Source organism: Myxocyprinus asiaticus, chromosome 45 (genome assembly GCF_019703515.2).
Source record: "Myxocyprinus asiaticus isolate MX2 ecotype Aquarium Trade chromosome 45, UBuf_Myxa_2, whole genome shotgun sequence".
Taxonomy (NCBI): Eukaryota; Metazoa; Chordata; class Actinopteri; order Cypriniformes; family Catostomidae; genus Myxocyprinus; species Myxocyprinus asiaticus.
Genome location: NC_059388.1, coordinates 817,944 through 878,891, shown reverse-complemented (window position 1 = coordinate 878,891; position 60,948 = coordinate 817,944). Strand labels below are relative to the sequence as shown.

The following is a 60,948-nucleotide window of genomic DNA, read 5'->3' as shown; positions in this document are numbered from 1 at the left end:
AGAAAAATAAATTCACTGAAAGTAAATAGTTACTATATCCTTATTGTGTTGCATGGAAGAAAGAAAGTCATATGGGTTTGGAACAACATGATGGTGAATGATGACAGAATTTCCATTAATAATAATTCTGAAATACATGTTCAATGTGTATTATGTAATGTAATATAGGGTAGATAACATCTATTATGTCATTTGTGAAATTAACGAGTTACTCACTACTTGAGTACTCTTTTAATTGGATACTTTCTAACTCTTACTCAAGTAATTACTTATGTTAGTACTTTTACTTCTACTTGAGTAATTATTTTTTTTAAGTAATTGTAGAGTACAGTTTTTGGCTACTCTACCCACCTCTGTCAGGCCGGGACTGTCATTAAACGTGAAGTATGGGGATGATTGGATATTGTATGTTTGAGTTACAACAACTTCCTTTTTCATGGCGAAACATCAAACTATGCCAGGCCGCCACGGACACGCCGTTCAAAGAAAAGTCAAAAGCTTCGCAATTTAGCATCACAAAGGCCTTTAGATTAGACTGACCGAATATGATGTTGATCTGATTTAATCTCTAGGAGGAGTTTGTTAAAGTACAAGGCCTGGAAATGGCAAAAATTGAACAGGAAAATCATAATGGCTGACTTCCTGTTGGGTTTAGGATATGGTTCTAAGAGATTTTTTTGTACGTGTTGACATGTTACATATGCCTACCAATTTTCTTACGTGTAGGTGAAACGTGGCGTGAGGGCTGCTTCGTTGAAATTTTGTAGGTGGCGCTATCGAGCCATTTTGCCACAATTAATTCTAAAACCAGTATCAGATGTACATTTTCCCCACTTCTGAGATGTGTGCAAAGTTTCATGTGTTTTCGAGCATGTTACACATGTGTACCAATTTTCGTACATGTAGGTGAAACATAGTGTAAAGCGCACATCGTTGAAAGTTTGTAGGTGGCGCTATCAAGCCATTTTGCCACACCTAATTCTGAAACCCATATCAGATGTAAATTCTTTCCACTTCTGATGCGTGTGCAAAGTTTCCTGAGTTTTTGAGTATGTTTAGGCCCTCAAAAATGCGATTTATTTGGGAAAAAATAAGAAACGCCTAGAAGAACAATAAGGTCCTCGCACCATCGGTGCTTGGGACCTAATAATAAATGGAGCAGATACAATTGGGTCCTCGCACAATGTTGACATTTTGTAAATGGCGCTATCGAGCCATTTTGCCACACCTCATTCTGAAACCCATATCAGATGTCAATTTTCGCCACTTCTGACGCGTGTCCAAAGTTTCATGAGTTTTCGAGTATGTTTATGCCCTCAAAAATGTGATTCACTTTGGAAAAGAATACAGAATAATAATAATAATAAACGGAGCAGATACAATAGGGTCCTCGCACCTCGGTGCTCGGGCCCTAATAATAATAATAAATGAAGCAGATACAATAGGGTCCTCGCACCTCGCACCATGGGTCCATTTCCACTCGGTGGCTTTCAGAAAACAAACAATGATGGACACAGCAACAACTCAACATTAATGTAAACTTGGACCCTAATCATACAGTGATTAATAGATATATGCCATCATTCCAGTTTGACTACAACTTCACAAAATTTTCCATCAGCAGTGTTTAAACAATTTAAGCAATTTAGGTAAACGTAAGATAACTTTTTCAAAGTCTGTTGTAAGTGCTACACTTCCTGCTGCCAGTTGGTGGCACTATGACTGTGACCCACAATAGCCACATCCATGTTATTAGCCCCCAAGAAAAAACATACAACTCAATTTTAATCTAAATCACACAATGCACACAGAAGATATGAGACGCTTCCGGTTTGCCTATTTTTTCCATTAATTTAGTGAATCGCCATGGTAACACCGTTCAATATTTAAAAATCTGTTCGCAATTTAGCATCTTCGATGTCTTGGCATAATGTTGTCTAAATATCACCATTCAGAGATCTAAAGATTATACTGTAATGAAGTTATTTACCATTTTTATTTATCCATAAACCGGCTTTAAATTAAATGAACAAATGTAATTCTTTAATATGAGCACAGAAGTCATTTACCAAAAATACTGTATTAATAACACTTCAAATTCTAATCACATTTTATTACACAACTAATGGGGATTTTAAGTGAATGTTTCTTTGTATAAATGCGGGGTTTTTTGTCTCATTCTCAGCAGCAGGGTGAAAATTAAATGTAAGTTGTGATGTTTGTGCTGTCTGCGGTGCCACAAATGTTTAGAAGGATACACCGTTAATATGTAGATTAACTGTATATTTTGAAATTTTACAACTGCTTTCAAGCACTTGTTTGGCTGCTGTCTAACATGAAGGAAAGCGATGGGAATCCCTCAGATATGCGGGGGGTTTTTTGGGAAATATTTGTGGGAATTATAAAAATGGCAAGCTACCGCAAATAATGCGGAGATTGGTTGAACTGGCAAGATCGCAAAATCGGTTGTGTCTAGAAGGATCCCTCTTTCGTCAACTTCTCGCATATGCACAGTCTGTTTTGTAAAGTCTAAGTATCTGTATCTGTGTTATTCAGTTAACTGTGTTTATCAAAAGAACGACATATAAAGTTAAAGAAGTGGTTCTCAACTGGTTTTGCTTTGGGACCCAGATTTTACTTTGGAAATCAAGTGGCGATTAGTAAAAACGTAAAAACGTAACCTGTATTTCAAATAAAATCAAATCCCTTTATTGTCACTCAACCATATACACAAGTGCAACAGTGGGTGAAAGTCTTGGGTGCGGTTCCAAGCAACATAGCAGTATGACAATTACAATAAACATCTGATTTACACAACACAGTTTACACATCATTACACAGTTTACACATTACACATTTAATGTATCCTGGGTCGCATTTCCTTTTATCTTGCATAGTATTGTTCATGGTTTTCAAGTATAAAGGCATGCATTATTTGTTGTTGACAAAAGCTATAGGAAGTTTTCTTTCCCCCCTTTTAAAAAATAAAGAGCATATTTATTTAAATGAGCCCATTATTATGCCGTTTGTTTCCTAATTTCAAAAATCATTCAAACATAACCTATATACACAGGAGGAAAGGCCATTACCATAGTTAGGTGAATGTTGCTAGTCTATAATAATATATAATAATAATAAACTATAGTATATATGATAAAATTCTAGCCTAAACACATTGAGATTTTAACTACAACTGCCACTGTTAATATAAAAATTATGTGTAATAGATTCTACATATAGAATTATTTCACATGAAACTAACATTTTGTAAAAATATATCAGTTACTTTTACTCATGTAAAATCATAAAACAATTTTGTAAAGGTGAAAAAAATATATGAAAAAAATTTTTTTAGCGCATAACACAGTGTTGCTCTTTTCCTCAGTGCTGTTTGGCATGTTCAGGGCTTCCTACTGTTTGAGAGGTTTGACTTGAGTTTATCCGTAATGCTTTAAACAAGAAAAGTCTCACTAGAACTGAAATTGATCTCATCAGTTTTGAGGTCTGTGCACCGCAATATCAAGACAAGCAGAGCATAAGCGTTAGCTGGTTCCGTTACACTCGTGCGAAAGCTTAAATCGCACAGTGAAGATATCGCAGTGCAGATGAGAAGCCTTTAGCTGCGAGATTATCATTCAGTTTGCCTCGGCAGTCCTAAATAGGCTATCACTTGGGCAGCCCCTGAAAAATCTTCAATGGGAGAACCATGGCATTGTTCTTTCCCTGCTGTCCGTGACCCAGTCCGGACTCACCAGTTGTGAAACACTAAGTTAAAGATCTGTTTATGATGGCTAGCAAAATAACAACGTCATGCTCATGAAACACAGCGTTTGAAGTCGCACAGCAACGATGAGTGCTAGTAAAAGATTATTTTAAATGGCTGCTTTGATAAAAAGTCATTCTTGGTGATCAATTCAAGCTTTAAAATAAATATTTAACAATAAAATTGACAACTTCATCTCTATGTGTGCTACGGTCATGAGATATTATTCAGTTGTGCTCAAAAGTTTGCATACCCTGGCAGAAGTTGTGAAATTTTGGCATTGATTTTGAAAATATGACTGATCATGCAAAAAAACTGTCTTTTATTTAAGGATAGTGATCATATGAAGCTATTTATTATCACATAGTTGTTTGACTGCTCAAACATAATGATAACAGAAATCACCCAAATGGCCCTGATCAAAAGTTTACATACCCTTGAATGTTTGGGCTTGTTAGAGACACACAAGGTGACACACACAGGTTTAAATGGCAATTAAAGGTTAATTTCCCACACCTGTGGCTCTTTAAATTGCAATTAGTGTCTGTGTATAAATAGTCAATGAGTTTGTTAGCTCTCACATGGATGCACTGAGCAGGCTAGATACTCAGCCATGGGGAGCAGAAAAGAACTGTCAAAAGACCTGCGTAACAAGGTAATGGAACTTTACAAAGATGGAAAAGGATATAAAAAGATATCAAAAGCCTTGAAAATGCCAGTCAGTACTGTTCAATCACTTATTAAGAAGTGGAAAATTCGGGGATCTCTTGATACCAAGCCAAGGTCAGGTAGACCAAGAAAGATTTCAGCCACAACTGCCAGAAGAATTATTTGGGATACAAAGAAAAACCCACAGGTAACCTCAGGAGAAATACAGGCTGCTCTGGAAAAAGACGGTGTGGTTGTTTGAAGGAGCACAATATGACAATACTTGAATAAAAATGAGCTGCATGGTCGAGTTGCCAGAAAGAAGCCTCTACTGCACCAATGCCACAAAAAAGCCCAGTTGCAATATGCCCGACAACACCTTGACATGCCTCTCAGCTTCTGGCACACTGTAATTTGGAGTGATGAGACCAAGATAAAGCTTTATGGTCACAACCATAAGCGCTATGTTTGGAGAGGGGTCAACAAGGCCTATAGTGAAAAGAATACAATCCCCACTGTGAAGCATGGTGGTGGATCACTGATGTTTTGGGGGTGTGTGAGCTCTAAAGGTACAGGGAATCTTGTGAAAATTGATGGCAAGATGAATGCAGCATGCTATCAGAAAATACTGACAGACAATTTGCATTCTTCTGCACGAAAGCTGCGCATGGGATGCTCTTGGACTTTCCAGCACGACAATGACCCTAAGCACAAGGCCAAGTTGACCCTCCAGTGGTTATAGCAGAAAAAGGTGAAGGTTCTGGAGTGGTCATCACAATCTCCTGACCCTAATATCATCGAGCCACTCTGGGGAGATCTCAAACGTGCGGTTCATGAAAGATGACCAAAGACTTTGCATGATCTGGAGGCATTTTGCCAATACGAATGGGCAGCTATACCACCTGCAAGAATTTGGGGCCTCATAGACAACTATTACAAAAGACCGCATGCTGTCAATGATGCTAAAGGGGGCAATACACAGTATTAAGAACTAAGGATATGCAGACTTTTGAACAGGGGTCATTTCTTTTTTTTTTTCTTTGTTGCCATGTTTTGTTTTATGATTGTGCCATTTTGTTATAACCTACAGTTGAATATGAATCCCATAAGAAATAAAAGAAATGTGTTTTGACTGCTCACTCATGTTTTCTTTAAAAATGGTACATATATTACCAATTCTCCAAGGGTATGCAAACTTTTAAGTTAGTGGAAAAGTACATCAATCAGCGCCGGTTTAAAGGTGTCTGACTGTGTGGTCTAGTGGTAATTAATCCGCTCATTGCATAAGACATTAAATGTTCTAATTTGTCCATATAAAACTATATATTTTAATAAAAAAGATTGCATCCGCACCTCAGTGGATGTATATCTTGAGTGGGGACACATTTGTTTGCTTTGCATTTTTCTATGGGATTCGACTGGACAAGGGTTCAAACTCATGAACTTGCAGCAAGGAGCAGCCCATTCTCCACTGAAGTGTTATGTGGGGAATCATTCAACAATGGAGCTTGGATGCCCTCTATTGGACATTTCTTGTAATTGCCACTCATTTCATTTACACATTATGACACAGTTCCCTATCTGTCACTCACTCGACGTTGTGTCGATGTAGTGACACTAGGGGTCACTCATGGGAGCCCCAAACACCTCTGCTTTTTTGAAAAAAGGCTAATGAGAATTGGCGAGTGGAATTTGCATGCCACTCCCCCAGACATACGGGTATAAAAGGAGCTGGTATGCAACCACTCATTCAGATTTTCTCTTTGGAGCCTAGCGGTTCTATTCATTGAAGCTGAATTCATCCGCGAAGTTCATTCACCTCATCTGCTGGATTCTACGGCGCGTTTCAGTGGCTTCTCCCCCTCTGCACCCGTGGAGTGCAGAGAATGCCCCTGGGCGCTTCGGCAGAAACAACTAAAAGAGTAAATTCTAAAAAAAATAGTATATTTTCTTTCTAAAAGAGCAGCACACACGGAACGTCTTTTTAAAGATGCCTTTCCATTTGTGTGTTATTCCTGGATGCAGTCAATATCTCTCCACTTCTGACGGCCACGATCGCTGTCTTACGTGTCTGGGCACTGCCCACTCGGAGACATCATTCGTGGATGAGTCATGTCCTCATTGCGAGAACATGACCATGGCAATGTTTTGGTCGCAGCTTGCTTTTGTAAGAGCTGGGTATCCCCCCACGGACCTCCCATTCCCCAGCACGCTCGCTTGCCCTGGCTCTCGCACGAGACCGGCGGCTCGTCTCAGTGTGAGTTCGACTTCTCGTTCGGAGCTCTGGAAGACGATGAGTTATCGAGTGCAGCATCGGAGAGCGGGCTCGTCCTGTCTGACACAGAGGTGTCGGCTCGGATTCCTCCTTCGGGAACGGTCGCCCAGTCTCACGCCGATGCGGAAATGATGGACATGCTTTCCCAGGTGGCCGTGAGTGTTGGGCTAGAGTGGAACCCTCCACTCTCCCCTGAAACCTCGCGGCTCGACAATCGGTTCCTGGGCACGGGGCGTCGCCCAAGGCCACGCCCCTCCCCCGTTCCTTTCTTCCCAGAAGTGCTTGAGGAGCTGACAAGATCATGGGAGACACCTTTTACTGCCCGGTCCCAGTCTTTCAGCTCCCCCGCTCTCACTACCCTCGATGGCGGTGCGGCCAGAGGGTATTCGGTGATCCCCCAGGTGGATAAGGCACTCGCGGTGCACTATTGTCTGCAGAGCACCAAAACCTGGTGTGGGCACCCGAAGCTCCTGTACAGGGCCTTTAGGATTACGTCGTCCCTGAAGACTGTGGCTTGCGGTGCCGCTGGACAAGCCGCCTCCGACCCTGCACGCCATTGCTATCCTGAAAGTACAAAAAGCCAAGGCACCAAAATTACTGCACGAGGGTAGTTCTGACCCGGGATTGATGCAGGAACTGCGCTCGGCGACCGACCTTGCTCTCACGGCGCAGTCTCTCGGGCAGGCGATGTCCACCCTGGTGGTCCAGGAGCGCCAACTTTGGCTCAACTTGGTAGAGATGGGAGAGGCGGACAAGGCATGGTTCCTTGATGCCCCCATTTCCCAGGTTGATGCTGTCGAGGACTTTGCCCAGAAGTTCTCGGCGGGGAAGAAGCAGATGGAGGCCTTACAAAATATCCTGCCCTGATGTGGCTTAAGACCCCGCACCCTGTCTGCTCTTTGCCAAGGGCGTACTCCTGCAGCAACAACACCGGCTCCGCCACAGCCCGGCCCCCATGGAAATATATTTTGGCATTTAATTGGCTGGTAATTTGCAGCCAAGCAAGATATTATTTGTGGTTTGTTGGTCTAGGGGTATGATTCTCGCTGAGGGTGCGAGAGGACCCGCTTTCAAATCACGGACAAGCCCAGGGTATACATTGAGGCTTTGGTTTGTGAGGAAGGTTAGCTACAAGAGCTTTCAGGGATTTAGGTCGTCCTCTTGAAGCACACACTGCATCTAGAAATGTTTTTTATTAGATTTTCAGCCAAGCAATGTTAAGGTGTTTGGTTGGTTACAGACTGGTACTAATCACACCTAGGTAGTAGTTTCGATCCCCGTATCGGCCACAAAGGGGAGTTTAAGGGAGTTTTTTTGGAGGTGGCGGTAAAGGCCTCAAAATGCTCTCAAAACCCCTCTCTCTGTGTTCTCCAGGCATACATCAGCCTGAAGAGTGCATCGGAGCCTGCCAGTGTGACCGAAAATGCTCAGTTGTGTGAGCATTATACTGAAGATCTATCCGTTTTAGGTTCCATGGTGTAGTGTTTACCACTCTGAATCCAGCAATCCGAGTTGAAATCTCAATGGTACCTTTAGTTGTGAATAAGTGAAAAAGGCAATTTGTTCATGTGTTTGAGGACTACAAATCATATTTATTGTCTACAAGAACTTTCTGCTCTATAAAATTAATGAGGCAAGGAAGTGCAGCTATAATCGAACCACAACATCCACTGTTGATATTTCCTCTTTCATCTGCTGCTGTTAACCTGTGATAAACCCTTCTTCTTGCACTTCTTTATGAAAACAACAGCTCAGTTTCAAGTGTTGCCATCTAATTAGTGCAAATCACTCCAAGAGTGTGAGCATATTGCGTGTTCAAGGTATGCACATTTAGAACAGTCGGGCCTCATATTTTCTGTACTCAAGCACTCTGCCGATGATAAAATTTGATCCTATCAAACAGAAATATATTTTGGCTTTTAATTGGCTGGTAATTTGCATGCAATCAAAGTGTAACAGATGGCTCGTTGGTCTAGGCGTATGATTCTCGCTTTGGGTGCGAGAGGTCCCGGGTTCAAATCCCAGACGAGCCCAACATAAACACTGAACCTTTGGTTTGCGTGGAAGGTTGGTTACAGATGGTTGTTGGATACACCTAGGTTGCATTTTCTATCTGCCACAGAGGGGAGCTTGTTTTGGAGGTGGAGTTAAAGGCCTCAAAATGCTCTCAAAGCCCCTCTCACTGTGTTCTCCAGGCATACATCAGCATGATCAGTGCATAGGAGCCTGTCAGTGTTGCCGAAATTGCTCAATTTGGTGAGCATTATACTGAAGGTCTGTCTTCTTGAGATTCCATGGTCTAGTGCTTAGCACTCTGAATCGAGCAATCCGAGTTCAAATCTCAATGGTACCTTTAATTGTGAATAAGAGAAAAAGGCAATCTGTTCATGTGTTTGAGGCCTACATATCATATTTATTGTCTACAAGACCTTTCTGCTCTAAAAAACTAATGAGGCAAGGAAGTGCAGCTATAATCGCACCACAACACCCACTGTTGATATTTCCACTTTCATCTACTGCTGTTAACCTGTGATAACCCCTTCTTCTTGCACTTCTTTATGAAAACAACAGCTCAATTTCAAGTGTTGCCATCTAATTAGTGCAAATCACTCCAGGAGTGTGAGCATATTGTGTGTTCAAGGTATGCACATTTAGAACAGTCGGGCCGCATATTTTCAGTGCTCAAGAACTCTGCCGATGACAAAATTTGATCTTATCAAACAGAAATATATTTTGGCTTTTAATTGGCTGGTAATTTGTATCGCAGCAAATTGTTATAGGAGGCTTTTTGATCTAGGGGTATGATTCTCACTTTGGGTGTGAGTGGTCTCAGGTTCAAATCCTGGACGAGCCCAGGGTATACATTGAGGCTTTCGTTTGTGCGGAAGCTTGGTTACAGACTGTTGCTAGTCACACCTAGGTTGCACTTGCAATCTGCCGCAGAGGGGAGCTTGTTTTGGAGGTGGAGTTAAAGGCCTCAAAATGCTCTCAAAGCCCCTCTCTCTGTGTTCTCCAGGCATACATCAGCACGAAGAGTGCATGGGAACCTCCAAGTGTGGCCGAAATTGCTCAGGTAGGTGTGCATTATACTGAAGATCTATCTTCTTTAGATTCCATGGTGTAGTGGTTAGCACTCTGAATCGAGCAATCCGAGTTCAAATCTCAATGGTACCTTTAAATGTGAATAAGAGAAAAAGGCAATCTGTTCATGTGTTTGAGGCCTACAAATCATATTTATTGTCTACAAGACCTTTCTGCTCTAAAAAACTAATGAGGCAAGGAAGTGCATCTATTATCGAACCACAACACCCACTGTTGATATTTCCACTTTCATCTACTGCTGTTAACCTGTGATAACCCCTTCTTCTTTATGAAATCAACAGCTCAATTTCAAGTGTTGCCATCTAATTAGTGCTAATAACTCCAAGAGTGTGAGCATATTGCGTGTTCAAGGTATGCACATTTAGAACAGTCGGGCCTCATATTTTCTGTACTCAAGCACTCTGCCGATGATAAAATTTGATCCTATCAAACAGAAATATATTTTGGCTTTTAATTGGCTGGTAATTTGCATGCAATCAAAGTGTAACAGATGGCTCGTTGGTCTAGGGGTATGATTCTCGCTTTGGGTGCGAGAGGTCCCGGGTTCAAATCCCGGACGAGCCCAACATAAACACTGAGCCTTTGGTTTGTGTGGAAGGTTGGTTACAGATGGTTGTTGGATACACCTAGGTTGCATTTTCTATCTGCCACAGAGGGGAGCTTGTTTTGGAGGTGGAGTTAAAGGCCTCAAAATGCTCTCAAAGCCCCTCTCACTGTGTTCTCCAGGCATACATCAGCATGATCAGTGCATAGGAGCCTGTCAGTGTTGCCGAAATTGCTCAATTTGGTGAGCATTATACTGAAGGTCTGTCTTCTTGAGATTCCATGGTCTAGTGCTTAGCACTCTGAATCGAGCAATCCGAGTTCAAATCTCAATGGTACCTTTAATTGTGAATAAGAGAAAAAGGCAATCTGTTCATGTGTTTGAGGCCTACATATCATATTTATTGTCTACAAGACCTTTCTGCTCTAAAAAACTAATGAGGCAAGGAAGTGCAGCTATAATCGAACCACAACACCCACTGTTGATATTTCCACTTTCATCTACTGCTGTTAACCTGTGATAACCCCTTCTTCTTGCACTTCTTTATGAAAACAACAGCTCAATTTCAAGTGTTGCCATCTAATTAGTGCAAATCACTCCAAGAGTGTGAGCATATTGTGTGTTCAAGGTATGCACATTTAGAACAGTCGGGCCGCATATTTTCAGTGCTCAAGAACTCTGCCGATGACAAAATTTGATCTTATCAAACAGAAATATATTTTGGCTTTTAATTGGCTGGTAATTTGTATCGCAGCAAATTGTTATAGGAGGCTTTTTGATCTAGGGGTATGATTCTCACTTTGGGTGTGAGTGGTCCCAGGTTCAAATCCTGGACGAGCCCAGGGTATACATTGAGGCTTTCGTTTGTGCGGAAGCTTGGTTACAGACTGTTGCTAGTCACACCTAGGTTGCACTTGCAATCTGCCGCAGAGGGGAGCTTGTTTTGGAGGTGGAGTTAAAGGCCTCAAAATGCTCTCAAAGCCCCTCTCACTGTGTTCTCCAGGCATACATCAGCATGATCAGTGCATAGGAGCCTGTCAGTGTTGCCGAAATTGCTCAATTTGGTGAGCATTATACTGAAGGTCTGTCTTCTTGAGATTCCATGGTCTAGTGCTTAGCACTCTGAATCGAGCAATCCGAGTTCAAATCTCAATGGTACCTTTAATTGTGAATAAGAGAAAAAGGCAATCTGTTCATGTGTTTGAGGCCTACATATCATATTTATTGTCTACAAGACCTTTCTGCTCTAAAAAACTAATGAGGCAAGGAAGTGCATCTATTATCGAACCACAACACCCACTGTTGATATTTCCACTTTCATCTACTGCTGTTAACCTGTGATAACCCTTCTTCTTGCACTTCTTTATGAAATCAACAGCTCAATTTCAAGTGTTGCCATCTAATTAGTGCTAATAACTCCAAGAGTGTGAGCATATTGCGTGTTCAAGGTATGCACATTTAGAACAGTCGGGCCTGCATATTTTCTGTACTCAAGCACTCTGCCGATGATAAAATTTGATCCTATCAAACAGAAATATATTTTGGCTTTTAATTGGCTGGTAATTTGCATCGCAATCAAAGTGTAACAGGATGGCTCGTTGGTCTAGGGGTATGATTCTCGCTTTGGGTGCGAGAGGTCCCGGGTTCAAATCCCGGACGAGCCCAACATAAACACTGAGCCTTTGGTTTGCGTGGAAGGTTGGTTACAGACTGGTTGCTGGATCACACCTAGGTTGCATTTTCTATCTGCCACAGAGGGGAGCTTGTTTTGGAGGTGGAGTTAAAGGCCTCAAAATGCTCTCAAAGCCCCTCTCACTGTGTTCTCCAGGCATACATCAGCATGATCAGTGCATAGGAGCCTGTCAAGTGTGGCCGAAATTGCTCAATTTGGTGAGCATTATACTGAAGATCTGTCTTCTTGAGATTCCATGGTCTAGTGCTTAGCACTCTGAATCGAGCAATCCGAGTTCAAATCTCAATGGTACCTTTAATTGTGAATAAGAGAAAAAGGCAATCTGTTCATGTGTTTGAGGCCTACATATCATATTTATTGTCTACAAGACCTTTCTGCTCTAAAAAACTAATGAGGCAAGGAAGTGCAGCTATAATCGAACCACAACACCCACTGTTGATATTTCCACTTTCATCTACTGCTGTTAACCTGTGATAACCCCTTCTTCTTGCACTTCTTTATGAAAACAACAGCTCAATTTCAAGTGTTGCCATCTAATTAGTGCAAATCACTCCAAGAGTGTGAGCATATTGTGTGTTCAAGGTATGCACATTTAGAACAGTCGGGCCGCATATTTTCAGTGCTCAAGAACTCTGCCGATGATAAAATTTGATCTTATCAAACAGAAATATATTTTGGCTTTTAATTGGCTGGTAATTTGTATCGCAATCAAAGTGTTACAGGATGGCTTGTTGGTCTAGGGGTATGATTCTCGCTTTGGGTGCGAGAGGTCCCGGGTTCAAATCCTGGACGAGCCCAGCGTAAACATTGAGGCTTTGGTTTGTGCGGAAGCTTGGTTACAGACTGGTTGCTGAGTCACACCTAGGTTGCATTTGCTATCTGCCGCAGAGGGGAGCTTGTTTTGGAGGTGGAGTTAAAGGCCTCAAAATGCTCTCAAAGCCCCTCTCACTGTGTTCTCCAGGCATACATCAGCACGAAGAGTGCATGGGAGCCTGTCAAGTGTGGCCGAAATTGCTCAGGTAGGTGTGCATTATACTGAAGATCTATCTTCTTTAGATTCCATGGTCTAGTGCTTAGCACTCTGAATCGAGCAATCCGAGTTCAAATCTCAATGGTACCTTTAAATGTGAATAAGAGAAAAAGGCAATCTGTTCATGTGTTTGAGGCCTACAAATCATATTTATTGTCTACAAGACCTTTCTGCTCTAAAAAACTAATGAGGCAAGGAAGTGCATCTATTATCGAACCACAACACCCACTGTTGATATTTCCACTTTCATCTACTGCTGTTAACCTGTGATAACCCTCTTCTTGCATCTTTATGAAATCAACAGCTCAATTTCAAGTGTTGCCATCTAATTAGTGCTAATAACTCCAAGAGTGTGAGCATATTGCGTGTTCAAGGTATGCACATTTAGAACAGTCGTGCCGCATATTTTCTGTACTCAAGCACTCTGCCGATGATAAAATTTGATCCTATCAAACAGAAATATATTTTGGCTTTTAATTGGCTGGTAATTTGCATCGCAATCAAAGTGTAACAGGATGGCTCGTTGGTCTAGGGGTATGATTCTCGCTTTGGGTGCGAGAGGTCCCGGGTTCAAATCCTGGACGAGCCCAACATAAACACTGAGCCTTTGGTTTGTGTGGAAGGTTGGTTACAGACTGGTTGTTGGATCACACCTAGGTTGCATTTTCTATCTGCCACAGAGGGGAGCTTGTTTTGGAGGTGGAGTTAAAGGCCTCAAAATGCTCTCAAAGCCCCTCTCACTGTGTTCTCCAGGCATACATCAGCATGATCAGTGCATAGGAGCCTGTCAGTGTTGCCGAAATTGCTCAATTTGGTGAGCATTATACTGAAGGTCTGTCTTCTTGAGATTCCATGGTCTAGTGCTTAGCACTCTGAATCGAGCAATCCGAGTTCAAATCTCAATGGTACCTTTAATTGTGAATAAGAGAAAAAGGCAATCTGTTCATGTGTTTGAGGCCTACATATCATATTTATTGTCTACAAGACCTTTCTGCTCTAAAAAACTAATGAGGCAAGGAAGTGCAGCTATAATCGAACCACAACACCCACTGTTGATATTTCCACTTTCATCTACTGCTGTTAACCTGTGATAACCCTTCTTCTTGCACTTCTTTATGAAAACAACAGCTCAATTTCAAGTGTTGCCATCTAATTAGTGCAAATCACTCCAAGAGTGTGAGCATATTGTGTGTTCAAGGTATGCACATTTAGAACAGTCGGGCCGCATATTTTCAGTGCTCAAGAACTCTGCCGATGACAAAATTTGATCTTATCAAACAGAAATATATTTTGGCTTTTAATTGGCTGGTAATTTGTATCGCAGTCAAATTGTTATAGGATGGCTTGTTGATCTAGGGGTATGATTCTCACTTTGGGTGTGAGTGGTCCCAGGTTCAAATCCTGGACGAGCCCAGGGTATACATTGAGGCTTTCGTTTGTGCGGAAGCTTGGTTACAGACTGGTTGCTAGATCACACCTAGGTTGCACTTGCAATCTGCCGCAGAGGGGAGCTTGTTTTGGAGGTGGAGTTAAAGGCCTCAAAATGCTCTCAAAGCCCCTCTCACTGTGTTCTCCAGGCATACATCAGCATGATCAGTGCATAGGAGCCTGTCAGTGTTGCCGAAATTGCTCAATTTGGTGAGCATTATACTGAAGGTCTGTCTTCTTGAGATTCCATGGTCTAGTGCTTAGCACTCAGAATCGAGCAATCCGAGTTCAAATCTCAATGGTACCTTTAATTGTGAATAAGAGAAAAAGGCAATCTGTTCATGTGTTTGAGGCCTACATATCATATTTATTGTCTACAAGACCTTTCTGCTCTAAAAAACTAATGAGGCAAGGAAGTGCATCTATTATCGAACCACAACACCCACTGTTGATATTTCCACTTTCATCTACTGCTGTTAACCTGTGATAACCCCTTCTTCTTTATGAAATCAACAGCTCAATTTCAAGTGTTGCCATCTAATTAGTGCTAATAACTCCAAGAGTGTGAGCATATTGCGTGTTCAAGGTATGCACATTTAGAACAGTCGGGCCTCATATTTTCTGTACTCAAGCACTCTGCCGATGATAAAATTTGATCCTATCAAACAGAAATATATTTTGGCTTTTAATTGGCTGGTAATTTGCATGCAATCAAAGTGTAACAGATGGCTCGTTGGTCTAGGGGTATGATTCTCGCTTTGGGTGCGAGAGGTCCCGGGTTCAAATCCCGGACGAGCCCAACATAAACACTGAGCCTTTGGTTTGCGTGGAAGGTTGGTTACAGATGGTTGTTGGATACACCTAGGTTGCATTTTCTATCTGCCACAGAGGGGAGCTTGTTTTGGAGGTGGAGTTAAAGGCCTCAAAATGCTCTCAAAGCCCCTCTCACTGTGTTCTCCAGGCATACATCAGCATGATCAGTGCATAGGAGCCTGTCAGTGTTGCCGAAATTGCTCAATTTGGTGAGCATTATACTGAAGGTCTGTCTTCTTGAGATTCCATGGTCTAGTGCTTAGCACTCTGAATCGAGCAATCCGAGTTCAAATCTCAATGGTACCTTTAATTGTGAATATGAGAAAAAGGCAATCTGTTCATGTGTTTGAGGCCTACATATCATATTTATTGTCTACAAGACCTTTCTGCTCTAAAAAACTAATGAGGCAAGGAAGTGCAGCTATAATCGAACCACAACACCCACTGTTGATATTTCCACTTTCATCTACTGCTGTTAACCTGTGATAACCCCTTCTTCTTGCACTTCTTTATGAAAACAACAGCTCAATTTCAAGTGTTGCCATCTAATTAGTGCAAATCACTCCAAGAGTGTGAGCATATTGTGTGTTCAAGGTATGCACATTTAGAACAGTCGGGCCGCATATTTTCAGTGCTCAAGAACTCTGCCGATGACAAAATTTGATCTTATCAAACAGAAATATATTTTGGCTTTTAATTGGCTGGTAATTTGTATCGCAGCAAATTGTTATAGGATGGCTTGTTGATCTAGGGGTATGATTCTCACTTTGGGTGTGAGTGGTCCCAGGTTCAAATCCTGGACGAGCCCAGGGTATACATTGAGGCTTTCGTTTGTGCGGAAGCTTGGTTACAGACTGTTGCTAGTCACACCTAGGTTGCACTTGCAATCTGCCGCAGAGGGGAGCTTGTTTTGGAGGTGGAGTTAAAGGCCTCAAAATGCTCTCAAAGCCCCTCTCTCTGTGTTCTCCAGGCATACATCAGCACGAAGAGTGCATGGGAACCTGCCAAGTGTGGCCGAAATTGCTCAGGTAGGTGTGCATTATACTGAAGATCTATCTTCTTTAGATTCCATGGTCTAGTGCTTAGCACTCTGAATCGAGCAATCCGAGTTCAAATCTCAATGGTACCTTTAAATGTGAATAAGAGAAAAAGGCAATCTGTTCATGTGTTTGAGGCCTACAAATCATATTTATTGTCTAAAAGACCTTTCTGCTCTAAAAAACTAATGAGGCAAGGAAGTGCATCTATTATCGAACCACAACACCCACTGTTGATATTTCCACTTTCATCTACTGCTGTTAACCTGTGATAACCCCTTCTTCTTTATGAAATCAACAGCTCAATTTCAAGGGTTGCCATCTAATTAGTGCTAATAACTCCAAGAGTGTGAGCATATTGCGTGTTCAAGGTATGCACATTTAGAACAGTCGTGCCGCATATTTTCTGTACTCAAGCACTCTCCCGATGATAAAATTTGATCCTATCAAACAGAAATATATTTTGGCTTTTAATTGGCTTGTAATTTGCATGCAATCAAAGTGTAACAGATGGCTCGTTGGTCTAGGGGTATGATTCTCGCTTTGGGTGCGAGAGGTCCCGGGTTCAAATCCCGGACGAGCCCAACATAAACACTGAGCCTTTGGTTTGCGTGGAAGGTTGGTTACAGATGGTTGTTGGATACACCTAGGTTGCATTTTCTATCTGCCACAGAGGGGAGCTTGTTTTGGAGGTGGAGTTAAAGGCCTCAAAATGCTCTCAAAGCCCCTCTCACTGTGTTCTCCAGGCATACATCAGCATGATCAGTGCATAGGAGCCTGTCAGTGTTGCCGAAATTGCTCAATTTGGTGAGCATTATACTGAAGGTCTGTCTTCTTGAGATTCCATGGTCTAGTGCTTAGCACTCTGAATCGAGCAATCCGAGTTCAAATCTCAATGGTACCTTTAATTGTGAATAAGAGAAAAAGGCAATCTGTTCATGTGTTTGAGGCCTACATATCATATTTATTGTCTACAAGACCTTTCTGCTCTAAAAAACTAATGAGGCAAGGAAGTGCATCTATTATCGAACCACAACACCCACTGTTGATATTTCCACTTTCATCTACTGCTGTTAACCTGTGATAACCCCTTCTTCTTGCACTTCTTTATGAAAACAACAGCTCAATTTCAAGTGTTGCCATCTAATTAGTGCAAATCACTCCAAGAGTGTGAGCATATTGTGTGTTCAAGGTATGCACATTTAGAACAGTCGGGCCGCATATTTTCAGTGCTCAAGAACTCTGCCGATGACAAAATTTGATCTTATCAAACAGAAATATATTTTGGCTTTTAATTGGCTGGTAATTTGTATCGCAGTCAAATTGTTATAGGATGGCTTGTTGATCTAGGGGTATGATTCTCACTTTGGGTGTGAGTGGTCCCAGGTTCAAATCCTGGACGAGCCCAGGGTATACATTGAGGCTTTCGTTTGTGCGGAAGCTTGGTTACAGACTGGTTGCTAGATCACACCTAGGTTGCACTTGCAATCTGCCGCAGAGGGGAGCTTGTTTTGGAGGTGGAGTTAAAGGCCTCAAAATGCTCTCAAAGCCCCTCTCACTGTGTTCTCCAGGCATACATCAGCATGATCAGTGCATAGGAGCCTGTCAGTGTTGCCGAAATTGCTCAATTTGGTGAGCATTATACTGAAGGTCTGTCTTCTTGAGATTCCATGGTCTAGTGCTTAGCACTCTGAATCGAGCAATCCGAGTTCAAATCTCAATGGTACCTTTAATTGTGAATAAGAGAAAAAGGCAATCTGTTCATGTGTTTGAGGCCTACATATCATATTTATTGTCTACAAGACCTTTCTGCTCTAAAAAACTAATGAGGCAAGGAAGTGCATCTATTATCGAACCACAACACCCACTGTTGATATTTCCACTTTCATCTACTGCTGTTAACCTGTGATAACCCCTTCTTCTTTATGAAATCAACAGCTCAATTTCAAGTGTTGCCATCTAATTAGTGCTAATAACTCCAAGAGTGTGAGCATATTGCGTGTTCAAGGTATGCACATTTAGAACAGTCGGGCCTCATATTTTCTGTACTCAAGCACTCTGCCGATGATAAAATTTGATCCTATCAAACAGAAATATATTTTGGCTTTTAATTGGCTGGTAATTTGCATGCAATCAAAGTGTAACAGATGGCTCGTTGGTCTAGGCGTATGATTCTCGCTTTGGGTGCGAGAGGTCCTGGGTTCAAATCCCAGACGAGCCCAACATAAACACTGAACCTTTGGTTTGCGTGGAAGGTTGGTTACAGATGGTTGTTGGATACACCTAGGTTGCATTTTCTATCTGCCACAGAGGGGAGCTTGTTTTGGAGGTGGAGTTAAAGGCCTCAAAATGCTCTCAAAGCCCCTCTCACTGTGTTCTCCAGGCATACATCAGCATGATCAGTGCATAGGAGCCTGTCAGTGTTGCTGAATTTGGTGAGCATTATACTGAAGGTCTGTCTTCTTGAGATTCCATGGTCTAGTGCTTAGCACTCTGAATCGAGCAATCCGAGTTCAAATCTCAATGGTACCTTTAATTGTGAATAAGAGAAAAAGGCAATCTGTTCATGTGTTTGAGGCCTACATATCATATTTATTGTCTACAAGACCTTTCTGCTCTAAAAAACTAATGAGGCAAGGAAGTGCATCTATTATCGAACCACAACACCCACTGTTGATATTTCCACTTTCATCTACTGCTGTTAACCTGTGATAACCCCTTCTTCTTTATGAAATCAACAGCTCAATTTCAAGTGTTGCCATCTAATTAGTGCTAATAACTCCAAGAGTGTGAGCATATTGCGTGTTCAAGGTATGCACATTTAGAACAGTCGGGCCTCATATTTTCTGTACTCAAGCACTCTGCCGATGATAAAATTTGATCCTATCAAACAGAAATATATTTTGGCTTTTAATTGGCTGGTAATTTGCATGCAATCAAAGTGTAACAGATGGCTCGTTGGTCTAGGCGTATGATTCTCGCTTTGGGTGCGAGAGGTCCTGGGTTCAAATCCCAGACGAGCCCAACATAAACACTGAACCTTTGGTTTGCGTGGAAGGTTGGTTACAGATGGTTGTTGGATACACCTAGGTTGCATTTTCTATCTGCCACAGAGGGGAGCTTGTTTTGGAGGTGGAGTTAAAGGCCTCAAAATGCTCTCAAAGCCCCTCTCACTGTGTTCTCCAGGCATACATCAGCATGATCAGTGCATAGGAGCCTGTCAGTGTTGCTGAATTTGGTGAGCATTATACTGAAGGTCTGTCTTCTTGAGATTCCATGGTCTAGTGCTTAGCACTCTGAATCGAGCAATCCGAGTTCAAATCTCAATGGTACCTTTAATTGTGAATAAGAGAAAAAGGCAATCTGTTCATGTGTTTGAGGCCTACATATCATATTTATTGTCTACAAGACCTTTCTGCTCTAAAAAACTAATGAGGCAAGGAAGTGCAGCTATAATCGAACCACAACACCCACTGTTGATATTTCCACTTTCATCTACTGCTGTTAACCTGTGATAACCCCTTCTTCTTTATGAAATCAACAGCTCAATTTCAAGTGTTGCCATCTAATTAGTGCTAATAACTCCAAGAGTGTGAGCATATTGCGTGTTCAAGGTATGCACATTTAGAACAGTCGGGCCTCATATTTTCTGTACTCAAGCACTCTGCCGATGATAAAATTTGATCCTATCAAACAGAAATATATTTTGGCTTTTAATTGGCTGGTAATTTGCATGCAATCAAAGTGTAACAGATGGCTCGTTGGTCTAGGCGTATGATTCTCGCTTTGGGTGCGAGAGGTCCTGGGTTCAAATCCCAGACGAGCCCAACATAAACACTGAACCTTTGGTTTGCGTGGAAGGTTGGTTACAGATGGTTGTTGGATACACCTAGGTTGCATTTTCTATCTGCCACAGAGGGGAGCTTGTTTTGGAGGTGGAGTTAAAGGCCTCAAAATGCTCTCAAAGCCCCTCTCACTGTGTTCTCCAGGCATACATCAGCATGATCAGTGCATAGGAGCCTGTCAGTGTTGCTGAATTTGGTGAGCATTATACTGAAGGTCTGTCTTCTTGAGATTCCATGGTCTAGTGCTTAGCACTCTGAATCGAGCAATCCGAGTTCAAATCTCAATGGTACCTTTAATTGTGAATAAGAGAAAAAGGCAATCTGTTCATGTGTTTGAGGCCTACATATCATATTTATTGTCTACAAGACCTTTCTGCTCTAAAAAACTAATGAGGCAAGGAAGTGCATCTATTATCGAACCACAACACCCACTGTTGATATTTCCACTTTCATCTACTGCTGTTAACCTGTGATAACCCCTTCTTCTTTATGAAATCAACAGCTCAATTTCAAGTGTTGCCATCTAATTAGTGCTAATAACTCCAAGAGTGTGAGCATATTGCGTGTTCAAGGTATGCACATTTAGAACAGTCGGGCCTCATATTTTCTGTACTCAAGCACTCTGCCGATGATAAAATTTGATCCTATCAAACAGAAATATATTTTGGCTTTTAATTGGCTGGTAATTTGCATGCAATCAAAGTGTAACAGATGGCTCGTTGGTCTAGGGGTATGATTCTCGCTTTGGGTGCGAGAGGTCCCGGGTTCAAATCCCGGACGAGCCCAACATAAACACTGAGCCTTTGGTTTGCGTGGAAGGTTGGTTACAGATGGTTGTTGGATACACCTAGGTTGCATTTTCTATCTGCCACAGAGGGGAGCTTGTTTTGGAGGTGGAGTTAAAGGCCTCAAAATGCTCTCAAAGCCCCTCTCACTGTGTTCTCCAGGCATACATCAGCATGATCAGTGCATAGGAGCCTGTCAGTGTTGCCGAAATTGCTCAATTTGGTGAGCATTATACTGAAGGTCTGTCTTCTTGAGATTCCATGGTCTAGTGCTTAGCACTCTGAATCGAGCAATCCGAGTTCAAATCTCAATGGTACCTTTAATTGTGAATAAGAGAAAAAGGCAATCTGTTCATGTGTTTGAGGCCTACATATCATATTTATTGTCTACAAGACCTTTCTGCTCTAAAAAACTAATGAGGCAAGGAAGTGCAGCTATAATCGAACCACAACACCCACTGTTGATATTTCCACTTTCATCTACTGCTGTTAACCTGTGATAACCCCTTCTTCTTGCACTTCTTTATGAAAACAACAGCTCAATTTCAAGTGTTGCCATCTAATTAGTGCAAATCACTCCAAGAGTGTGAGCATATTGTGTGTTCAAGGTATGCACATTTAGAACAGTCGGGCCGCATATTTTCAGTGCTCAAGAACTCTGCCGATGACAAAATTTGATCTTATCAAACAGAAATATATTTTGGCTTTTAATTGGCTGGTAATTTGTATCGCAGCAAATTGTTATAGGAGGCTTTTTGATCTAGGGGTATGATTCTCACTTTGGGTGTGAGTGGTCCCAGGTTCAAATCCTGGACGAGCCCAGGGTATACATTGAGGCTTTCGTTTGTGCGGAAGCTTGGTTACAGACTGTTGCTAGTCACACCTAGGTTGCACTTGCAATCTGCCGCAGAGGGGAGCTTGTTTTGGAGGTGGAGTTAAAGGCCTCAAAATGCTCTCAAAGCCCCTCTCTCTGTGTTCTCCAGGCATACATCAGCACGAAGAGTGCATGGGAACCTCCAAGTGTGGCCGAAATTGCTCAGGTAGGTGTGCATTATACTGAAGATCTATCTTCTTTAGATTCCATGGTCTAGTGCTTAGCACTCTGAATCGAGCAATCCGAGTTCAAATCTCAATGGTACCTTTAAATGTGAATAAGAGAAAAAGGCAATCTGTTCATGTGTTTGAGGCCTACAAATCATATTTATTGTCTAAAAGACCTTTCTGCTCTAAAAAACTAATGAGGCAAGGAAGTGCATCTATTATCGAACCACAACACCCACTGTTGATATTTCCACTTTCATCTACTGCTGTTAACCTGTGATAACCCCTTCTTCTTTATGAAATCAACAGCTCAATTTCAAGTGTTGCCATCTAATTAGTGCTAATAACTCCAAGAGTGTGAGCATATTGCGTGTTCAAGGTATGCACATTTAGAACAGTCGTGCCGCATATTTTCTGTACTCAAGCACTCTCCCGATGATAAAATTTGATCCTATCAAACAGAAATATATTTTGGCTTTTAATTGGCTTGTAATTTGCATGCAATCAAAGTGTAACAGATGGCTTGTTGGTCTAGGGGTTTGATTCTCGCTTTGGGTGCAAGAGGCCCCGGGTTCAAATCCCGGACGAGCCCAACATAAACACTGAACCTTTGGTTTGCGTGGAAGGTTGGTTACAGATGGTTGTTGAATACACCTAGGTTGCATTTTCTATCTGCCACAGAGGGGAGCTTGTTTTGGAGGTGGAGTTAAAGGCCTCAAAATGCTCTCAAAGCCCCTCTCACTGTGTTCTCCAGGCATACATCAGCATGATCAGTGCATAGGAGCCTGTCAGTGTTGCCGAAATTGCTCAATTTGGTGAGCATTATACTGAAGGTCTGTCTTCTTGAGATTCCATGGTCTAGTGCTTAGCACTCTGAATCGAGCAATCCGAGTTCAAATCTCAATGGTACCTTTAATTGTGAATAAGAGAAAAAGGCAATCTGTTCATGTGTTTGAGGCCTACATATCATATTTATTGTCTACAAGACCTTTCTGCTCTAAAAAACTAATGAGGCAAGGAAGTGCATCTATTATCGAACCACAACACCCACTGTTGATATTTCCACTTTCATCTACTGCTGTTAACCTGTGATAACCCCTTCTTCTTTATGAAATCAACAGCTCAATTTCAAGTGTTGCCATCTAATTAGTGCTAATAACTCCAAGAGTGTGAGCATATTGCGTGTTCAAGGTATGCACATTTAGAACAGTCGGGCCTCATATTTTCTGTACTCAAGCACTCTGCCGATGATAAAATTTGATCCTATCAAACAGAAATATATTTTGGCTTTTAATTGGCTGGTAATTTGCATGCAATCAAAGTGTAACAGATGGCTCGTTGGTCTAGGCGTATGATTCTCGCTTTGGGTGCGAGAGGTCCCGGGTTCAAATCCCAGACGAGCCCAACATAAACACTGAACCTTTGGTTTGCGTGGAAGGTTGGTTACAGATGGTTGTTGGATACACCTAGGTTGCATTTTCTATCTGCCACAGAGGGGAGCTTGTTTTGGAGGTGGAGTTAAAGGCCTCAAAATGCTCTCAAAGCCCCTCTCACTGTGTTCTCCAGGCATACATCAGCATGATCAGTGCATAGGAGCCTGTCAGTGTTGCCGAAATTGCTGAATTTGGTGAGCATTATACTGAAGGTCTGTCTTCTTGAGATTCCATGGTCTAGTGCTTAGCACTCTGAATCGAGCAATCCGAGTTCAAATCTCAATGGTACCTTTAATTGTGAATAAGAGAAAAAGGCAATCTGTTCATGTGTTTGAGGCCTACATATCATATTTATTGTCTACAAGACCTTTCTGCTCTAAAAAACTAATGAGGCAAGGAAGTGCATCTATTATCGAACCACAACACCCACTGTTGATATTTCCACTTTCATCTACTGCTGTTAACCTGTGATAACCCCTTCTTCTTTATGAAATCAACAGCTCAATTTCAAGTGTTGCCATCTAATTAGTGCTAATAACTCCAAGAGTGTGAGCATATTGCGTGTTCAAGGTATGCACATTTAGAACAGTCGGGCCTCATATTTTCTGTACTCAAGCACTCTGCCGATGATAAAATTTGATCCTATCAAACAGAAATATATTTTGGCTTTTAATTGGCTGGTAATTTGCATGCAATCAAAGTGTAACAGATGGCTCGTTGGTCTAGGCGTATGATTCTCGCTTTGGGTGCGAGAGGTCCCGGGTTCAAATCCCGGACGAGCCCAACATAAACACTGAACCTTTGGTTTGCGTGGAAGGTTGGTTACAGATGGTTGTTGGATACACCTAGGTTGCATTTTCTATCTGCCACAGAGGGGAGCTTGTTTTGGAGGTGGAGTTAAAGGCCTCAAAATGCTCTCAAAGCCCCTCTCACTGTGTTCTCCAGGCATACATCAGCATGATCAGTGCATAGGAGCCTGTCAGTGTTGCTGAATTTGGTGAGCATTATACTGAAGGTCTGTCTTCTTGAGATTCCATGGTCTAGTGCTTAGCACTCTGAATCGAGCAATCCGAGTTCAAATCTCAATGGTACCTTTAATTGTGAATAAGAGAAAAAGGCAATCTGTTCATGTGTTTGAGGCCTACATATCATATTTATTGTCTACAAGACCTTTCTGCTCTAAAAAACTAATGAGGCAAGGAAGTGCATCTATTATCGAACCACAACACCCACTGTTGATATTTCCACTTTCATCTACTGCTGTTAACCTGTGATAACCCCTTCTTCTTTATGAAATCAACAGCTCAATTTCAAGTGTTGCCATCTAATTAGTGCTAATAACTCCAAGAGTGTGAGCATATTGCGTGTTCAAGGTATGCACATTTAGAACAGTCGGGCCTCATATTTTCTGTACTCAAGCACTCTGCCGATGATAAAATTTGATCCTATCAAACAGAAATATATTTTGGCTTTTAATTGGCTGGTAATTTGCATGCAATCAAAGTGTAACAGATGGCTCGTTGGTCTAGGCGTATGATTCTCGCTTTGGGTGCGAGAGGTCCCGGGTTCAAATCCCAGACGAGCCCAACATAAACACTGAACCTTTGGTTTGCGTGGAAGGTTGGTTACAGATGGTTGTTGGATACACCTAGGTTGCATTTTCTATCTGCCACAGAGGGGAGCTTGTTTTGGAGGTGGAGTTAAAGGCCTCAAAATGCTCTCAAAGCCCCTCTCACTGTGTTCTCCAGGCATACATCAGCATGATCAGTGCATAGGAGCCTGTCAGTGTTGCTGAAATTGCTAGGTGGAGCATTATACTGAAGGTCTGTCTTCTTGAGATTCCATGGTCTAGTGCTTAGCACTCTGAATCGAGCAATCCGAGTTCAAATCTCAATGGTACCTTTAATTGTGAATAAGAGAAAAAGGCAATCTGTTCATGTGTTTGAGGCCTACATATCATATTTATTGTCTACAAGACCTTTCTGCTCTAAAAAACTAATGAGGCAAGGAAGTGCATCTATTATCGAACCACAACACCCACTGTTGATATTTCCACTTTCATCTACTGCTGTTAACCTGTGATAACCCCTTCTTCTTTATGAAATCAACAGCTCAATTTCAAGTGTTGCCATCTAATTAGTGCTAATAACTCCAAGAGTGTGAGCATATTGCGTGTTCAAGGTATGCACATTTAGAACAGTCGTGCCGCATATTTTCTGTACTCAAGCACTCTGCCGATGATAAAATTTGATCCTATCAAACAGAAATATATTTTGGCTTTTAATTGGCTGGTAATTTGCATGCAATCAAAGTGTAACAGATGGCTCGTTGGTCTAGGGGTATGATTCTCGCTTTGGGTGCGAGAGGTCCCGGGTTCAAATCCCGGACGAGCCCAACATAAACACTGAGCCTTTGGTTTGCGTGGAAGGTTGGTTACAGATGGTTGTTGGATACACCTAGGTTGCATTTTCTATCTGCCACAGAGGGGAGCTTGTTTTGGAGGTGGAGTTAAAGGCCTCAAAATGCTCTCAAAGCCCCTCTCACTGTGTTCTCCAGGCATACATCAGCATGATCAGTGCATAGGAGCCTGTCAGTGTTGCCGAAATTGCTCAATTTGGTGAGCATTATACTGAAGGTCTGTCTTCTTGAGATTCCATGGTCTAGTGCTTAGCACTCTGAATCGAGCAATCCGAGTTCAAATCTCAATGGTACCTTTAATTGTGAATAAGAGAAAAAGGCAATCTGTTCATGTGTTTGAGGCCTACATATCATATTTATTGTCTACAAGACCTTTCTGCTCTAAAAAACTAATGAGGCAAGGAAGTGCATCTATTATCGAACCACAACACCCACTGTTGATATTTCCACTTTCATCTACTGCTGTTAACCTGTGATAACCCCTTCTTCTTGCACTTCTTTATGAAAACAACAGCTCAATTTCAAGTGTTGCCATCTAATTAGTGCAAATCACTCCAAGAGTGTGAGCATATTGTGTGTTCAAGGTATGCACATTTAGAACAGTCGGGCCGCATATTTTCAGTGCTCAAGAACTCTGCCGATGACAAAATTTGATCTTATCAAACAGAAATATATTTTGGCTTTTAATTGGCTGGTAATTTGTATCGCAGCAAATTGTTATAGGAGGCTTTTTGATCTAGGGGTATGATTCTCACTTTGGGTGTGAGTGGTCCCAGGTTCAAATCCTGGACGAGCCCAGGGTATACATTGAGGCTTTCGTTTGTGCGGAAGCTTGGTTACAGACTGTTGCTAGTCACACCTAGGTTGCACTTGCAATCTGCCGCAGAGGGGAGCTTGTTTTGGAGGTGGAGTTAAAGGCCTCAAAATGCTCTCAAAGCCCCTCTCTCTGTGTTCTCCAGGCATACATCAGCACGAAGAGTGCATGGGAACCTCCAAGTGTGGCCGAAATTGCTCAGGTAGGTGTGCATTATACTGAAGATCTATCTTCTTTAGATTCCATGGTCTAGTGCTTAGCACTCTGAATCGAGCAATCCGAGTTCAAATCTCAATGGTACCTTTAAATGTGAATAAGAGAAAAAGGCAATCTGTTCATGTGTTTGAGGCCTACAAATCATATTTATTGTCTAAAAGACCTTTCTGCTCTAAAAAACTAATGAGGCAAGGAAGTGCATCTATTATCGAACCACAACACCCACTGTTGATATTTCCACTTTCATCTACTGCTGTTAACCTGTGATAACCCCTTCTTCTTTATGAAATCAACAGCTCAATTTCAAGTGTTGCCATCTAATTAGTGCTAATAACTCCAAGAGTGTGAGCATATTGCGTGTTCAAGGTATGCACATTTAGAACAGTCGGGCCTCATATTTTCTGTACTCAAGCACTCTGCCGATGATAAAATTTGATCCTATCAAACAGAAATATATTTTGGCTTTTAATTGGCTGGTAATTTGCATGCAATCAAAGTGTAACAGATGGCTCGTTGGTCTAGGCGTATGATTCTCGCTTTGGGTGCGAGAGGTCCCGGGTTCAAATCCCAGACGAGCCCAACATAAACACTGAACCTTTGGTTTGCGTGGAAGGTTGGTTACAGATGGTTGTTGGATACACCTAGGTTGCATTTTCTATCTGCCACAGAGGGGAGCTTGTTTTGGAGGTGGAGTTAAAGGCCTCAAAATGCTCTCAAAGCCCCTCTCACTGTGTTCTCCAGGCATACATCAGCATGATCAGTGCATAGGAGCCTGTCAGTGTTGCCGAAATTGCTCAATTTGGTGAGCATTATACTGAAGGTCTGTCTTCTTGAGATTCCATGGTCTAGTGCTTAGCACTCTGAATCGAGCAATCCGAGTTCAAATCTCAATGGTACCTTTAATTGTGAATAAGAGAAAAAGGCAATCTGTTCATGTGTTTGAGGCCTACATATCATATTTATTGTCTACAAGACCTTTCTGCTCTAAAAAACTAATGAGGCAAGGAAGTGCAGCTATAATCGCACCACAACACCCACTGTTGATATTTCCACTTTCATCTACTGCTGTTAACCTGTGATAACCCCTTCTTCTTTATGAAATCAACAGCTCAATTTCAAGTGTTGCCATCTAATTAGTGCTAATAACTCCAAGAGTGTGAGCATATTGCGTGTTCAAGGTATGCACATTTAGAACAGTCGGGCCTCATATTTTCTGTACTCAAGCACTCTGCCGATGATAAAATTTGATCCTATCAAACAGAAATATATTTTGGCTTTTAATTGGCTGGTAATTTGCATGCAATCAAAGTGTAACAGATGGCTCGTTGGTCTAGGCGTATGATTCTCGCTTTGGGTGCGAGAGGTCCCGGGTTCAAATCCCAGACGAGCCCAACATAAACACTGAACCTTTGGTTTGCGTGGAAGGTTGGTTACAGATGGTTGTTGGATACACCTAGGTTGCATTTTCTATCTGCCACAGAGGGGAGCTTGTTTTGGAGGTGGAGTTAAAGGCCTCAAAATGCTCTCAAAGCCCCTCTCACTGTGTTCTCCAGGCATACATCAGCATGATCAGTGCATAGGAGCCTGTCAGTGTTGCTGAATTTGGTGAGCATTATACTGAAGGTCTGTCTTCTTGAGATTCCATGGTCTAGTGCTTAGCACTCTGAATCGAGCAATCCGAGTTCAAATCTCAATGGTACCTTTAATTGTGAATAAGAGAAAAAGGCAATCTGTTCATGTGTTTGAGGCCTACATATCATATTTATTGTCTACAAGACCTTTCTGCTCTAAAAAACTAATGAGGCAAGGAAGTGCAGCTATAATCGAACCACAACACCCACTGTTGATATTTCCACTTTCATCTACTGCTGTTAACCTGTGATAACCCCTTCTTCTTGCACTTTATGAAAACAACAGCTCAATTTCAAGTGTTGCCATCTAATTAGTGCAAATCACTCCAAGAGTGTGAGCATATTGCGTGTTCAAGGTATGCACATTTAGAACAGTCGGGCCTCATATTTTCTGTGCTCAAGCACTCTGCCGATGACAAAATTTGATCCTATCAAACAGAAATATATTTTGGCTTTTAATTGGCTGGTAATTTGCATCGCAATCAAAGTGTAACAGGATGGCTTGTTGGTCTAGGGGTATGATTCTCGCTTTGGGTGCGAGAGGTCCCGGGTTCAAATCCTGGACGAGCCCAGCATAAACACTGAGCCTTTGGTTTGCGTGGAAGGTTGGTTACAGACTGGTTGTTGGATCACACCTAGGTTGCATTTGCTATCTGCCACAGAGGGGAGCTTGTTTTGGAGGTGGAGTTAAAGGCCTCAAAATGCTCTCAAAGCCCCTCTCACTGTGTTCTCCAGGCATACATCAGCATGATCAGTGCATAGGAGCCTGTCAAGTGTTGCCGAAATTGCTCAATTTGGTGAGCATTATACTGAAGATCTGTCTTCTTGAGATTCCATGGTCTAGTGCTTAGCACTCTGAATCGAGCAATCCGAGTTCAAATCTCAATGGTACCTTTAATTGTGAATAAGAGAAAAAGGCAATCTGTTCATGTGTTTGAGGCCTACATATCATATTTATTGTCTACAAGACCTTTCTGCTCTAAAAAACTAATGAGGCAAGGAAGTGCAGCTATAATCGAACCACAACACCCACTGTTGATATTTCCACTTTCATCTACTGCTGTTAACCTGTGATAACCCCTTCTTCTTTATGAAATCAACAGCTCAATTTCAAGTGTTGCCATCTAATTAGTGCTAATAACTCCAAGAGTGTGAGCATATTGCGTGTTCAAGGTATGCACATTTAGAACAGTCGGGCCTCATATTTTCTGTACTCAAGCACTCTGCCGATGATAAAATTTGATCCTATCAAACAGAAATATATTTTGGCTTTTAATTGGCTGGTAATTTGCATGCAATCAAAGTGTAACAGATGGCTCGTTGGTCTAGGCGTATGATTCTCGCTTTGGGTGCGAGAGGTCCCGGGTTCAAATCCCAGACGAGCCCAACATAAACACTGAACCTTTGGTTTGCGTGGAAGGTTGGTTACAGATGGTTGTTGGATACACCTAGGTTGCATTTTCTATCTGCCACAGAGGGGAGCTTGTTTTGGAGGTGGAGTTAAAGGCCTCAAAATGCTCTCAAAGCCCCTCTCACTGTGTTCTCCAGGCATACATCAGCATGATCAGTGCATAGGAGCCTGTCAGTGTTGCTGAATTTGGTGAGCATTATACTGAAGGTCTGTCTTCTTGAGATTCCATGGTCTAGTGCTTAGCACTCTGAATCGAGCAATCCGAGTTCAAATCTCAATGGTACCTTTAATTGTGAATAAGAGAAAAAGGCAATCTGTTCATGTGTTTGAGGCCTACATATCATATTTATTGTCTACAAGACCTTTCTGCTCTAAAAAACTAATGAGGCAAGGAAGTGCATCTATAATCGAACCACAACACCCACTGTTGATATTTCCACTTTCATCTACTGCTGTTAACCTGTGATAACCCCTTCTTCTTTATGAAATCAACAGCTCAATTTCAAGTGTTGCCATCTAATTAGTGCTAATAACTCCAAGAGTGTGAGCATATTGCGTGTTCAAGGTATGCACATTTAGAACAGTCGGGCCTCATATTTTCTGTACTCAAGCACTCTGCCGATGATAAAATTTGATCCTATCAAACAGAAATATATTTTGGCTTTTAATTGGCTGGTAATTTGCATGCAATCAAAGTGTAACAGATGGCTCGTTGGTCTAGGGGTATGATTCTCGCTTTGGGTGCGAGAGGTCCCGGGTTCAAATCCCGGACGAGCCCAACATAAACACTGAGCCTTTGGTTTGCGTGGAAGGTTGGTTACAGATGGTTGTTGGATACACCTAGGTTGCATTTTCTATCTGCCACAGAGGGGAGCTTGTTTTGGAGGTGGAGTTAAAGGCCTCAAAATGCTCTCAAAGCCCCTCTCACTGTGTTCTCCAGGCATACATCAGCATGATCAGTGCATAGGAGCCTGTCAGTGTTGCCGAAATTGCTCAATTTGGTGAGCATTATACTGAAGGTCTGTCTTCTTGAGATTCCATGGTCTAGTGCTTAGCACTCTGAATCGAGCAATCCGAGTTCAAATCTCAATGGTACCTTTAATTGTGAATAAGAGAAAAAGGCAATCTGTTCATGTGTTTGAGGCCTACATATCATATTTATTGTCTACAAGACCTTTCTGCTCTAAAAAACTAATGAGGCAAGGAAGTGCATCTATTATCGAACCACAACACCCACTGTTGATATTTCCACTTTCATCTACTGCTGTTAACCTGTGATAACCCCTTCTTCTTGCACTTCTTTATGAAATCAACAGCTCAATTTCAAGTGTTGCCATCTAATTAGTGCTAATAACTCCAAGAGTGTGAGCATATTGCGTGTTCAAGGTATGCACATTTAGAACAGTCGGGCCTCATATTTTCTGTACTCAAGCACTCTGCCGATGACAAAATTTGATCCTATCAAACAGAAATATATTTTGGCTTTTAATTGGCTGGTAATTTGCATCGCAATCAAATTGTAACAGGATGGCTCGTTGGTCTAGGGGTATGATTCTCGCTTTGGGTGTGAGAGGTCCCGGGTTCAAATCCTGGACGAGCCCAACATAAACACTGAGCCTTTGGTTTGCGTGGAAGGTTGGTTACAGACTGGTTGCTAGATCACACCTAGGTTGCATTTGCTATCTGCCACAGAGGGGAGCTTGTTTTGGAGGTGGAGTTAAAGGCCTCAAAATGCTCTCAAAGCCCCTCTCACTGTGTTCTCCAGGCATACATCAGCATGATCAGTGCATAGGAGCCTGTCAAGTGTTGCCGAAATTGCTCAATTTGGTGAGCATTATACTGAAGGTCTGTCTTCTTGAGATTCCATGGTCTAGTGCTTAGCACTCTGAATCGAGCAATCCGAGTTCAAATCTCAATGGTACCTTTAATTGTGAATAAGAGAAAAAGGCAATCTGTTCATGTGTTTGAGGCCTACATATCATATTTATTGTCTACAAGACCTTTCTGCTCTAAAAAACTAATGAGGCAAGGAAGTGCAGCTATAATCGAACCACAACACCCACTGTTGATTCCACTTGTTGATATTTCCACTTTCATCTACTGCTGTTAACCTGTGATAACCCCTTCTTCTTGCACTTCTTTCTGAAAACAACAGCTCAATTTCAAGTGTTGCCATCTAATTAGTGCAAATCACTCCAAGAGTGTGAGCATATTGTGTGTTCAAGGTATGCACATTTAGAACAGTCGGGCCGCATATTTTCAGTGCTCAAGAACTCTGCCGATGACAAAATTTGATCTTATCAAACAGAAATATATTTTGGCTTTTAATTGGCTGGTAATTTGTATCGCAGCAAATTGTTATAGGAGGCTTTTTGATCTAGGGGTATGATTCTCACTTTGGGTGTGAGTGGTCCCAGGTTCAAATCCTGGACGAGCCCAGGGTATACATTGAGGCTTTCGTTTGTGCGGAAGCTTGGTTACAGACTGTTGCTAGTCACACCTAGGTTGCACTTGCAATCTGCCGCAGAGGGGAGCTTGTTTTGGAGGTGGAGTTAAAGGCCTCAAAATGCTCTCAAAGCCCCTCTCTCTGTGTTCTCCAGGCATACATCAGCACGAAGAGTGCATGGGAACCTCCAAGTGTGGCCGAAATTGCTCAGGTAGGTGTGCATTATACTGAAGATCTATCTTCTTTAGATTCCATGGTCTAGTGCTTAGCACTCTGAATCGAGCAATCCGAGTTCAAATCTCAATGGTACCTTTAAATGTGAATAAGAGAAAAAGGCAATCTGTTCATGTGTTTGAGGCCTACAAATCATATTTATTGTCTAAAAGACCTTTCTGCTCTAAAAAACTAATGAGGCAAGGAAGTGCATCTATTATCGAACCACAACACCCACTGTTGATATTTCCACTTTCATCTACTGCTGTTAACCTGTGATAACCCCTTCTTCTTTATGAAATCAACAGCTCAATTTCAAGTGTTGCCATCTAATTAGTGCTAATAACTCCAAGAGTGTGAGCATATTGCGTGTTCAAGGTATGCACATTTAGAACAGTCGTGCCGCATATTTTCTGTACTCAAGCACTCTCCCGATGATAAAATTTGATCCTATCAAACAGAAATATATTTTGGCTTTTTATTGGCTGGTAATTAGCATCCCAGCAAGTTGTAAAAGCTGTCTTGTTGGTCTAGGGGTATAATTCTTGATTAGGGTGCAGGAGGTCCTGGGTTTAAATCCCAGATGAGCCCAAGGTAAATACTGAGCCTTTGGTTTGTGTGCAAGCTTGGTTACAGATGGTTGTTGGATACACCTAGGTTGCATTTTCTATCTGCCACAGAGGGGAGCTTGTTTTTGAGGTGGAGTTAAAGGCTTCAAAATGCTCTCAAAGCCCCTCTCTCTGTGTTCTCCAGGCATACATCAGCATGATCAGTGCATCGGAGCCTGCCAGTGTGGCCGAAATTGCTCAATTTGGTGAGCATTATACTGAAGATCTGTCTTCTTGAGATTCCATGGTGTAGTGGTTAGCACTCTGAATCGAGCAATCCGAGTTCAAATCTCAATGATACCTTTAATTGTGAATAAGAGAAAAGGTCTATGTGTTTGAGGCCTACAGATCATATTTATTGTCTACAAGAAATTTCTGCTCTATAAAACTAATGAGGCAAGGAAGTGCAGCTATAATCGAACCACAACATCCACTGTTGATATTTCCACTTTCATCTACTGCTGTTAACCTGTGATAACCCCTTCTTCTTGCAGTTCTTTATTAAAACAACAGCTCAACTTCATGTGTTGCCATCTAATTAGTTCAAATAACTCCAAGAGTGTGAGCATATTGCGTGTTCAAGGTATGCACACTTTTAACAATCAGGCCACATATTTTCAGTGCTCAAGCACTCTGCTGATGACAAAATTTTATCCTATTAAACAGAAATATATTTTGGATTTTAATTGGCTGGTAATTTGCAACCCAGCAAGCCAATATGTGTGGCTCATTTGTCAAGGGCTATGAGTCTCACTCTGGGTATGAGAGGTCCTGGGTTCAAATCCTGGATGAGTCCATGATATATAATAAGGCTTTGGTTTGTAAGGAAGTTTTGCTCTAGGTCCTTACTTGAATTTAGGAAGTCCTTATAAAGCGCACTGCTTCTCTAATTTTTTATTACTAGATTTACAGCCAAGCAATGCTAAGTTACTTGGTTGGTTACAGACTGGTGCTAATCACACCTAGGTCGCAGTTTCGATCCCCGTATCAGCCACAGAGGGGAGTTTAAGCGAGTTTTTTTGGAGGTGGAGTTAAAGGCCTCAAAATGCTCTCAATGCCCCTCTCTCTGTGTTCTCCAGGCATACATCAGCATGAAGAGTGCATCGAAGCCTGCCAGTGTAGGGCTTTACTGGTTGTTTAGATCAGTGTTACTATCAGAACTAACTGATAACTATTTCTTTAGTTATTAATTAATATTTAAATTAATTAATTGAACTCATTAAAACTTCATATGGGGCTCCAGTAAATTTAGTGTGCTACGTTTAGGAGCGGGTTTGGTTATTAGCAATAATTAATCATTATCAAAGATAATTATTATTTATTAAAATCAATAGAACATTGATGAGAATCAATGTTAGCTTTTTTTAATCCTTTGAATCAACAATTATCAAAGTTAATCACTAATCATTAACATCGATGAAACATTAATTAAAATTAACACTAGCTTATTGATCCTTCAAATTCAACAGTCATCAAAGATAATTATCAATTATCAAAAATCAATAGAATATTAATAAGGATTAACATTGACGGGGCACCACCCTGGAATCAGGGACTAATAACCAGATAGTATAACAGTCTCAATATTAGATTGTTTTCTTAGGAAAATCGACATCCGAAGAATATCGATTTTCTTGGAAAAAAAACAATGAATGAAGGCTTGAATCCGAGCACTGACATCCCGTCAGCATGACACAGGTATATGCAAAACAAACCAAAACACTTCTTTTTGTAATATAACAAAGTTTATTTATGCAGTAATATCAATTAATAATTAATACAATGCAGTCAATAAACTTCCGACTTACAACTACAAATTGAACAGTGATATGATTATATATGAAAACTAAAATAATCCTATAACACATGAGGGTGTGTGTGTGTGTGAGAGCGAGTGTGTGTGTGTGTGTGTTTGTGTAAGGAGGGACGCCCACAAAAAAGCTGAGCTTTCACGAAGCTATCTACTAGCCAAAAATGTGTCCGAGAATGTTTGTGAGGGATCGCGCACGCGTGCGTGTGGTTAGTACGAGAGAGAGAGAGAGAGAGAGAGAATAAAGTTTGCCGGTCTCACCCGCGATGGCGAAAATGCACAACAGTCCAATGTGGTTGGACCACAATACAGCAAATCAAATTCGTGATAATTAATACCCTGAGTATTAATAATGAGCGGACATGGCGGTCTGTAAACTGTACAAGCAAAAACCCACAAGAATAACACACTATAATATTCTATCTCTGCCCAGACATAAACCTCTTACTTGAATCGCATGAGGATGCAGAATGTGTGTTCATCCGTCCTTTAACTCAGACTCGGTTCCTCGAGGCTCGGGTGATGACGGGAGGCCGTTTCCTCGCTCTGTCGGTGGACGGTACGGCTGTTGATTCTCGGCGGGCTGGCGGAGAAATCAGCAACATGGACTTGATGGATGAGGGAAGAGAAATCTTTTCTCTTCACTTCTGCATGCAAACGGATGAAGATGCGGATTGCTCGGCGGTCTCCTTCGGATCCGTTAGAGTGTTCGGTGGAACACAGAGTAATTTCAACTCGTCCAGCAAGATGGAGATTGTATGGCCACAGTTTCAAGTCGGACGTTACTTCCTTGTGCCACTAGGCTGCACCTGATAACAGCGATGAGCTGTGTCTACACACGGCGAGCAAAATCCCGGAAGCATTTCAGAGGTATTTCTACTGAATAATGGGGCCTGGGGCCTGAGTTAGGTTTTACGACTGTGTTAGGCCTGCCTTTGTCTTCTGTCTGAATACATGAGGCCCAACAGCTCTTTCTGGGTAATAAATCAGCACTCACTCGTTCATGGTTGCCCAACATCAGCAGCCAGTGGTAGTCCATACGTTGATGGCTGATGTTCATTGTATGTGGTGTCACTATGAGATCCAAATTATCAATTGTGATCTGAACAGGTGTCCTGGGTGTGTGTTCCTGTGAGAAAGAGGAAAATGAGTTACTAAACTTAAAATGACAATTTTTCTTTAAGTGTTACACTTGCGTTTTAATGGAGTAAAAAAATCTATTTTTAATAGAGCATTGCATGGACTTCCCTAGGTAACATCATTATAATTATACTGAAACATTAAATTAGATTTAAACAGATGAGACAAAACATTACAACAACCTGCGTAATATGGTTTTGATTATATGATGCCAGTGAAAAATATGATCTCAGTGTTTTTGTAACAGTGGCGTAACTGTTTGTGCCAGACTGGCTGCATGTTTTGGCTCTTCAGTGCATATAGACATACAATGCAAAATACCAACTCTCACCTGAGACTCCAGTGCCATTGCAGTTGGTGACAACCCATCTGTGCAGCCTGACTCAGTTCTTCTAGAAGCTCTTGTGTCATGATCTGTGAGCTCCTATTAATGAAAAAAAAGAAGAAAATTAACATAACTATGAAATTTCCGTGAACGTTTGTTATAGAATTCTATTAATTTAATGTTAAGTAATTCCATAAGGTGGGAAAAAATGTAATATCTTTTTTTTGGGGTTACAGAGAAATGAAAGTAATACAACTTTGGAATGAAATCATAGTGAGTAAATTATGAAAAAATTTCCTATGGTGGAGAAGTCCTTCATATACAATATATAAACAAATATTAGACCAAATCTTACAAACCTCTTCACTTTCACTGCTGGTGACAATGAAGACTTCTTCCACTTCTTTCTCTTCATGGTGGTATGTATGATCAGATAGGAAAGAAGAGCTGCAACCTGGTTCATCCATCCATGACAAGTCTTCAAGGCTTGGGCTGTCACACATTACTTTTTTCCATTCTAGAATTCCAGCATCCCATGTATCTGCAATCTTTTTGATCTTCTTTAGGGTTGCTGAGTGATTCACACAAACTCCAATCCTATTGAATCTGTCAATGCATCTTTTCTTTGCACCACCATGTTTCAACACCATTGAATTTCAGTACATAGGAGATGCCATGAATTTTGACCTTGCTTTAAGAAATATCAGGCCAGCCATTGTCACCTTTGGCTTCTTTCTACTCCAGGATCTTCTTTTATGAATACTTGCTCCTTTAGTGTTATGCTTGGTCAAGTTTGTTGCTGTACTTGCACATTTTAGGAACTGCATACATTTTGGTGCTGCAGTCCTCCATTCAGCCATCACTTGTTCACACTTAAAATCAGCGAGGTGCGATGGCGTAGTGTGTTGTACTACAGAATGGAACTTGTTGCTTGTTAAAATTCGACATTCCTTCTCAACTTGCTTGAGGACCACATCAATGACCAACTGGGACTGCCAAGGAATTTTCATTAAATTCTTGGCCAAAGCATTGTAGTGTCCCCTGGTAATATTATTTACTAGGGTCCTCATAGGTCTCTTTACACCCCTTGTCTGCTGAACTTTCTGTGACGAACTCACCATAACAGTTTTACTACTAACAGTATCCTGTACAGATGTTGATGCAGTGTTTACATCAGGTGGCGTTCGATCAAACAATTCACGTCTTGCAGGGCTGCATTCGGAAATGGTAAGTCGTTTTTCTGCTCTTGTGTTGGCGTTGATGGTGCACATCGTTTCTCCCTGGCCTTACTGCACATGTCATTTATATGCAATTTTATTCATACAACTTCTTTGGAAATGCTGCTGTACCTCATTAATAGACTTCGGCAAGAGGTGCAGATCGCCAAACTTGTGTCATAAAGCTTGCCAACAAACTCCTCTAGCACACCAGTAAATTCAGCTTTGTCTGAAGAATCATGTCCATGAAATAATCTGTGTTTGTTAGTTTTAGATGCTTTGAAGTTGTCTGAACAAATTCTGCATATGTTTACAACCAACTTCCTAGTGTTTTGCTAAGAGGTACTTTTGGAGACTGATGCGCCATTGTTGTTATAAACTTTTGCGACATTCGTGAATAAATGACTGACTTCTTCCTTTTCTTTTTTGACTTTCAATGCGGGTTACTCTAATGACTTACTGGTTGCACGCTGGTCTGTTATTGTGGGGACATTTCCACGCCCCTAAACGTGATGCTGAACAAAGCGAACTGTGATTGGTTGTTTTACATGTCGGTCAAACGGCCTCATGGGCGTTCCTTGGCCAATGAAAGCTGCCATGGAGTCCAGACCTTCTGTTGTCAGTCTGAAGGTCTGGATACGTGAGACTATGAAAACGATGACGTCATGCGCACGCGTATTACGTGTTATATAAAGAATGATGGATTGATAGGCATCAATTTGGGATGTATAATTATCAATATGAATACTGGTGTCTGTGCAAATATCAGTAATCAACAATTTATTCATTTGGAGTGTTTTGTATGGAGTGTGAACATTGTACAGTAGACAGAACATACAATTTGAAAATCTTGAAATTAATGTATGGATTCAGATGGGAAAAATGTATTTGTATTTTAAATGTTATTTATTTATTTACTTAATTTTATTTGATGTACCTTTACCCTGCAATTCATTCACCCACCACTTATGTATATAGCCTATAGACAGAGATGTGATGCCATGTATTCAGTGATATGCTTAGAATATGAAAACATGAGGCAGTGAAAATGCATGTTAGATCCAGTGTACACAAGACCTCTCTCTCTGTCAGAAGAAGAGTTCTGTCTGATATCCAAAACCAGTCAACATCAACAGCTTGTTATGTTAACTTACTCTCCTACCAGCCCAAGAGTCAGCAGGGGGAATACAGAAGAAGGCAGGAGATGAAGTTATGGTAAAAATGAGCAGAGTTTATTGAATAATCTTGAGAGTTCAGGCTATAGGTATGCGCGAGTACTTCAAAAAAACACGCGAGACATTAAAAACTACAATGGCGGACTACAGGACTGTGTTTGTGCTGCTTAAGATTTTGAGTTTATTGACGCTTCTCCAGCAAAGAAATTGAAGTAAAAAGCAACCTCATTGTCCGTCCAAACAAAATTGCTCAACGCTTTCGCCATCTTCATTGTTTGTATTCACCGCTCTGTGGAAGAATGCTTATTTGCGCAGGCGCGTAGTGTTTCTTTACAAAATGACATTGCAACTACTGGCCTGGCATGCATAATACAGCGTTTTTAGTCATTTTCACAGATCCGTGTGAACTGGGATCATTTTGACAATGTTGCCATCTGTACGCGAAACTTTTCAAGTTTTTAGTACATCGTTGTCGTGTAAACATACCCTTATACTCACCGAACTCTCACCTTCTCACCCTCTTCCAAACATCCTTTATATTTGAAAAGACTGATTGGTTCACCTCAGCAATCTGTGTTATTTTCTTTATTCAAGTTTTCTGGTTTTGCTATTGATGAATGTTGAGTTTTGTGTTCAGAATTTGAGTTTATATATAATCATAGAAAATATTTATGTTGCTGCCTTGGTTCTTAATTGGTTTTAAACATATTTTGATGCTAGTAACTCTCCCTAAATACAGATGTTTAGCTGGTATGTATGCAAAAGCACACGTACGGTTATAGATTGGCGCCCGAACGGGGACGTGTACTACTTAAATACACAATTGCATTTAGTAAACATTGTTTATTCCATTGTAAAATATGGCAAGCCAAAATACTAGTGATGAGGTTGAGCGTGGGCCCAAACATGATTTTTCTTCTGATCCATTTCTTAAGAGAAGAGAGCCTGTTAGATAACTGATTAATACATCCAGTGAGCTTTATATAGACTCTGAGGAAGAAAATGAAGGGACTGTATGCCTTTGGTATCTACTCCCAAACATCCATATCAAAGTACTCCTGTTCCTCTACCTGTATCTAAAGTCAAAGATCAAACATATCATGTCCAGCATAATCAATTACCTATCCCCGAAAATACTTCCATGATGTCATTCCATCCTTCTGTGAAACTGGATTTTCCAAACTTCAACAACAGTGAAGAAGACCCAGTTAATTTTATAGAGAGATGTGAAGAATACTTTGCTCTCAGACCGCTCAATGAATACAAGATTCTTACGTCAATACTAAAAGGGACCACTAAAGATTGGTGGCTGGCAGAGAATAAGAATATTCAGTTATGGAAGCAGTTAAAAAGTCTTCTTTTGCTCTTTTGTTTTTTAAGTGAAGATTACGAAGAAGAAGCCACAAGAAGATTACTCAAAATAAAACAAGGTACTAGAGAAAATATCAGGGATTTTGCTTTCCATTATCGAGCACTATGTATACGAAGGAATCGTTGAAGGATGTTGAAAAAGACCACCTTTCCTTTTCTGACAAAGGAATCTAATTATTCAATAAATTTTGATCTTGCTATATCTACACCTTCAGTTACAGACAAAACTCTACAATCTGTAATTCAATTTACCCAGAAAGATGACACCAATGAGCAGATCAAAGAGTCACTGAAAGAACTGATGCTGGAATGGCCAACGGTATGTACACATGAGATTGGACAGTCAAACATAGTCAGACATCGGATCATTACTACTGATGAAGCACCAGTGAGGAAAAGGGCTTATAGATTGTCAACAGAGAAACAATAATTTATTGATGCTGAAATTAGAGAGTAATTGGATAAGAAAATCATCCGTCCTTCAACTTCTCCATAGGCTTCACCGGTAGTAGTAGTGCCTAAAAAGGAGGATTAAGATTATGTGTGGACTACAGGGGCTTGAACGCAAAAACTCACTTGGATGCTTACCCCATGCCCCAAATACAAGACATCCTGGAGTTATTACATGGAGTGACAGTGTTTAGTACCCTTGACCTTAAAAGCGGCTACTGGCAAGTCGAAATGGAGTCAGAAAGTGTATAGAAGACTGCTTTTGTAACACCAGCAGGCTTATTTGCATTTTTACGGCTTCCATTCAGATTGAAAAATGCTGCAGCATCTTTCCAAAGATTAATGGAGCATGTTCTCAGAGAATTGAACAGAAAATGTTGTCTCGTGTACATTGATGTGGTAGTATTCTCTGAAAATGAACAAAAGCACTTACAACACCTCAACCAAATGTTCAGTTGTCTCCACAATGCAGGTCTTGCAGTGAACCTTAAGAAGTGTAACTTCATACAAAGATCTCTTACCTCCCTAGGTCACATCATATCTGGAGGAGGAGTAAAAACTGATCCCTGCAAAGTATCAACAGTAAGTGAGTTTCCAGTACCTCAATACCTCAAGGACGTTCAAAGATTCTTAGAATTATCTGGTTGGTACCATTGCTTTATTCCTAAATTTTCAGAGAAAGCCGCACCTTTACATGCCCTAAAACAAAAAAGAGCCACATGGAATTGGACCTAAGCATGACCTAACCAAAGCACCTGTGTTAGTTCCACCCGATTTTACCAAGTCATTCCAAGTACAAACTGATGCTAGTGAAATTGGACTAGGAGCAGTATTAACACAATAGTCAGAAGGAGAAGAGCATGTAGTAGCTTACGCTTCCAGATTGTTGCGAGGAGCAGAGAAATCGTACTCCATTTTGGAGAAAGAATGTCTAGCAGTAATGGGCCGTGGAAAAATGGAGACCATACCTGGAAGTGCGACTTTTCGAAGTGATTACTGACCACTCTGCTTTAACATGGGTATTCCAACATCCCAAACCATCCTCAAGATTGACACGATGGACCATCCATTTACAAGGTTTCGAGTGTACTGTGAAATACAGAAAGGGACAGTGTAACATTGTTCCAGATGTGTTATCTAGAAGCTTGGAATGCACTTCACCCACTGATATGCTAGCAGTAATCAAAGCCACTAAGTCTATGGTAACTCCAGCAAACGTACCAGTAGATTTAACTCGCAATGCCACTGTACAGCAAAATGATCCTGAAATACAAGAACTAAGCAAGAAGGCAGATTCCCAGACAGATCATCATCCCACACGAGTACACTATGTTCAAGAAAATGGATTTCTGTTCCGTAGCGTCCCTGGTGGTACATTGGGACAGAAGCTGCAATTAGTCATACCTGCATGCCTTTGATGAGAGTTCTTACAATGTGCACATGACAATCCCTTAAGCGGTCACCTTGGTCAACTCAAAACGCTCCTCAGGCTTATGGAAGTCGCTTATTGGCCAAGCACATGAGCAGATATATGGAAGTACTGTAAGGATTACCAGATATGTTAGAAGTACAAGCTGCCTTTTTCAAAGCTGTCAGGCTATCTACAATCAACTCCAGTAGTAGAGCCAGGGTACATGCTTGGCGTAGACCTGATGGGACCTTTTCCGAAGAGTACCAAACAGAATTAACACTTGCTTGTCATAGTCGATTACTGCTCTAAATGGGTAGAACTGTACCCTTTCCAAGAACACCCACCTATCTTGTATCAGACCGTGGAGCACAGTTTACATCTCATCTTCTTAACTTAGTCTGTAAGCAATGGGGTGAATTCAACAACTGGCTACTGCCTATCACCCTCAAACTAACCTCACTGAATGGATTAGTCGCACATTGAAGACAATGATAGCTTCATATGTGGGGGACCGCCACCGACAATGGGATAGATGGTTGGCTGAATTCAGATTCGCAATCAACACTGCTTGGCATGATAGTACAGGATACCACCTTCGGAAATTGCTTTAGGACGGAAATTAAAGGGACCTCTGGAGAGAGCAATTCACAAACCACCTGATCCTAGTAGTCCAACTTACCCAGTCATAGATCGACAGCAAAGCCTAATTCATCAGGTGAAGGACAATGTAGAACGAGCTCAGACCAAACAAAATCTGAGGAAACAAACATATTTCCAAGTAGGAGATATAGTTTGGGTCCAAGCTCATCCTTTATCTAAAGCTGATGATGGGTTTATGGCTAAATTGTCATCAAAATGGAAAGGCCCTGCCAAAATAGAAAAATGTTTAGGTCCTGTGAATTATTCCATTTCATTTTTTGATGATCCTGATCATGTAGATACCTATTATGTGCAAAATTTAAAGACTTGCACCATGAGTATGACAAGCCTTCTCCTGAGGGCAAAGGTATGTAACAGACACAAACTTGTTACCAGTTTGTATTCAGGCTGTAATACTATCCCACACCGCTGGGGGAGTTAGAGTGCCATAACGTTTGTACAAAGCTAGGTGTGGAGTAGATGATGTTAGCATGGTGCTCAAGGTAGCTAACTCATACATCACTTCCAACAGAAGCGCTTCCCACTGAGCTGGGTGACGATTGGCAAACAGTCGGGCAGGAGATGGCAGAGGGAAGTGACAGATCAGGAAGTGAGCTAGGAGGAATGGAAGTAGGTGGCGGGAATGATGAAGGGTGGAATAATGTACAGAAGATTAACGGTAGATGAAAGCGTAAAAAACAAAGGCAGCAAAATGCAATTTCTCTTTCGGAAGAAACTGATAAGCAACAGGAGAATGAAATGATGAACACATAGTAATCATTAAAATGGCTCAAGAAGGTGCCTCATTTGGTGAATGGAGCCCAATTCAGCTAACTAAAGCAATTGTTGGGCCTCATGTATTCAGATAGAAGACAAAGGCAGGCCTAACAGTCATAAAAACATTCCTCAAGTCGTAAATTTTACTGATAAAAATCGCACCAAAATCAAACAAAGGGAGTCCAAAACAGACCACAGATCCATGAAGCCTTGCCCTCTAAAGGATCGAGCTCTCAACTCCTATTGGATGAGGCACACAACAGAACGTCCCTCAAACATGACATCATCAGGACTTCAAATAATTCTGGAATGCTTCCAAAGTTGCTTCCAGCAACTTAGTTCACCGAATACAGACGTAGCTTTTTGCTGCTCTCCGGTGCAACCTCGTGGCTTAAGGAAGTAATGTCCGACTTGAAACTGTGGCCATACAATCTCCATCTCGCTGGATGAGTTGAGATTACTCTGTGTTCAGCCGAACACTCTAACGGATCCGAAGGAGACCGCCGAGCAATGCGCATCTTCATCCGTTGGCCTACAGAAGTGAAGAGATTAAAGATTTCTCTTCCATCTTCAATCAAGTCGACATTTCTGAGTTCTCCGCCAGCCCGCCGAGAATCAACAGCCGTACCGCCCTCTGAGAATCAACAGCCGTACCGCCCGCCAACAGCACGAGGAAACGGCCTCCCGTCATCACCCGAGCCTCAAGGAACCGGGTCAAAGTTAAAGGACGGAGGAAAACACATTCTACCTGTGTCCTCATGTGATTCAAGTGAGAGCTTACGTCTGGGCAGAGATAGAATATTATAGTGTGTTATTCTTGTGTTTCAAGGTTTTTGCTTGTACAGTTTACGGACCGCCATGTCTGCTAATTATTAATACTCAGGGTATTAATTATCACAAATTTGTTTGCTGTATTGTGGTCCAACCAAATTGGATTGTTGTGCATTTTCGCCATCGCGGGTGAGACAGAAACTGAGTTCATCCATTAGAGTCAAATAACGCAGGACTTTTACGAGCCCCACTCGTAAAACCGCGTCTCTGAGTGATGAACACGGCTGCTTTATCTCCAGCTATCGCGAACTCAGCTTTCGGGCTGTCACTGAATAATCTCTCTCTCTCTCTCTCTCTCTCTCTCTCTCTCTCTCTCTCACTAACCACACTGACACACACACACACACACACACTGTCACACACACACCTTATGTGTTATAGGATTATTTTATTTCCATATCTAATCATATCACTGTTTAGTTTGTAGTTGTAAGTCGGAAGTTTATTGACTGCATTGTATTAATTATTAATTGATATTACTGCATAAATAAACTTTTGTTTATATTACAAAGATGTGTTTTGGTTTGTTTTGCATACGCCTGTGTCATGCTGACGGGATGTCAGTGCTCGGATTCAAACCTTCATTCATTGTTTTTTTTCCCAAAAATCGATATTCTTCGGATGCCGATTTTCCTAAGAAAACAATCTAATATTAATATTCGGTTATTAGTCCCTGATTCCAGGGTGGTGCCCCGTCAATGTTAATCCTTATTAATATTCTATTGATTTTTGATAATTGATAATTATCTTTGATTGAATTTGAATGATCAATAAGCTAGTGTTAATTTTAATTAATGTTTCATCGACGTTAACAATTAACGATTATCTTTGATAACTGTTGATTTAAAGGATTAAAAAAAAGCTAACATTGATTCTCATCAATGTTCTATTGATTTTAATAATTAATAATTATCTTTGATCATTATTAATTATTGCTAATAACCAAACTTGCTCCTAAACGTAGCACACTACATTTACTGGAGTCCCATATGAGGTTTTAATGAGTTAGATTCAATTAATTAATTTAAATATTGATTAATAACTACAGAAATAATTATTAATTATTTCTGATAGTAACACTGATCTAAACAACCAGTAAAGCCCCACACAATAAACAAATTGATGGTTGAGGTTAGGAGTGCAAGAGTTTTGCGTAATGGATCACTATTGATTCTTTGAAAGGACAGTAATCAACAAGGAAAGGCTATCAAATTAAACAAGATGGGAGGGAAGAGTGTACAAGGAACACTTTTAATGATAAAAAGATGGTACGAGGAGTAATTTCGTGAATACATACAAGTGTGCCAATAGATCAGATTAAATAAATTATAATGGGAGGGAAAGTGGCAGAAGCAAGATGCCTGAAAACCACTCGTAATGGTGGAAGAATTGACAGCCTGTCAATTATGTTGAAATTCGATGAGGAAAGAATACCATCCAAAATAAACTCAGCAAAAAAAGAAAAATCCTCTCACTTTCAACTGCTTTTATTTTCAGCAAACTTAACATGTGTAAATATTTTTATGAACATAAAAAGGTTCAACAACTAAGACATAAACTGAACATGTTTCACAGACATGTGACTAACAGAAATGGAATAATGTGTCCCTGAACAAAGGGGGGGTCAAAATCAAAAGTAACAGTCAGTATTTGGTGTGGCCACCAGCTGCATTAGGTACTGCAGTGCATCTCCTCCTCATGGACTGCACCAGATTTGCCAGTTCTTGCTGTGAGATGTTATCTCACTCTTCCACCAAGGCACTTGCAAATTCCTGGACATTTCTGGGGGAATGGCCATAGCAGATCCAACAGATCCCAGACGTGCTCAATGGGATTGAGATCTGGGCTCTTTGCTGGCCATGGCAGAACCCTGACATTCCTGTCGTGCAGGAAATCACGCACAGAACAAGCAGTATGGCTAGTGGCATTGTCATGCTGGAGGGTCATGTCAGGATGAGCCTGCAGGAAGGGTACCACATGAGGGAGGATGATGTCTTCCCTGTAACGCACAGCGTTGAGATTGATGACCGATGATGCTGTGACACACCGCCCCAGACCATGACGGACCTTCCACCTCCAAATCAATCGAGAAGATTGACTTTTTGGAAACAAAGGGATTTCAATTTGAAAGGAAAGGTATTAGTAGTAAATGCATTGATGTTGGCAAAGATGTGGTATGTTTTAGCAGTGATTCCAATGCAGAAATGTGTGGCACAGAGGTTGAAGAAATGTATTTTTGTATTTTTTTATGGAACAAAAAGCCCACAAGAATAGATTATAATACTGTAGAGCTGAGGAGGGCGGGGCCGGGTTGGAATGAGACACACCCGGTCCCCAATCAGCCTGATGGGGCGTGTGAGGGATAAAGGCGGCCGGGGACGACAGTTCGAGAGAGAGAGAATTGCAGGCAGCTGTGTTGTGTTTTTAGTTGTGTGTTTTTGGTTGGGTTTTTGGTTAATAAATTATTATTTAAGTTGTCAAGCCGGTTCTCGCCTCCTCCTTTCCTCGAAACCCCCTTACACTGGTGCCGAAACCCGGGAAGGAGGAGGGTTTCCCGTCGCAGGATCCTCGACACTGCCGTCCACCCAGGGGAGCGCCGCTGCCGTCCGACGGGGGACGGAGTAGCCCGACTACCCGGAAGCGGGGCGAGTGGGGACGGGACTCCCCGACCGCCTGGAGCGAGGGAGCCGCTGCCGGGGGCAGATGAGTGCCCTGCCGTCCCCCGGGAACGCGGAGGGGTCGAGAGAAGACCGCCGTCCGCGGGGGGAGGAGGGAAGTGACTCCCCGACCGCCTGGAGTGGTAGGGCCGCTGCCAGGGGCGGAGGAGAGTCCCCACGGGACGCCGGGAACGCGGAGGGGCATTCTGTCCGCTGGGGGTCGGAGGTGTGACTCCGGTCCGCCCGGGGAGGAACGGCTGCAGTCTGCCTGAGAGGGTGGACTAGTGATCGAGGACCACGCGACGGCGCATCAGAGAACCGGTGAGTTTCTTTTTCTCTCCTCTCTCTCTCTCTGCCGCTCCGTGTTGGCCTTTCCCTCGCCATTTTGTGTTGTTTTTTCTCCTCCTGTCTCCTCCCAGGTCGAGGAAGGCGGGGAGGACCCGCCGGCAGTCGGGGCATAAGGCACGCCCCCCCCACCCGGAGAGGAAGGGTGGAGGGGATGTACGTCATGCCGGGGGCTCCCCGGCCTGAGGCAACGCCGGGAGGAGCGTAGAGCTGAGGAGGGCGGGGCCGGGTTGGAATGAGACACACCCGGTCCCCAATCAGCCTGATGGGGCGCGCGAGGGATAAAGGCGGCCGGGGACAACAGTTCGAGAGAGAGAGAATTGCAGGCAGCTGTGCTGTGTTTTTGGTTGTGTGTTTTTGGTTGGGTTTTTGGTTAATAAATTATTATTTAAGTTGTCAAGCCGGTTCTCGCCTCCTCCTTTCCTCGAAACCCCCTTACAAATACACTGATTGGAGCAGTAGGAGTAGGAGGAATGGGTTTGATGGATATTGAATCATGAAAAAAAAAAATCATGAGAATTAAAACAGTGAAAAAATATTTAAACAAAGACAATGATGGGGAGTGGAAAGTAGTGAGGTAGAAACAATAGAACAAAAAGAAAAGGGGGAAAGTGAAATGGAAGTGCTTTTAAAGGGTAAAGAGAAAGAGTTAAATATAAAGATTTTTTATAACTGTTTTAGATCATTTGTTTTCAAAAAGCATATAGCATATAATTTTTGGAAAAGAATGAACATTTTAATGAAATACAAGAAGAAAAAATATAGGAAAACTTAAGATGGAAATTTTTAGATGTGAAAATAGAAGGTTTAGATTTTTACATAAGACACAATGTAATCTTTTCAGAGATGAGATTGTGCAAAATTGGTATAGCACAAAATGCAATATGTAAAGTATTTGAGAAAGAAGGAATTTTACATCTGTTTTTATTTTGAAGTTACAATATTTTATAGAAAACTTAGAGAACTGTAAAATAATTGTAAGTGATGAAGAAATACCACTTAATTAGAATCAAATGTTTATTTTTGGTGTAAATGGGAAATATAAAAATAAGAATGTAAACAATCCGTTTTTGGCAGTAGCAAGATATGCTGTATGGTGCAGACGGAACATTGTAAAAGAAGTGTAAAATAAATGTATGGGTGTATTATAAAAGAAAGATGGAAGAATCCTTAAATAAGTTGTATAACTATTTTGAAATGGAAGGTAATTTTTATGTATTTAAAAATGTGTTCATGAAAAATAATGTTTTTATACAGAGGACATTGTGTGGTTTTAAGATAGAATGGCCAGAATAAGAGAATGTGGAAAAAGACCCCCATCTATTTCAAATGTGTAACATCTTTCAAACTGGACTGTATTTTGGATGTATAACTTAAATTTGTAATTAAAAAAAAGAAAGAAAAAAAGCACTGTAGATGGTGCACTGGCCATCCTCAGGATGCTGGTTCAATTGTGTCTAGAATGAACCTCGTGGAGGCACTACTTGCCTTTCCCTCAAACTCAACAGTGTGTCAAAGACGACAGTTTTTGGCTTGAAAAAAAAAAAAGCAACTTCCCTGACTGGGAATTGTACCCAGGCTGCAGCAGTGAGAGCACTGAATCCTAACCACTAGACCACCAGGGAGGGCCTGGTACATTTCTGCCCTCCAGAGGAGCTGAAGACGCTTGGCAAAAATTGTTGCGTTCTGAGAAGTTTCTCCTTTGTCCAAATGAAAAAGCATTGCTCTGCCCCATGTGAGGCTCAAACACACAACCTTCAGATAATGAGACTGATGTGCTGCCTATTTGCACCCATGAGGCATGCTGCTTACATCATCTGAGCAGTGAAACCTTTAGCTTTTAGCTCATTGTGCTTCAGTATGGCTCGAAAGGGGCAACCGTTTTCATTCTAAGGTGTCAGGTTGGCTGAGCGGTCTAAGGTGCTGTATTAAGGTGATAGTTTCCCCTGGAGTTGTGGATTTGAATCCCACTGCTGACATATCTTTCATGCATTCTCAGATTGGAGCATTGTGCTGTCACAATTTCTCCTTTCCAGGTAAAGGCAATGTGCTGTAATTATGCTTGACCACCGAATAGTGAAGGAGTTATCATTCTTTCCACACTTTTCATGACAGCCAGGAAACTAGCACCTTTCAAACACCCCACATCCATGGGCACCCCACCACTCTGGAAGCAGCAAAATGTCTGGCCACTGGAGAAAAAACACCGGTGGGCTTGTGGTGCAATGGGTAACTCACTAACTACAGATCAGAAGATTCTAGGTTCGACTCATGGCTGGTTCAGTTGTCTTAATTCTTTTAACACCCCCCTGACAATCAAGGCACTAGATGTCAGCATTCCAGTGGAACCGGTAGATGGGTAAATAAGGAAAACGTACCATGGTTGCCCATGACTACTATAGCTCAGCTGGTAGAGTGGAGGACTATAGACGGTCCACTGGCCATCCTCAGGATGCTGGTTTGATTATGTCTAGAAGGAACTTGTTTTTTGTTTGTGTTTTTGTCCTTCACTCTGGAAGCAGAAAAATGACTGGCCACCAGAGAAAAATGCTGGCGTGCTAGTGGTGCAATGGATAACACACTGACTAGGGATCAGAATATTCTAGGTTCAACAACTGGCTGGTTTGGTTGTCTTAGTTTGTTTAACACCCCCTGACAATCAAGGTACTAGATATCAGCATTCCAGTGGAACCAGTAGATGGGAAAATTAGGAACAAGCACTATAGCTCAACTAGTAGAGTGGAGGGCTATTTTATAAGACAAAGTGTAATTTCTACAGAAACAAGGTTGTGCAAAATAAGAATGCAGCAGGATGCAATATGTAAAGTGTGCAAGAAAGAGGATGAAGGAATTTTACACTTGTTTTTATACTGTGAAGAGGTGAAGTTTTTTTTTTTTAAAGATTTAAAAAAATATGGTGAATGGATTAAGAGGGAAATAAAGAGAAGAGGATTTGGAGACTCACTGAACATTCACTTGACTATTTTTCTTTTTGCGCTGGTTCCGCCTAGTGGCTGGAGTTTGTTTTGTGGAGGAACACACCTTCGGGACAGTTTTGTGGATGAATCTACATGCTCTTTGTGTTTATTCTGCCTATTGGCTGGAGTTAGTTTTATAGATTATCTTCTGTTGCGTAATTCTGTCTCACAAAATTTGTATAGAAACACCAGACTTGAGCAATCTGATGGCAAAGTTATCGCGGGGGTTCTCGTAGACGTGCGTGGACTGTTTGACTTTAGAAGGATGGACGCCAGTTGGCGCTGTCATGCGCGGGGGTAATGAGCACCTTTTTCTTTTTTCTGTTTGTTTGGTTCGGGGGGAAGTTCGGGGTTTGATTGTTGCACTAATGTTGGAATGTGGTCTTTATAATTGTGTTTTTGACACACAATCTGTTTTTTCTCATATGTCAAAATGTCAAATGTTAACATTACTGGATCGTCTCTCTCCACGTGGAATGTGAATAGTTTGGGGCACACCATAAAAAGAATCATTTCTCTTCTTAAGCGTAAGAAATATGATATAGTGTTTCTTCAAGAAACGCATCTTTCCCTGCAGGAAGCTGAAAAATTTGGGAAGATATGGGGTGGACATGTATTCTTTAGTGCTGGCTCAAGTAAGAGCAGGGGATTCATTACACTAAGTAAACATCAACAATTCAAATGTCTCAAACAGATTAAAGATAAATTAGGAAGAGCAGAAATTCAGGGGCAAAGTCTTATTTTGGCTAATATTTACACACCTAATGGTGATGATCAGGGCTTTTTTATAGATCTTGAAGGGATGTTGCAAGCCGCTGGCACCCCTCATGATATAATATTGGGAGGAGACATTAATCTTTTGAAGGACTCCGTCCTTGATCATAGTGAAGCAAAAGTGTGCAAGCCCCCTAGAGCACCACTGATGCTTCACAGAACGTGTAAAAATCTGTCTTACAGATATTTGGAAACTTTTGAACTCATCTGGTAGGGTCTAAACATTTTATTCATAAGTCCATAAGATTTACTCTAGAATAATTTTTTTTTTATATCTAAGTCCCTCATTTCATCTGTTGTTGATTGCTCAATTGGAAACATTTTAGCCTCAGATCACACCCTGGTGTGTTTAGAAGTGTTGCCACATATGGAGAAAAGGAAATCATATAGTTGCCTCTTTAATGAACCCAAAATTATAAGTCCCCTTTCTGCTGGTCAGAGTGGATTGAGATGGAGGTTAATACACTCAGTGACCTATATGAAAGTGGAGTGTTGAGATCCTTTGGAAATATGGTTCAACATTTTGGGATTCCCAGATCTCAGTTCTTCAGGTATTTTCAGCTGCACCGCCTGCTCTGTACTATTTTTCAAGAGCGAGAACCACATTATAGTGACCATGAGGAGGTTACCCCATGCGACTATACCCTCCCAAGCAACCAGGCCAATTTGGTTGCTTAGGAGACCTGGCTGGAGTGACTCAGTACACCCTGGATTTGAACTTGCGACTCCAGGGGTGGTAGTCAGCATCTTTATCTGCTGAGCTACCCAGGCCCAAGAAATATAGTTTCAAATGTGTGTGATTAATATAATATATATTTGTGTGTATACTCATGTGTGACCACAGGGATGTTTGTTGAGGGTCAGGGTGAGGGTGGGGGTGGGGATTGAGAGGGGGAGGGGTAATAGTGGGGGTTAAATGTTGATTCTGTGAATATATGTTTAGCTTTTCTTTGTTAATTGTTTGAATCAATAAAAACTGTTAATCAGGATAATACTTCTGTTAAAAAAAACAAAACAATGCATGCCCGGTCTCGTCTGATCACGGAAGCTAAGTGGGGCTGGGCTTGGTTAGTACTTGGATGAAAGACCGCCTGGGAATACCGAGTGCCATAAGCAATTTGCCTCTTCCCTATTCACTGAAAAAGGCACAAAGGGCGCTCTCGCCACTGCAGCCTTCACCTACAGCCACACTGCTTCAGGCATGACTGATCTCATCTGATCTTGGAAGCTAATCAGGGCTGGGCTCGGTTAGTACATGGATGGGAGATTGCCTGGGAATACTGAGTGCAGTAAGCATTTTGGCTCTTCCCTATTCACTGAAAAAGGCACAAAGGGAGCTCTCGCCACTACAGTTTTTGCCTATGGCTACACCACCTCTGGCACGTCTGATCTCAGGAGCTAAGCAAGGCTGGGCTCGGTTTGAACTTGGATGGGTGACAGCCTGGGAATACCAAGTACCGTAAGCATTTTGTTTCTTCCTTATTCGCTGAAAAAGACACAAAGGGAGCTCTCGCCATTGCAGCCTTCATCTACAGCCACACCACACTCGGGCACACCTGATCATGGAAGCTAATCGGGGCTGGGCTAGGTTAATACTTGGATAAGGGACTGCAGAGTCTGTAAACATTTTGCCTCTATAAAAAATCTTGTCTGATCTCGGAAGCTAAGCGGATCTGGGCTTGGTTAGTACTTGGGTGGGAGACCGTCTGGGAATACTGGGTGCGGTAAGCATTTTGCCTGTTCCCTATTTGCTGAAAAAGGCTCAAAGGGTGCTCTCGCCACAGTAGCCTACGCCTACTGCCACACCACCTCGGAAGCACTAGAGAGCAATTTAGGAAGTGTTTGGCTGCAGAAGGGAGAGAGAGGCTCTTCCACATTGCTTTTTGTTTGTTTAATTTATGTGTTTAGATTAGAGTTTTTTTGTTTGGACATCCAGTTTTTTTTTTTTGTTTTTTTTTAAATCAGTGCTGTCTGGGAAGGGTTTTTTATTTTATTTTATTTTTTTACTAGTTGTGAAGTTTTGAAATGGATGGGCCAAAGGATATTGACAAGGACATGGCAGGAGGAACATGATTGGATTACAACAAGGAAACGTATAAAGGACTGAGAGAGAAACAAGTCAAGGACAAGATGACTGAAAACAAAATGGAGATGAAGGGGATATATTCCAAGGAGGCGACAATGATTCTGAATTTGGCTGATGTGCACAATTGAAGAGCAGAGGACATAATCAAAGCAGTGACTGATAGAGTTGGAGGAGGAAAGATTCTGGCGGTAAGACCGAGACAAGCAACGGAATATTAAATAACCTTAAGAAATGAGGAAACATGTGACAAGTTGATGGACGGATTGATGATTAAAGGAAAGGCCTGTGAAATGCAGAAACTGCAAACAAGGGAATATGTTGTGTCTCTAATGCATTTGCCTGCTCATATTGAGGACAAAGACATTTTAGAAAAATTAGAGGCTTGGGGAGTGATCCCTGCATCCATTATAAAAAGAAGTGTATATCCAGGCACTGACATTGAGGATGGGACAAAATGTGTGAGGGTGAAATTCCCAAAGGAAGTTCTGTCCCTGCCATATAGCACAAAATTTGAGACTGCAGAAGGATCTCAGTATTTCCGGATCATACATGATCATCAGGTTAAAACCTGTCGATTGTGTATGAATCCGGGACATATCCTGAAAGACTGTCCAGAATTCATATGCTACCAGTGCAAGGAGCAAGGGCACTTTGCAAGAGACTGTAATGCGGTGAAGTGTCCGGATTGCCGAAAAGTTTTATATTAAGTTAAATATATACTTTTTTCATGATTACAAGAATTGTTTAACGCAAGAGGTTTATTGAAGGTTGGAAAATTTGAGAAGATTTAAGAATTATGTAAGGGGGAAAACATAATTATGTTACAAGAAACAAATTGGAAAGATGACGTTATAGAAGATTTTAAAAAGAGATGGAATGGAGAAGTGTTTTACAATAATGGGGATGTTATAGAGTTAAGGGGGATAGCAATTTTAATTGAAAAAGATGTGAGTGAAAAAACAAATGTGTTATATAATGATGGTTTGGGAAAATGTTTATCTGTAGAAATCAGCCGTGGAGAAGAAAAAATGGTTTTGTGCAACATACATGCACCCCCAGAGGAAAAAGAAAAGAGGCTTTTCTTAAATAATTTAAGTTGTCTGATTAAAAAGTGGAGAAATTTGATTATAATAGGTAATTTTAATACAGTTTTTAGTAAAATGGATATGGCTGATGGGATGGTATTTAAAACAGATACTGGGATGGTATACACAACAGATACTCCGGACTCAAGATGGCGCCGAGTATGGCTGCTGCGTTGCGAGCTCCGACACAACTTAGCAATGGTTTGTTGTTTTGTTTACAATTCTTATGTTTTTTGTCTTGGATGTTGTCTGCCTTATTGTCTACGACAGACAAACACTTTTGGACATTGGCTCAGCGATCTCACACCGTAAACCGGACTTCACATTCCTCAATGCCGACCCGCTGTTTACAAACACGCAAGCGGAGCCCTTTGTCTGGGCAGCACGGCCGCGGAAATGCAGGAGGAAAAGGGGAAACAGAGCCGGCGTTCTCATCAGAGTAAGACGCCGCGCAAATCGACCCCCGCTACCCACTATTCTACTGGCAAATGTTCAGTCTCTGGATAACAAGCTCTGCGAGCTGAAAGCGCGGATCTCTTTCCAACGAGAGACGAGGGACTGCTGCGTTATCTGCCTTACGGAAACTTGGATGTCTGCGGAGATTCCAGACTCAGTCATTGAACCCGCGGGGTTCTCCATGCTCCGAGCGGACAGAGCGAAAGACCTCTCAGGTAAAACTAGAGGAGGTGGTGTATGTTTTATGATCAACAAATCCTGGTGTGATCAGAGGAACATACATTCTATCAAGTCTTTCTGTTCTCCTGATCTGGAATTTCTTATGCTTCTGTGTCGACCATTCTGGCTACCGAGGGAATTCACAGCGGTCATTATCACTGCTGTGTACATCCCCCCACAAGCCGACACAGACCGGGCACTCAAGGAACTGTATGGGAGTATAAGTGAGCAGGAAACCGCGCACCCTGAGGCCGCGTTCATTGTGACCAGGGACTTTAATAAAGCCAGTTTACAATCAGTCGCACCAAAATATCACCAGCACATTAGTTTCAACACACGAGGGGATCGGGTTTTGGACCATTGCTACTCTCCGTTCCGGGATGGCTACAAATCCCTCCCCCGCCCACCATTTGGCAAATCGGACCACTCTTCCATTCTGCTTCTGCCCGCTTACAGGCAGAAACTGAAACAGGAAGCACCCACCCTCAGAACGATCCAGTGCTGGTCGGACCAATCAGACTCTACGCTACAAGACTGTTTTGATCGCACGGACTGGGAGATGTTCCGGTCCGCCTCTGATGATGACATCGAGCTTTACGCTGATAGCGTAATGTGCTTCATCAGAACGTGTGTAGAGGAAGTGATTCCGACCAGAACTGTGCGAATCTATCCGAATCAGAAGCCGTGGATCAACAGCGATGTTCGCGCAGCACTTAATGTGCGGACCTCCGCTTTTAATTCCGGGAACGCGGAGGAGCATAAACAAGCCAGTTATGCCCTCCGAAAAACTATCAAAACAGCAAAACGCCAGTACAGGAGTAAGATTGAAGGACAGTTTAACACCACCAACTCTAGAAGCATGTGGCAGGGAATTAACATCATCACGGACTTTAAAGGGAATAAAAACTCCGCCATGAACACCGCTGCCTCTCTACCGGATGAGCTAAATACTTTTTATGCTCGTTTCGAGGGAAATAACACCGCCCTCGCGGAGAGAGCTCTCACGGCCGAAGCTACAGAGTAGTTCACAGAGTTAGTTCACTCTCCGTCTCTGTAGCGGATGTAACCCGATCCTTCCGACGGGTGAATATCCGCAAAGCCGCGGGCCCAGACGGCATTCCGGGCCGCATCATCAGAGCGTGCGCGAACCAGCTGGCTGGTGTTTTTACGGACATTTTCAACCTTTCCCTCTCTTTGTCTGTAGTCCCCACATGCTTTAAAACATCCACCATTGTGCCTGTTCCAAAACAATCGAAAATAACTTGTTTAAATGACTGGCGTCCTGTTGCTCTGACCCCCATCATCAGCAAATGTTTTGAGAGACTAATCAAAGATTACATCTGCTCTGTATTACCACTCAATCTTGACCCGCTGCTGTTTGCTTACCGTAACAACCGCTCCACTGATGATGCCATTGCATCTACAATACACACTGCTCTCTCCCACCTGGAAAAAAAGAACACTTATGTGAGAATGCTGTTTGTAGACTACAGCTCAGCATTCAACACCATAGTGCCCTACAAGCTAAATGAGAAACTCCGGGCTCTGGGCTTAAACAGCTCGCTGTGCAGCTGGATCCTGGACTTCCTGTCAAGCAGACGCCAGGTGGTTAGAATAGGCAGCAACATCTCCTCATCACTGACCCTCAACACTGGAGCCCCGCAGGGCTGTGTTCTCAGCCCACTACTGTATTCCCTGTACACACATGACTGTGTGGCAACACATAACTCCAATGCCATCATTAAGTTTGCTGATGACACGACGGTGGTAGGTCTGATCACTGACAATGATGAAACAGCCTACAGAGAGGAGGTGCACACTCTGACACACTGGTGTCAGGAGCACAACCTCTCCCTCAATGTCAGTAAGACAAAGGAGCTTGTGGTGGACTTCAGGAGAAAAGACAGAGAACACAGTCCAATCACCATCAATGGAGCACCAGTGGAGAGAGTCAGCAGCTTCAAGTTCCTGGGTGTCCACATCACTGAGGAACTCACATGGTCCGTCCACACTGAAGTCGTTGTGAAGAAGGCTCATCAGCGCCTTTTCTTCCTGAGACGGCTGAGGAAGTTTGGAATGAACCGCCACATCCTCACACGGTTCTACACCTGCACTGTGGAGAGCATCCTGACTGGCTGTATCTCCGCCTGGTACGGCAATAGCACTGCCCACAACCGCAAAGCACTGCAAAGGGTGGTGCGAACTGCCAAACACATCATCGGAGGTGAGCTTCCCTCCCTCCAGGAAATATATACAAGGCGGTGTGTGAAAAAAGCTCGGAGGATCATCAGAGACTCCAGCCACCCGAGCCATGGGCTGTTCTCACTGCTACCATCAGGTAGGCGGTATCGCAGCATCAGGACCCGCACCAGCCGACTCCATGATAGCTTCTTCCCCCAAGCAATCAGACTTCTGAACTCTTGATCTCCCACGATCAAAATACATCAGCCCTGCACTTTATTACTCTTTTATCTCACACCGGACTGTCATAAATTATATTACTGTCATTATATTATGTCTCTCTTAACAACTGACTATCAACCGACAGCCTGAATGTCAATACAGTACAATACTGTACATTCTATATATATACTTTTTTCATATATATTTTAATTTTTATTGAATAATGTGTATCTATATAGTATCTATATAGTAAAAAACAAAAAAAACAAAAAAAACAAAAAAAAAACAGCATATTGTATACTGTGCAATGTATGTTATTATTGTATATTGTTGAGTGTAATTGTGTATAACAGATGTTTAAATTGTGTTAATTTGATGTTTTAAGTTGTGTAATTATGTATAACAGATGTTTAAATTGTGTTGTGTCAATTTGATGTTTTAAGTCGAGTTTAATTATGTATAACAGATGTTTAAATTGCGTTGTGTTAATTTGATGTTATTGTAAATTGGTATATGTCTCATCACTGTCACGACTGCTATGTTGATCGGAACTGCACCCAAGAATTTCACACACCATTGCACTTGTGTATATGGCTGTGTGACAATAAAGTGATTTGATTTGATTTGATTTGATTTGATTTTGATTTGAGAAAAGAGCTGAAAATGTTAATGGATGAAAATAATTGAATAGATGTTTGGAGAGAAAGAAACAAAAGAAGAGGAGAATATTCAAGATGGCAAGTGGTGGGGAATTTCATGTGCCAGACCAGAATTTATTATGTTTTAATTAAAAGAGATTTAGAACAATTTATTGAAAAAGTGTACTATAAGGAAACATCCTTAATCGGTCATAAGTTTGTGTTTTTGCAGATGCATTTTAATAGAGTTGAAAGGGGTCCAGGAATATGGGTTTTAAATACAGAGGTTTTAAAAAATGAAGGTTACAAATTGGAAGTGGAAAAAATTTTGGAAAGAGAAAAGGAGAACAGAATGTATATAGAGGACAAAAGCATTTGGTGGAATAATGTCAAATATGAAATAAAAAAAATTCTATCTACTATAGTAAAACAGTACAAAGGGTAAAGAAGTTGAAAGAAAGGGAGGTGGGAAGGGACTTAAGAGAAGAACTAAATAAAGAAGAAGGGGATGTGCAGAAGATTATAAGGTTGGAAGAAAAATTAGGGAAAATTGAAGAAGAAAAGTATAGGGGGATAATGATAAGAAGTAAAGCAAAATACACAGTGGAGAGGGAGACTGTACAAAGTTATTTTTCAACTTGGAGAAAAGTTGGAAAAAAGTAGAAACAATAAAAGAAATAATGGGGAGAGATGGAAAAATAAATAGATTTTATATAAAATTTTATATGAAATAAAGAAATACTTACAGAAATTAAAGAATATTATGAGGAACTGTTTAAAAAGAAAAGAGTAAATGAAAATGAAAAGGAGTTTATTTTTGAACAGATAACTGCTAAGGTAACCAAAGAAAGAAAAAAAATGTGATGCTAATATTGAGCCGGAAGAAATAGAAGAAGCTATTAAAGAACTGAATGGAAGGGAAAGTCCAGAAGTTTATCGTTTAGTAAATGAATTTTATAACGTTTTTAAAGATAAACTAAGCCCAATTTTAAAAGAGGTGTATGAAGAAATAATAAAAAAGAAGAGATAAACCAGATGATGCAAATGGGTGTAATGAAAATAATATACAAAAGAAAAGGTGACAAAGCAGCTTTAAATAATTATAGACAAATCATAATGTTAAATGCAGATTTTAAATTTTTTGCCAAGGTACTGGCAAATAGACTGAAAAAGGTTCTACCAAAGATCATTAAATCAAATCAAGTATATGGAGTGAAAAGAAGAGATATTTCAGACACAATAAGCAATATAAGAGATGTCATCAGCTATATGAAAGAAGAAATGAAAAGCAGATATGTGATAAGTCTAGATTTTGAGAAAGCTTTTGATAGAGTAGAACATGTTTTTTATTTTATTTGGTATTTTAGGACAGTTTGGTTTTGGTGAGAATTTTATGAAATGGATAAAGATTTTACATAAAGGTGCAATGACTATGAATAAATTCAATGGATTTTTAACAGATGCTTTTAAAACAACCAGATCAATAAGACAAGGATGTCCTTTGTCAGCACAACTTTATTCTTTTGTGGCTGAACCTTTGGGTATGCCAATCAAAAAAGAAAAAAGGAGTATAAGGAATAGAAATTGAAAAAGGAGACGAAGGTCAAAAAGTATATAAATATGCTGATGATACAACATTAATAGTAAAGGATATAGAAAGTGCAAGAATTGCAATGGAAATGGTGCAGAAGTTTTGTAAAGGAACAGAGCAAAGATAAATGTGGAAAAGACGGTGTGTATGAGAATAGGAGAAACAAAAAATGTACCAGATTGCTTTGCTTTTAAAGAAGAAGAGGAAATGAAGATTTTAGGTATTACAATAGGAAAGGATGAGAAGAAGGCAAGGGATAAAATGTGGAAAGAGTTAGTAGGAGCAATGGAAAGAAGATACATTTTTGGGAAATTGAGAGATTTAAACTCGAAAGGAAAGGTTTTAGTAGTGAATGTTTTAATGTTATCAAACATGTGGTATGTGTTATCGGTTTCCCCAATACCTAAATGGGCTGAGAAGAGGATAAAGAAATGTGTGTTAGAGTTTTTTTGGAATAATACACCCTCTAGGATAGCATATGATACACTTATTGGACCAATAGAAGGAAGAGGAATTGGGTTAATGGATGTGAAACAAAGAAAAAACAGTATGAGTGAAAACAGTTAAATACTTGAGTGAAGAAAATATGGAAAATGGAAATTAATAATGAAATTTTTTTCTTTTTTTCTGATTAAATGTTTTTATTGATTCATACAATTGACAAAGAAAAGCAAAACATATATTCACAGAATCAACATTTAACCCCCGCTATTACCCCTCCCCCTCCCAATCCCCAACCCCACCCAGAGCCTCATCAAACATCCCTGTGAATATGCTTGGTGATCTATATGAGAGTGGAGTGTTGAGATCCTTTGAAAATATGGTTCAACATTTTAGGATTCCCAGATCTCAGTTCTTTAGGTATTTACAGCTGAGCCACCTGCTCTGTACTATTTGTGGCAGTAGCATACACCCCCCTAAACCGGAAGATACTCTGGGAGTGGTGATTACTGCTTTTGGAAAAGGTCATGAGGCATCAGTGTATTACTCCTTGTTAATTTTGAGTCTGGGGGATGGAGCTTTAACTTCTCTCAAGAGATTATGGGAGAAAGATTTAAACTTGGTATTGAAGGAGGTAGTGTGGGCTAGGATTCTAAAAAAACGTCAAGTCTACATCTAGAGATGCAAGGGTGCGCCTGATGCAATTTAAGATTTTACATCGATTCTATTGGACCCCCTCTAGATTGTATAGGCTTGGTCTTAAAGACACACCCACCTGCTGGTGATGCCAATCACAAGAAGGGGACACAACCCATGTTTTTTTTTTCCGATTAACATTTTTTATTGATTCATAGAAATAACAAAGAAAAATACAACATATATACACTGAATCAACATTTAACCCCCACTATTACCCCTCACCCTCCCCAATCACC

The 60,948-nt window shown here is 41.4% G+C and overlaps 19 non-coding genes across 19 annotated transcripts; all 19 read left to right on the top strand.

Annotated features, from left to right (window-relative positions):
- The first annotated feature begins 10,280 nt into the window (after window positions 1-10,280).
- On the top strand, window positions 10,281-10,352 carry trnap-ugg (transfer RNA proline (anticodon UGG)). Its single transcript has one exon. It is a non-coding gene; the product is annotated as a tRNA-Pro (tRNA).
- A 1,572-nt stretch (window positions 10,353-11,924) lies between these two features.
- Window positions 11,925-11,996, top strand: trnap-ugg (transfer RNA proline (anticodon UGG)). The gene has a single exon. It is a non-coding gene; the product is annotated as a tRNA-Pro (tRNA).
- Window positions 11,997-12,750: 754 nt separating this feature from the next.
- Window positions 12,751-12,822, top strand: trnap-ugg (transfer RNA proline (anticodon UGG)). Its single transcript has one exon. It is a non-coding gene; the product is annotated as a tRNA-Pro (tRNA).
- Window positions 12,823-13,572: 750 nt separating this feature from the next.
- trnap-ugg (transfer RNA proline (anticodon UGG)) lies at window positions 13,573-13,644 on the top strand. Its single transcript has one exon. It is a non-coding gene; the product is annotated as a tRNA-Pro (tRNA).
- Window positions 13,645-14,396: 752 nt separating this feature from the next.
- Window positions 14,397-14,468, top strand: trnap-ugg (transfer RNA proline (anticodon UGG)). The gene has a single exon. It is a non-coding gene; the product is annotated as a tRNA-Pro (tRNA).
- Window positions 14,469-15,210: 742 nt separating this feature from the next.
- On the top strand, window positions 15,211-15,282 carry trnap-ugg (transfer RNA proline (anticodon UGG)). Its single transcript has one exon. It is a non-coding gene; the product is annotated as a tRNA-Pro (tRNA).
- A 750-nt stretch (window positions 15,283-16,032) lies between these two features.
- On the top strand, window positions 16,033-16,104 carry trnap-ugg (transfer RNA proline (anticodon UGG)). Its single transcript has one exon. It is a non-coding gene; the product is annotated as a tRNA-Pro (tRNA).
- Window positions 16,105-16,845: 741 nt separating this feature from the next.
- On the top strand, window positions 16,846-16,917 carry trnap-ugg (transfer RNA proline (anticodon UGG)). The gene has a single exon. It is a non-coding gene; the product is annotated as a tRNA-Pro (tRNA).
- A 751-nt stretch (window positions 16,918-17,668) lies between these two features.
- On the top strand, window positions 17,669-17,740 carry trnap-ugg (transfer RNA proline (anticodon UGG)). Its single transcript has one exon. It is a non-coding gene; the product is annotated as a tRNA-Pro (tRNA).
- A 742-nt stretch (window positions 17,741-18,482) lies between these two features.
- trnap-ugg (transfer RNA proline (anticodon UGG)) lies at window positions 18,483-18,554 on the top strand. Its single transcript has one exon. It is a non-coding gene; the product is annotated as a tRNA-Pro (tRNA).
- A 731-nt stretch (window positions 18,555-19,285) lies between these two features.
- Window positions 19,286-19,357, top strand: trnap-ugg (transfer RNA proline (anticodon UGG)). Its single transcript has one exon. It is a non-coding gene; the product is annotated as a tRNA-Pro (tRNA).
- A 731-nt stretch (window positions 19,358-20,088) lies between these two features.
- On the top strand, window positions 20,089-20,160 carry trnap-ugg (transfer RNA proline (anticodon UGG)). The gene has a single exon. It is a non-coding gene; the product is annotated as a tRNA-Pro (tRNA).
- Window positions 20,161-20,891: 731 nt separating this feature from the next.
- On the top strand, window positions 20,892-20,963 carry trnap-ugg (transfer RNA proline (anticodon UGG)). Its single transcript has one exon. It is a non-coding gene; the product is annotated as a tRNA-Pro (tRNA).
- Window positions 20,964-22,524: 1,561 nt separating this feature from the next.
- trnap-ugg (transfer RNA proline (anticodon UGG)) lies at window positions 22,525-22,596 on the top strand. Its single transcript has one exon. It is a non-coding gene; the product is annotated as a tRNA-Pro (tRNA).
- Window positions 22,597-24,148: 1,552 nt separating this feature from the next.
- On the top strand, window positions 24,149-24,220 carry trnap-ugg (transfer RNA proline (anticodon UGG)). The gene has a single exon. It is a non-coding gene; the product is annotated as a tRNA-Pro (tRNA).
- Window positions 24,221-25,759: 1,539 nt separating this feature from the next.
- trnap-ugg (transfer RNA proline (anticodon UGG)) lies at window positions 25,760-25,831 on the top strand. Its single transcript has one exon. It is a non-coding gene; the product is annotated as a tRNA-Pro (tRNA).
- A 3,184-nt stretch (window positions 25,832-29,015) lies between these two features.
- On the top strand, window positions 29,016-29,087 carry trnap-ugg (transfer RNA proline (anticodon UGG)). The gene has a single exon. It is a non-coding gene; the product is annotated as a tRNA-Pro (tRNA).
- Window positions 29,088-30,633: 1,546 nt separating this feature from the next.
- On the top strand, window positions 30,634-30,705 carry trnap-ugg (transfer RNA proline (anticodon UGG)). Its single transcript has one exon. It is a non-coding gene; the product is annotated as a tRNA-Pro (tRNA).
- A 751-nt stretch (window positions 30,706-31,456) lies between these two features.
- trnap-ugg (transfer RNA proline (anticodon UGG)) lies at window positions 31,457-31,528 on the top strand. Its single transcript has one exon. It is a non-coding gene; the product is annotated as a tRNA-Pro (tRNA).
- The last annotated feature ends 29,420 nt before the right edge of the window (window positions 31,529-60,948 follow it).